The 72,089-nt window shown below is 42.9% G+C and overlaps 2 protein-coding genes across 3 annotated transcripts; one reads left to right on the top strand and one right to left on the bottom strand.

Annotated features, from left to right (window-relative positions):
• Positions 1-35,070: 35,070 nt before the first annotated feature.
• On the bottom strand, positions 35,071-46,943 carry CTCFL (CCCTC-binding factor like). The gene is given in 13 exon segments (XM_066561877.1): positions 35,071-35,084; positions 35,237-35,377; positions 36,499-36,619; positions 37,398-37,486; positions 37,489-37,554; positions 38,228-38,377; positions 39,616-39,730; positions 41,331-41,464; positions 42,146-42,199; positions 42,202-42,270; positions 42,273-42,314; positions 43,912-44,164; positions 46,914-46,943. Coding segments are annotated over 13 exon segments (1,278 nt in total).
• A 5,665-nt stretch (positions 46,944-52,608) lies between these two features.
• On the top strand, positions 52,609-63,599 carry PCK1 (phosphoenolpyruvate carboxykinase 1). Of its 2 annotated transcripts, XM_066561720.1 has the most exons (10): positions 52,609-52,629; positions 57,162-57,322; positions 58,697-58,878; positions 59,489-59,692; positions 60,029-60,216; positions 61,047-61,209; positions 61,329-61,553; positions 61,648-61,779; positions 62,481-62,576; positions 63,145-63,599. In XM_066561720.1, exons 1-10 carry the CDS (start codon positions 52,609-52,611, stop codon positions 63,597-63,599), a joined length of 1,827 nt encoding a protein of 608 aa, XP_066417817.1. The 2 variants fall into 2 exon arrangements, with proteins under 2 accessions (XP_066417817.1, XP_066417816.1); XM_066561719.1 differs by lacking the exon at positions 52,609-52,629 and having other exon boundaries at positions 57,054-57,322.
• The last annotated feature ends 8,490 nt before the right edge of the window (positions 63,600-72,089 follow it).

Raw genomic sequence — 72,089 nt, 5'->3', positions numbered from 1 at the left:
AAAGGAAAGGAAAGGAAAGGAAAGGAAAGGAAAGGAAAGGAAAGGAAAGGAAAGGAAAGGAAAGGAAAGGAAAGGAAAGGAGCCCCTCGGTCAGGCGGAGGGGCGGTGAGCAGGGCGGCCCCGCACGGCCCCGTCCTGACGCTGCAGAAGTCAATGGGGCTGCAGAGCCTTCTGAGCGCTATTGAAACGCCGCATTCCAGAGCACTGCGCTAATCGCTCCCCGCCAGCCCTCCAGCAGCTCTCCACTCACTGATGTTTAAATTCTTTGCCGTACTTTTGTCCGCAGCCTTTGGGCCCCCCAGATTTTTTGACATGTGGTCCTTCCGCTCGCTGCCAAGTCTGCTGGGAGAGGATGTCAGCCTCACAGCACCAACACAGATGCTGTCCATGCACTAACTCTGCTGGAAAAGCTTCAGATAAAGGCCTGTCTGCCCTCCTCCTCTGCCCCATGAACTGTAAAATATTCATTACATCTGCCCCAAGAATCTGCTTAGGAGAAAATCTGAATCCTGAAATTGAGAGTCAGAGCATTGTCAAGTACAGTGTACATAGCCTGAACACATGGAATGAAATACCCTGAAAAACAAGGCAGGATTTGCACTAGATTATTGTTTTCATGTATATAAATAAAATCCATTACAGCTATCTCAAATATATCCATACTGCTGGTAGTGATGATGCACACAGGATGCACACAGGCACCTTTTAACTGCTGTCACTTAAATCTGCTCAGTGTGGCTTGAGCTGACATCTTAACTGAGACATCACTCAAGCCTTGACTAGCCTGGTGCTCCTGGTGTTATGGCTGCTGCCAGGAGCATTCTGGGGACAGGGAGAGAGAAAAGAAATGATATGGACAGAGCTGTAGAGTTATGAAATGCACCCTTAGGATCATATGTTCAAGAGCACTCAGTTCCTGTTTAGGAACCTAAATGAAGTTGGCAGGATTTCAGAAGTGCTTAGCATCTATCAGCTCCTACTGAGAACATGCTGAGCTCTTCTTAAAATTGTCAGAGAAAAACAATTTGAAGATAAGAGCCAGCTTGTGGCTAACAATTAACATCATTGTATGGGTCTTCAGAGCAGCCTGGCAGGAGCAAGAATAGCTGCTTTCACAGAAGATATTGTACATGAACACACATCTCCAAGCACGGGGACAGGTCTGTAAGCACTCACCCCACTGGCTGCCTCCTGAAAGAGCTCTGCACCCCAAGGAGAATTTTCCACTTTGTGTCAGTGATGCCTTATAGTGTTGAGTAAGTGGGAGTTTGCACCTGACCATGCCAGGACCAACCACAGCAGTGGAGTGAGAAGGACCAAAATGAGTGCTTAAAAACTCAGAACATAACCCACAGGGCTGCAGGCAGGGCAACTGTGAAAACATCTGGAGAAATGCACTAATTTGGGCCTAACTTACATTAGGTTCTGGCATATAATTAGTAGCAAAACTAAGTGCCAGTTGGTACCTTCTGTCTCTGAGCCCCAAAGTGCTCTTTGTTCTGAGATGATGTGAAAGATGTTTTCTCCCAGTGGTGACAAACAGCTAACGCCATGGGAACCTTCAACAGACAGAAAGATTTGTCAAATCTCTCCAAACACTTCCAGAGGCATCAATCCAGCAAAGAACTGAGTCAGCAGCAGTCTTGCTTGCCCTGCTGGAACCACTGATATATTTAAAAGGAAGGCTGTGAATTCAAATCCTCCCACTGCTCACTGCTCCTCCAGCCCTGAACCAGCTGAACCTTGGTACCAACACCAAAAAAACCCCAAACCAAGCACAGCAGCTTGTGCCAGGCTACAGCTCATCCAGGGACATATTATAATGCTTGAAGGGGGCTAAGAATGAATTCTTCTGATCAAGATCCTCTTTTTCACTGTGTCCTTCATCTTACATCTTACATTCCAGCATCTATCTTCCAGGTAGGAGCAGCTTGCTTATCCTTGCTTTCCATGTATTTCAGGGGTCACAATGTCTGTCTGCTCCTTGTCTGGCTATGTTTCTTGGTCTAATTCCACAGAAAAACTCCAGAGATTCCTCTGGGAGCAGCGGGAGCTGAAGGATCTCATGAATCTTGCTACCAAGAGGTCCCTTGACTCACCTTGGTGTTGAGATGGAGCTATAATTTAATGTACTTCCTTATATGAGGGTGCTACACCTCAACCAGAGCTGCCAGAGGACAATACCCCTCATGGTATTAGGACATCACAACTATATTTTTTCTCTCTTTTAGCTTAGGAGAAGCTTCATGTTTTCTCCATAACAGATCAAAATCCCTCCTGTTGAAGGTAGAATCAAAAATATTGATTCCTGCTCCTACCCCAGCTCAAGGACCCAGGAGAGAGATTAAGCATCATGCAATCAAGCAGTGCCAGACTTTACAAGCTCTGGCCATATTGATTTATCTCCTGACATCCTGACACAAAAGCAGAACAGCAGAAGAAAGCATAGCACTATTTTCCATTCTGACTGAAACAAGTAGTCCTAAACATGCATGAATTTAATTTGTCACTCCTCAAATATAATGACTCATTATGATTCATTACTCCCAAGTATTCTAGCTCATTTTCTACAGCTAATTAACCTTGTAAGCAACAATTCACCCAAGAGAGGATCACTCTATTGCCATGGGGAGGCTGCACTCTGCTTTCTCCTGCAGGAGAACAGAAGTGCTTGCCATGGTCTGGCCAAGGGGCACTGCTGCCCTTTCTCTCCTGAATTTGCTGAACAGGGACAGCCTGAGAAAACTCATTTAGAAAAAAATGGAGAATTCTCCATTCCAGTGAGCAACACATGCTCAATGCAAACACAGTCTCCTTGGGAGCAGGGAAGGGCTGGCTGGCCATTGCTGCAGCCACTGAAGGGTAACAAATACTTGTCCTTTGCACAGCTGAGCTGAGCTCAACTAGGCAGGAGAGAGGAGGGTGACAAGGCAGGTAAAGATACTAATGCTCATCTGGAGCAGTGAGAGGAATGGTGGCTGCTGCAGCTCCCTGGGATGATGCCCTGTCCTAGGGAAGCCATGGGCTCACAACTGGGTGGAGCTTGGACAAGACCTTTCAGTCTTTCTCTTGGTCCCTTTTACACCCTGCTCAGATTTAAACATCCTCTCAACTTCTCATATATATTTAGACCAAAGAAAAACACCATTAAAATGCCAAGGAGGCTTTCAAGACAATTGTTATATTAAACTAGCTTCAATCCTAAACTCTGCTCCTGTGAAATCACTCACTGGACAGCCCACTTTAATCCTGACTTACTAATTAAGTGCTGCTGTCACTGTCAGATGATTGCTGCTTTCACAGCTCAACCACAGCAGGAAAGGGAATTTTAACAAAACACTGCCTGACCCCAGGGATTTACAGGCAGCAACTTTTGCATTAGGCACCAGGGTATAAAGTCACAAAATCTTCACTGCAAAAGTCCTCTTCATAAAGCAGCAGTGGCGAGAGCTGAGCACTGCTGCTGGTTGTGGAGCACCAAATGCCATTTCCCTGGCATGATCCCATGGCTCTGCTCCCACGGGCGGCCGAGTGTCACCCCGTGAAACCCAAGAGCTGTGGCCATTTTTAGAACCAGTCTGCCCGAAGATCTGCTGCATTATCTGGGCAACACGTAAGGGAACAAGATGAACTGCAGCTCCCCCAGCCACTTATTTACCTTCTGTTTAAACAGAGCCTCTGCACTCCCCGCCCGTGCTCCCACTTGCTCGGCACCTCGCGCAGGGCTGCTGCTCTATTTTTAAAGGCATGCTGCTGGCTTTCATCTGAAGCTGCCTGGGTTTTTTTGGTTTGGTTGTTTTTTTTTTTTTTAGCTCCCATACTCTTTAAACTGATTTAAAACATGGTGGCAAATGAAGGTGGTGAGGGGAGACACAGCAAATGCACCATGGTTGGTATTGCAAGTTGAGATTAAGGCAAAAAGTGTAACTCAAACAGCATAAAAATGAACATTTAAACTCATGAACATTTAAACTCAATTATTAGGGCCAGACAGCAGGAGTCCTTGCTAAGGGGACCATCTCCCATGTATTTGGAGTAGGAATCACTCCAAATTTGAACCAACCCATTTGAACCAAGACTTTCGGATTTGTTCTGGCTGCAAACACGCCGGGGTGTCACAGCACAGCGAGTGGGAGCTGTGAGGAGTCCTGTGAGGGAATGTGGTCCCTGAAACACAGTTTGAATATTCTGGGGAGTCAGAGGCTCTGCTGAGCCCAGCTCTGAGCCCACATGAGCAGCAGTGCCTTCAGTGGCCTTGCACAGTCCCACAGGTGGAGGAGGCGCTGCTGAGAGTCTCCAGCATTGTGGGAAGGTGGAAGGGTGCCAGAAACACGTGGCATGAAAATCCAGTGTCCCTACCAGTGGTTGTTATCCCAGGATGAACTAAACACCCTTGGACAGGGAGGCTGTTCAAGCTTGACCCAAAACCCTCAGCAGTAATTAGAATAAAAGTGTTGAGGCCATGAACACTGACAGGTTGTCAATAGGGAAGATGGTTGACTACACTGATACGTCACCAGCAAAACAAGAAACCACTTCCAAAACTTCACATTTTGAGAGCTTGGAGACTTCCTAGCCCATGTCTTTGGTCTAGAATTTTCTCAGATGTTCAGGTGCCAGCTCTGTCAGCACTGCAGAGCTGCCCTGCTGATGGTCCTGGTGTTGCAGACATTCACCTGGCTGTGCTGCACTGGGCAGGCTGAGCTGGGCTCCATTTCAGATTCAGGACATCTCTGAGAACTGGTTGAAAGAGGACTCTCTAACACTCCCATCAGATGCTGATGGGCCTTTTTGTGCCAGGAAAACGGATGTGTGCAACAACAGCAAAAGTGCCTGGAAGCGTCCCAAAGCCTGAGTGAAATGGGGGAATGTTGAGTGGCATCAGACAAAAGGAGCAGTGATTTAATCTCCACAGATGGGGAGGAGGGAGCAGTGTCAGGAAAAGCAGGAGGATGAGATTAGCTAGGCAATAAAATGAAAATGAGCAAGAGGTGGAGAGAACTGTGCTGAGATAAGAGGAGGTGGATTACAGGGCTGGCAGATGGAAGGGGAGCAGGCAGCCAAACAGTGAACAACAAACAGGTAATAAATCTGTAAAAATTGTCATCAACAATGTTAAATACCATTTTCAGCCCATTTTCTCCAAGGAAGTAAGTGGTTATGGCAGAGGGCTGTGCTGTGCCATCCCCTCAGGGTGCAGTGATGCTGCCTCCAGCCCCAGCCCCTGCAAATGGCCAGCAAGGTGGGTTTGCTTGGCCTCTCAGCTCCTGCAAGACAGCCAGAATCCTTTCTGACACATGGATAAAGCAGCCCTTTACACAAAAGGTGAAAGAAAATGCTTATTTCTGGAGGGCCTGACCATCCATTTGACTCAGCCTAATTCAGGAAAGCGACACCTTGTCTCCTTTGCTGCTGAAAAGAGAATTTCCTCCAGCCTTGCTGGAGCACATTAGGCTGGGTATCTCAGTTCCGGGTGATAAGACAGCTTTTATCAAGAGACTTTCATTAATGCAGTTTAACTGGCAATAGACAATTGATAACAAGCAGACATTTGACCACAATTTAAGTCATTAAGCCCTTGACCACCATGTTTTTGGAAGATAATCTCTAGAATATCTTAATCTGTGTCATTTTAACTGCAGCTTTCCAAATCTGTGAAACCCCCAGCCTTCCATTACCCAAGGCAGGTCAGTGCCTGCTGGCAGCACATCCATCTCAAGAGGTCCCTTAAAATCATTTATTTTTCATTGCACTTTAAGTCTGGGAGAGGAAATCAGTGGACAAAGAGAATTTCCTTGTGAGTCTGAGACTTCTTCAGGGCAGGGACACCTTGTTGCTTTGTGCCTGGCCCAATGGGGTTTGGGCAAAGAGCAGCAGTGGTGGCTCATATGTCATTGCAAACCTCTGTGTGGAATAATAAATACCTGGTTTGAGCTGAAAATTTCCCACCCAAATGTGGGGCAAGGTCACATTAACCCTATCTCTGCTGAGTTGGGTCACATGCCTGCCCCTTTATTGCCCAATGGATATCTCTTCCCCCTCTGCCCCTTTAGCTCATTTAATGTCTCTCCAACCTCCAGCACAACCAGGAGAGGACACAAGCAGATCACAGGGTGCTGTTGGGGAGAGGAATGAGGTCAGGGGGAAGGCATGGAGAGCCTAGGTCAGAAGTTCCTCATCCCAGACTCTTCTGGAAAATCACATTCCTCCCTATCAAGGATAAGAAACATTTCTACCATGCTGAAATGAGTGCATTTAAGAGCATTTTTTTCCTAGGAAGGCACTGTGGTTAGGCAGTTCTTGGATAGACTCTGGGAGTTAAGTGCAGGAAATTCAGTGCTCTCTGTTATACACCAGAGGTCAGGCTAAGGGTCCCTTCAGATCCAAACCACAAATTTTGCAAACCATTACCAAAAAAGCCCCTCCAAAACCCCCTCCAGTCTTCCACTCAGCATCGAGAAAACCTCTCAATAACAAGATCTGATTGCCAAATGTTAGCAAAGAGGGCAAAACCATCAGGATCCACGTTTGACTCCAGTTTTTGGGGCAGCCAGGAAGGCTCTGGAAGGAGCATTCCCTAAAGCCACCCAGAGCTGCAGCCTGAGGGCTCCCAGCTCCTCATCTGGCCCCAGGAGCTGCTGCATTTCCCAGCTGTTCCAGGCTGGGATCAGGGCTAGCTCATCCTGCTGGAAGTCAGAACTGAGAACAGTGTGTGAACACAAACCTCTGCTGTGCCCAGAGGGAGGAGCAGCCCCAGCCAGCAGGGAATGGTTGGGCTGAAGGGGACCCAGGAGGGCAGCAGGGAATGGTGGCTCTGAGGGAGGTTCTACAGGAGGACAGCAGGCAGAGAAAGTGCCCCAGACTAGGTAACCCATGTGGGATATGCCCAAACTCAAAATCCAGCCCAGGAGGCTGCAATGCTGCAGCTGAAATCGGTTGTGTCAGGTCCTGGCAGCAGGTGTGAGGAGGAGCTGATTTCCACCCCAGGATTAGCAGCAGGATATACAGCACATTCTCTCTGCAAAAGTGGGATCATATCAAAGCTCCATCTGTACTCAGGCTGGAGCTCAGAGCTATTAATGACTGCTGGGGGAGAACTAACATTTTTTTCTTATTACCAGTTAAATAAGCTTCCCACACCTTGAGAACTAACCATTCCTTTTTCTTTAAAGACATGTCCATACATACCTCTTTCTTTCAATACAGATAATCTACACATATCTAGGGAGAGGGACAATTGCACAGATTTTAAAACCCAGAACATTTAAAATGCTGTGTTTATCCTTTTTTTGTTTTTAGAGGAGCTCAGCTGTTCTCAGCTTGGATGCAAATACACATACTTCCACTCTAGGTATTTTTGGTGAGGAAGAAAAGATAAATAGATAGTGCATTTCAAACATCACACTTTCAGCTGCCTTTATCTAACTTTGGTCAAGAATTTAAAGCTTTGCACTGAACACCAGCACATTTCAAGCTTCAGCTGTAATTCTCTTCTCCTGACAAGAATTTGCTGCTAACAGAGCCTGTCTGTGACATGGGAACCAACAGGCTGAAGCTGAAACCAAGGCTGTCAAGCTCCCTTCACTTATTAGTTATGAAATGGGAAAAACCAGCGAGCAGTGGTGTCACATGGAAACATGAGTGCAGCAGTGACACTGCCTTTCAAACAGTGTCAGCACTAAAACCAGGCTATAGATTATTTGGGAAGTAATAAACACTGACCTCATGATCCTATTCTGGGCTGCTCCTGTGACAAAAAAGGGGGAAAAAAACCCCTAAAGCATCAAAACAAAAGCAGAAGCTGACAGCCCTGAGCAGTTGGCACCAGGGGTGAGGGCAGTGCCTGGCTGTGAGCAGGGACCTCAGTGCCCAGTGCAGCCCTGGGCTGGGGACAGGGTGATTTACATGGGGACAGCTGCTGCAGGAGAGGGGCTGCTCCCAGCCCCAGGGCACACAGCAGCTTCCAGCTGCCTCCTCCCTCCCTTGTTTTTTTTTTTAATTTTAAGGCAAATATCCAGTGCCAGGCTGCCCTGCAGGTTTGCCCTCACAGCTCAGAGATGGTTTCACAAAGAGGGGAGCTGCTGTTGTCCCCCCAGCCATGCCAGGAGGGCTCCCATGCCCAGGATAACACATGACTCCCTGAGCCTCCCAGCCCTGAGGTCAGTTCAGATGCTCGGAATGACTTTTCCTAATCTTCAGCACGTCAAACCTTATTAGTTGATTTTATTAAATCTCTCTCCAAACATCTCTGAAGTAACACTTGGTGTTGCTGTATCCCAAAATAGCCTCTCAGTCTGGGTTTTTGGCAGCCAGCACAGAGCCTGGATGAGACCCTGGAGAGTCGGATTCAGAAGGAAACTCGCACCCAACCCACTTGGCCTTTTGACTTGCTCAGCCCCTTCCCAGCCCCACACAACCCCAAACCTCCTTTACCTTAGGAACTCTGCAAGCATCTCTGCTTCTCCAGCTGCCTTGAGCTCCAAACTGGGCCCAGGACAAAATCCTGCTGGCCAACAACTCCAGTTGTAGAAGATCTGCACTGACGGTGCAGCTGCAGGAGCCTTCCACCAGATCATTACTCTTCCTGTTACAACAGGCTTTTATTTCTGCTGTCTGAGAGGTGAGATATCCATGAGACAGAGGTACAAAGCCCCCGCCACTGTTAATTATTAAAAGCATTTATCACTGAATCTCTAGCAATGGGCGGGTGACAAATCTTGGGTGAGCCATAATATTTCCATGAGAGGATTTTAAAGGGGAAACAGTTGGAGGAAATCATCATGCATTTAAAATGTAATATGAATTCATATCAGTGACTGTTTTGACACAGCTTTAACCTCTGACTGCAGGGGTTTACAATTTAAAAGACATCTGGTAACGGACAATCTTGCAAGGTAGACAATTTAAAAGACATCTGGTAACTGATGATTTTTTCAAAGCCAGAAGTCCATTACATACATTCAAATGAGCTTGAAAAAAAGCACGAGGCACATCTGGTGTGATGAGCAAGAGCTCGGAAAAATCCCCATTCTCAGTGTCAGTGCTGCTGGTTTGGGCAGCAGTGAAAAGCAGCACAGCCCTGACCCAGGGGCTGCAGGGACAGGATGGGCAGGTGCCCTCCTGGGCTGGAGTTCTGATACCGCAGGTCTGTGCCTTGGTCCTCATCCTTCCTCTTAGAGCCAGCTCAGCAGTCCTGGCCACCTTTCCTCATCCTGAATGTCACCTTTCTTCTCCCACCCATAGAATTATTTACATCTTTTCTGTAGAAGGAAAATGGTCAGATTCAGCCCCGAGCCAAAAGATCCTCGTTTGGCCCTGGATGTGTTGAAAGCATGGGTCACACGCCAGAGCTGGAGCACAGAAAACCTGGCTGTGTAAGCACCAGGGAATTCTGCCAAAAAGACCAGGGATTTTGTCTGTAGTCAGCCCTTGGAGAATGCTTTCTTTGACCAAAAAAAAAAAAAAAAAAAAAAAAAAAAGAAAACTATATAGAAAAACTCCATCTCTTGCAAGCTTATGAAAGCATGGCCATGTGCCACAGAGGCTAATGGGCTCCCCAGCAATGTCCCCCACCATAAATCAAATGGCAGGAGCAGACTCTAAGTTCCTCACTCTCTTTTCTCTCTCTTTTATTGTTTTGTTGGTTTTAAATAAAGCCATTAGACCCTTGAAAAAGCAGCCATTACAAACTGTGGAAGGAGTTTTCCAAACAGCAGCTGAGGGTGCTGAGCAGCCCCCCACAGAACCAGAGGAGGGTTTTCCACAGAGAAGTTTTCCATGTTCTCCCCTGCACTGAAAAAAAACAAAAACACTGAGAGGGAAAAACTTTGCCTTTGGAAAGGGAAGAAGTTCTGTTCCAGTCTCAACTGAGCAAGGTGTGAGCTCCATCTTCCTCCCCAAAGGGGATAAACTGAAGATGCCACTTCCCTCAAACTTGACCAGAAGTTTTGCACATCCCACCTGCCTATGTTGGCAGAGATGCCCCCAGGGCCAGCCCAGCTGCTCTGAGCTCTCTGCAGTACAAAAGTAACCTCAGTCTTCCCCCCTTCACAGGGACAAACCCTTCAGGCTGAAGATCCCCTTTCCCTCTCACAGTCCATTCCATCAGCTGGCCAAAACCTCCACCAACCTCAAGGCACTGGGTGTTGTCTCCTGAGCAGGCTGTGCCAGGACAATGACCTGAAGCCCATTCTCCAGGGTCTGCTTTTCTTCTCTTGCATTTAATGGGAATTCTCTGTCTTCCAGCAGGGAGGCTCAGCCCTGAGTTCCCCATCTGTCACTGTTCTCCAGGGTTCATCCTAGCTGGAGTTTTCCTGAAGCCAGCCTGGCTTAATTCCAACAAGTGGGAACGAGCTTCCATCACCCCTCTTATCACTCCCTGCCTTAAACAAGTTTGACCTTTTGATTGATTTGAACTTTGGGCAGCACTAAAACACTTGTTCTGGCAGATGAGGTCAGTCCCTCAGCTTTCTGCTGTGTGTAATGGGGCACTTAATGGCACACTGGTTTTAAATCATGGCATATTCCCAGCTGTGAGGACAGGGAAAGAAAACAAACTCGCAGAGGTTGTCCCCTGACATCAGGCTGGGCCAGGCTTGTGAGCAGCTCCAGCAGATCCTGCTCATGGTTACTTCTGGTTGCACACTTTGCAAAGAAAAAGAAACCTTTGAAATAGTAGAGAAAAAATTCCTATCTCTATGTTCCTCTCCTCTCCATCACCCCCTCCTGACTTCCTGAAGCTACCCATGCAAAATCCCTGAAAATGCCTCCTGCAAAGGATTGTTGTGTCACTGCTGACCTTGGGCAGAGGTTTTTAATAATCAACAATGACGAGCAAAACCTTGGGAGCAAAACATTTCCATGGCATTTAAAATGGACTTGGAAGGGAAGATATTTTGTCCAAACACATAAATATTCCTCAAGCTGTCACAGGTCAGAATTTGTAACATCATGCTATATGTCAGACTGGAAAGGGGGAAAAAAAACCCAACTGGAAATGGATTCCAAAGAGCAAGTTGAAAGAAATGCAAAACCCAACCACACGGGGAAAACCACACTGGAGCAAGCCCAAATCTTTTCATCACTGCAGAAGCATTTTATGTTAACATGAAGAGGAATTTATTCTTTTATTAATGCAGGATTTTTTTTTCCTCTGCCATCTCTACAGGACTCAACAAAGACAAATAAAAGCCCTGTCAGTGACTTCATTGCTCTCAGTTTTATATAAAGGGGTTGGACACACACTAATGGACACTTCTTTGTGGCAAACAGGAGTTAATAATGGGCATTTTTTTCCATGCTTGCAGAAGAATGCTGGTGAATTTAATACATTTTATAATGTTTGCTTATTTACAGTTATGGTTGTAAAAATTACAAGAGGAAATCTTAGTTGTAAGAAGGAAATTTAAAGAAAAACCTAAGCAATGAGAAAGGTTTTTTTCAGAGGGTTGTTTCACAATAATCTGATTTCTCAGATTACTAGGACACACCCAGAGGGAAGGACCCAGTACATCATCACTTCTGAGGATGCTGTGGCCACCACTTAATAGATGGGTTGCTGCATCCTCTCTCTTAGTCTATAGATTGAATTTTAGGTGCAATAAATTCCAGTCAAAATGCATGGAAACCTGGAATATGCTCATATTACAGCATTCCTCTTCAGAAGTACAACCCTGGGGCTAATTTCCTAATTACTCATTTCCTGCATTGCTCCAAAGCTCTGCAACTGCCATACTCCTTTACTTCCTGCCAGCTCTAGTGAAGAATCTGGAGTTACTTACCCAAACCATCATTTCTGCAGGGAAATAAGGCTGAACCTCAGGTCTGAGGGGTCTGATGTCCAGGGTGCACCATGGGGTCACAGCAGTGTGCTCTCTGCCCAGGGTCTCCCACAGCCCTTCCAGGAAGGACACAGCCCTGCCACACTGACTACAAAGGGAGGAGAGCAAGAACATCACATTTCAGAGCCCATCATTCAACACTCACACTCAGAAAATCCCCTGGAGCCCTGCAAGGGCCTGAACATCCGCCAGCAGGGAGAGGAGAAAGCAAAGAATACTTTATAGACTTAATTTTTAAAACAAGCACACAAATATGAGTGCCCATAAGTTATACATAGCAACATTCTGTCCTTCCCAACCCACTCACGTTTGAAAAGTTAAATAAAGCGAGTTATATTGTAAAATATTAATCAAAGTGAGCATTATATGGGGTCCCATGAATCACTTTGTGCTCAATATTTGCAGTGTCACCATGGTGAGGAGCTGCACCTAACAAGTGCTTTAGTTATAAAGACCAGTGAGCTCAGCCATTGCTACTGGCTTCCCAAACCATAAACCTGTCATCTGGACTAGGACAGCTCAGAGAACATAAAGTGAGGCTTCAAAATCAGCATCCCTGTTTGAAGTTAATCCATGGCTCAGGCCAGCTGTAAAAGTTAAGGTTACAAACACTGGAATGTCTGCAACAGGAAAGTACTGACTGCTAAACACTGAGATAAAATCCAAGTGAAGATGGGGCCTTTCACTGAAACCCAGCCAATGAATTAATGGGATAGAATATGAAGTGTGAGAGCTTTAATGATCACAAGAACAAGAAAATAAAGTCATTTGGAAGCTCACTGCTGTGCTGTCTCCAGAGATTTTATACAGCCCAGTCTCAGGGCTCTAGGTCACTGGGGAAAGCCTCCCAGATTACATTTCTTGGGAGGGGCTCTGCAGAATGTGCTCCTACATCCCCACAGACCCAGGGGCTGCTTGCAAATATCCAGTGTCCTATGAAAAGCTGTGCCTCATGCCCAGCAAAACTGCAATAATAGTTGTAATTTTAGCAAATTTAGATCCAAGTACAAGGTAGGTGTAGGGTTCCAAATGTGAGTGAAGATGGGGAGATGAGCCACTCGCACACAGTCTCTGCCACCTGGCAGCCAAAGCATTGTGCACAAAGTGCCTCACGTGGCCACTCAGACACTGAATATTTCTAGATTAAATCAGCCACAAAAAGAACAATTTAGAATTGTTGAGCACGACATCTGGATCAGACCCTGCCAAGGCTGTTGTTTTACAGGCTGGCTCTCCACTGGGGGGATGTTTTTGGTCCCTCCCCTGCTCTGTGACAAGACTGAGCCCTTCCCTGGCACTCTGTGTCTGCCAGACCAACCACGGGGCACAGCAAACCTCATCCCTCCTCCTGCCCTGCTCCAGCCCCCGATTATCTCAGCTCATCGGTGCTTTGGATGAGCGAATAAACAGGATTATGCTCTCCCGGTGCCTGTTAAGTCACAGCTGGATGGTGATCCTGTCAGAGGATGGCAGGGCTCTGGGCATGGCCAGGCAGGACATCAGCTTTTGCGTGCTCTGTGGAGCTGAAAACAGCACCGGGAAATTTTTAATCTCCATGAAGGGGACACTAGAGCTCACAGAAAGAAAATCAAATTCATCTTTATTATCCTTCTCAATCAGCTGCCTCGCTGAAAAAAAAAAAAAATTAAAAAAAAAAAATTCCCGATTGACAAAGTCATAACCTCCCTTCAGTGATAGGGCAGCAGATTTGGGATGCCAGTGAAAAACATCTTCCATGCACTGCCTTTTTCATCCCAACTGATCCCAGGATGCTTTACAAGTGCTGCATGCAAATGGCACGTGGGATTAGCAGCACTCTGCAGTGCTCTGCCTCTGTTCCCACTGAGGTTACAGGCAATAGAAGTGGGACTTGCTGCTGAGTAAAATGTGAACCAGGCTGGAAACCAGCCAGGACACTGAGATCAAGACTTGCATTCATTTGGAAGCTGCTGCCACAATGGCTCTATTGATCAGGACTTTGGGTTTAGGTCTTGTCCAAAACAATGCAGCAACCTACAGTGGGGTATGAAATGATGCTATTTCAAACCTGTTGGTAATTCATCATTATTTATTTTTCAATCCTTCAAAGATAAAAATATTGAAAGAGCAAGCAACAGGGGAAATACCCATATCTAAATTAAAATCTTCTTACATAAACTATCCAGATTTTAACACAGCAGCGCGCAAGCAAAGCCAGCCAGCTCCCAACCCTCTCATATACATGCACACAGAAAAATAAATTCCTTCAAAAGAAACTTTGAAGATCATAATTAAGCATGAAAGCTACCATACATTAAATTATACATCTACTAAAAAAGAGTCATTAGCCCAACAAATGGGCTGTTAATGATTTCAGGTTTGCCTAAGGCCACGAGCTAATAAACCAGTGATTAACCAGCATTTCTGGGCTGCTGCTGCTGAAGGCTGCAGCCTGGTGTCACAGCACTCGCCCAGGGCTTGGGAACTGCAGGAAAACCAAAACCAAAGGAAAAACCACACTGGATCTGGGCCATAGGAACAGTCAGATTTCAGGGCCTGCTCTGAGGTACCCTGAGCTCCATCTCTCATCCAGATTCTTCACTTCCACCCACTGGGATGGCAAAACTTGGGACTTCCCCCATCCAGGTGGGACCAGGTGGGATAGCCATGGGACATTCCATGGGACATTCTCCAGGATGTGTCCCAGCACAGACCATGCCCAGGAGAGGCTCCCTGCCACTGAAACACCTCCCTGCTGCTCCTCACCTTCTCCACTCTCTCCTCTCAGGCCACACTTGGCTGGCCCTGGCAGTCATTTATACGGAAAGCAACCCCACCAGAGCGTGCTTGGCAGCTTCCTGCAGACATTTCTTAGCAACTGGTAATAAAAATTAAAAAAAAACCCTCCAGCCAGCTCTCCCCAGAGCACCTGTACTTACCTTCCTCCCCCCAGTTTGAAGAGCTGAGGGTGTGGGAACCAAAACTTGCACAAAATTGTCCTTTCCAAGGCTGGGAGCAGCAGGAGCAGGGAGGATGGTGCCCACTCACTGCTGTCAGGGTGGCACCAGAGCTCACAGAGGTGCTCCTTGCACAGGGCAATGGCTTTGAAATTAAGACCTCTACAGAAGTAAGGAGACATTTGTTAAAAAAAAATCCAGAAAAATAAACCACTTTTGCACCAACACACAGTGCACCAGGTAGCATTATAAGTCCAAAGAAGTAAATAAATGAAACACTTTTCAGAGGATGGAATTACTCAGCAGTTTGAAGCACAGAAAGGAAGCACTAGCCATGAAGTGAAGAAAGTTGTTCATCCTCCAGCCATCACCCTCAGCAGGTTCCAAGCCCCTCTGTTTGCAGTTTCTGTGGGTAAGGGACCTGCATGAGCTCCCGACACCTTGTAAGAGGAAATGCCCATCCATATACATCATCCAACCCACAGAATAATCCAGACCTGGAGATTTGGATCTCCAGGGGCTGAGCCAGCCTGGGCTGCTGGTGCAGAATTCCCACAAAGCTTGGGGAGGTCAGGGATACTCCCAGAGCCCAGCTCAGCATCCCAGCCCTGCCCAAGAGCCCCTGGCAGGCTCAGCTGCTCCTCTCAGTGCCAGGGCACCTCCTCTCGCCTCTCTTTTTAATGTTTTTAATGAACTAGCCGTTTGATTTTTTTTTTTTTTAATAAAAAGAGAAAATGCTTTCCTCAAATGTTCTTGCAATTAAGGTCCAAGATTTATACCTTCACATAAGAATGAAAGAAATAAATTGGATCCTGTTTCAATAGAGACCATGGCAAAAACTCCCACTGGCTGCAGTTACCAACTGAACAAGGCCCATGCACAAACTTTGGATTTAGGTTTTTCTGAAACTATTTACCAAATACTGCAAAGAGTTCACAAGTATCTTCTCATTTTCCACTTTCCTTTCAGTGACATTTACAGCACAACCTCAGACATGTTGTTGAACTGGTTTTTTGAAATCTACATGGCTATGTCATGTAAGTAACATGCATTTCACCTGATTTTTCATATACATGCTGTATTTTTTTTCCTTATTATTCCTACAAAAAGAACATAGATGAATTTCAGCAGCAGTTGCAGTGACTTCAGATTAAATATAGCAGTTATTGACTTTCCCTGAAATTCAGACACTTCTGAAAATAAGCTTTTTGGCACCCACTAAGGAACACACTGAACATCTCCTTTAGTTACAAGCCCTCAAAATAAAAAATACTCACAAAGTTCTTACATTTATCTCTAAGAATTTGATCTGAGGTGTTATTTAACTCTCCTTGTAAATATTCAGGGCTGGTCCAGCTCTTGCTGAAGTCAGAAGATTTTCAGTGCAATCTTCATGAGCATTACAGCACACAACTGGACAAGGTAGTAATTAAACTGAAGAAACGAATTCTTCCTTTTAACAGCCTCACCTTTCCTTGCAGGGCTGTACAACTGAGGGCATTTACAGAGCACCTCCACAAGATCTGAGCCCTAAACCTCCCCAGCACACACAGCCCTGCCCTTCAGCCACAGCCCTTAGCATTTAAAAGGACCTTCCCAAATTTGTTTTGTTTTTAATGTATTAAGAAGTCTTTCCCACTGAAGTGGGTAGATTTTCCAGTGAACTCCAGCACTTAACCCTGCAGCATTTTGCTATTTCAAGATTAGAGCACGGGTTTCAAAATTTGCCCTGCACAACAAATATCTGATGACGTTGTACTGAGACTCAGAGCCATCCTGGAATAGAAAACAATCCAAGCAACAATATTTGGTTCTGGATAGAAATTTTCCCAGAAGTTCAGGAGTCATTGCCTCCTTTCTGTTAAAGTGACAGGTAATTCTGTCTGGGCTCCTGTGCATGGCTCCTGAGGCCAAAATGCTGTATAATGTGTCAAAATTAAATATTCCATCATGAATCATTTATATTATACCTTTCCCAACTATTTCAGTTCTAAAGATGAAGGGGCACAGTCCTGAAACAGTTTTACCTTCTGTACAGACCTTGTGAGGTCTCCAGCCTTTACCTTCACAGGGAACTACAACAGATTTGCATTATTTCTGATTGAAACCTGTTTGGTTTGCTATGAAAAAAAGTCCAGCTGGAGTGTTTTACTACCACAGCTGACCACAAGATGGAAATCCTTTTCCACAAGATGTCTCCTGATTAGGAAAAGTACTAATGAGAAAAAAAAAAAAAAAATACAGCCTCTTTCCAGGAAAATGTTTTAGAGGAAGCAAAGGAGGATTCTCATCCCCCCAGCAACCTGCTTTGGAGGCTTCATCGATTTTAATTTGATCAAACCCCACTTTTCCTGGGAAGTTTTCCCTTTTCTAGGAGGGCAGCTCCACTCAGGAATCATTCTGATGAAACCCCTCTCTACTCTGGGCCAGCAGCTCAGGCACAGCAGGCGCAGGAAAGCACCAGGGAAGTGTTCACTGTCACATTTGGAAATGTGCAGGATGAAGTAAACTCTTCCCTCATTCCACTGCAGGTTATTTTTAGAGTTCAAAAGCCCTCTGAGGAGCAGCTCCAGCCACCTAAAGCCTGGCATGGCAGAGCTCAGGGAGCTCAGTGGGGTTTTACCCAACCTGCTGCCCTGCTCCCTGCACAGCCAAAACCACTGGCCTGGGATCTGAACGCTAAATGTCATTTATTTTTGTGATTGCTTATTTACAGAAGTGTGCAGAGGCTTGCACTGGAATGGCACTGGGCATAAACAGAACCAAAAGGCCATTTCTGTCCCCAGGGGCAGGGGAAGGGTTAGGGGAGGGGGCAGAGGGGGAGATGTGTCCCTTTCCCACCTCTGTGGGATTTTCTGCAGCCCCCAGGGCAGGGATGCTGCAGGGACCCTCACAGCCCCCAGCCAGGCTCACTCCAGCTGCTTTTGAACAAACTATTGCAGCCAAGAGATGAAAGAGGAGCTCCCATGATTTTCATTATCTGATGGTGCTTTCCACTCCAAATCTAATTGAGCAGCAAGCAGGGAGCTGCACTTGGAGACAGACAAGACATTTGCATCTGCTCTGCTGATTACAGGAGCTGCACATTGTACTTTAAACATCAATGGGTTGCAACTGCTATTCAAATGATATGGAAATTGCTACTTTATACTGAAATGTCCCTTAAGCAACAAAGCAAAAGATTAGCACGGGGCTTTGGTTTTTATCTTTTCTCTTCTTTTCATTTTAATAAAACACTGTGGTGGTAGTGGAAAGCTCTTTGATGGCTCAGGAACAACACCTGTATCTTTGAACATTTTATTTGTACCAAGCTGCAGAATATTTGAATCCTTTTGTGCAACTATTATGACAACAATTTCCAACTAAAATGTCATTCTTTATCTGAGACACTGAATTAACTTAATTTCCACAAGACTTCTTCTACAGAAAAATAAACACACCCAGGCTATGTGGATAATAGTTCAAGGCAATGAAGGTCCCACCACCAATTTATGATTATTTTCACATTAAGATGAAGCTTATCAGCTGGATGCCTGTCCTGTTCCCACACACCCAAGAAATATTTCTCATATGGTCAAGCTCACTCAAGACTGAATCCTATCTGTTTCTAGCAGTATTTAGTAGAGTCACTGCATATAAGAACCAGACCGCAGTGGGAATTTTTCCCACTGAAGCTCTCATAAGTAAAACCAGTTGCATTCCAACAGCTTTCAGGACTGATCTTTTCATCCCTGCCCAGCTCTGCACCTGTTTATGCAATCCCAAAAGAGCAGCTTTGCAGTGAATTTTAATGGTAAACTTCACTCTGGGCAGAAGAGGTAAGGGATGTATAAAGGCACAGCATTAGACTCCCCAAAATCAGCAGATTTTGAAAGTGCAAGCTACTGATATAACAGAGAAACACGAGCAAAGGGGTATCACTGGTCTCTGATTACCTTAAGGAGATCTACCAAGGGGAACATCATCCTTGTCCCCTCTCAGCAGGGCTATGCTGAATCTGGAGAAAAAGGTAAAAGCAAAATTATACAAAATACAAAAGGTACAAACAAAATTATATTTTAAAAAACCCAATGCAGACACATTGACAGAATTAATTTGTAAAGCACTCTGTCTAAAGAGACTGACTCACATTTGTATTCTGATGTCAAAGATTTAGGGCCTTGGGGTGCTGAAAGGTGGGAAATTATCCACTCTTGACCAAATCAGATACATTGCTGTTCTTGACATTAATTATTCTAGAAAGTAAAACACTGAACTCAGCCTGTGGGATTTGTGTTCCATAAGCACCTAGCACAGATCTGGAGAGAAACTTTCAATTCTTCACGAGCAGGTTCAGAACAGAGATGAGCAAACAGAATGAGCAACTCCTTTCTGTCAGGAACAAGTTTCAGTGCATCACCCACAAGAGACAGCACTGCCCAATTCCCAAACTGCCTACATCATCCAGGGCCACAAATCCTGCTCTTACCCACGTGCCCCTGCCATCCCACTACCTTTAGGGTTTTTTCCTCACAAAAGTAAAAATAACAGCATTATTCAAAACAGTCACACTGCATTCATCACTCTGAACCCAGCACAACACATCCACACAGGAGCTCTGATAACCACACTCACACTTTTGGTTTTTTTAGTGCCATTATGAATAGTTATGAATATTTATGCCCATTTCCAGGCTGTGCCCCCTGGTTTGCACAGGGCACAGGTTGTTTCAGCAGCTGAAGCATTTCATTAGCATCTGACAGCTGCTGAAAGAGCTCCTTGGGAGCAAAGAGGTGGTGCCAGGCATTGTGGAGCTGGCAGGTGATCACAGCATCGTTACCAGGGACAAGGAGGGCTCTTCTGCACTGCCCAGACCTGCCTGGTGCAGGGGAGATTTAATGATCACCACCAAATGGGCAGGCTGGGGAGGGTGAAGAGCTGACAGGAGCAGAGAGGGGGCAAGCACAGGGCACAGCTGGCAGTAACCACCCTCCAAATCCATCCACGCTGGCTGGAGCAGCAGGAGCTGCTGCTCCACACACAGCAAATGTTCAGGTGGAACTCCAGAACAAGGCAGCAGAACCTCGTTCACAGAGGATGCTTGGGATGGGGTGAGCTCAGGGAGGAAACTGGGATTTCACAGGGAAAATCTGGGAGCAGAGAGAAGATCCACAGAGCATGGACAGATACTGAGAAGGGTCTGAAGGAGAAAATTCCTTGGCCTTCAACCCACCACCATCCTCTGCTCCAGGACCTGCCTCGTGGATTTGATTCTCAGGGAGGGAGAGTGGGATGGGCCAACAAATTGTAAATGTGCTCAGAGGGAGAGGGAGGTGAGCCTCGTGCCCTGGGTGGGCAAGGTCCATGATTTTCCACCCCAAGTGGGCAGCCATGGGAATCTGAACAAAACCCCACTCACATTTACCCCTCCAGGTGGAACAAGTTGCACACACAGCATGAAAAAGATGCTGCTCAACTTTTGTTCAAGTCATGGCACATTGCTTTGTCAAAAGCAAAATAAATGCAAGTGTTGGGATGGTCAAATGCAACAGAATAGAGGTACAGCCCTTCTGAGATGCTGGAAATGCTTGTCTTCATATCTCACTAATGAACACAATGATTCCACTCAAGGCAATTACATAAGTTATTTAAAAAATAATTCTGTAAAAGCAGGAAATGTCAACGTGCACATTACTTCCTTTCAAACCATTTTCTTGGCAACCAACCCATCTGTTCAACCTCAATCTTCCTTCCAAAAGAGAATTAATGTTCATCTTCATCAGCTTAACATTTGAGGAAGTTCTGAAATGACTTTTACCTACACAGCATCACCTTCCTTGTGTTGCTTTCACCATACTTGCATTCTTTTTTTGCTTCTCTGTGTGAACAATTATCATTGTAAACACATTTATATACCAGTTTTCAAGAGGAAAAAAAGGCCATACTCAATAGCAACGTAAATGTGGGTTGTAAATTGCCACACAGCACAGTCACATTGTAAACAAGGCTGTCCATGTACAGCTCCACTGCCTTTGATGCCCAGCCAGAATTGGATCATTTCAACATTTTCTTATTAAGGATAAATTACAAAACAAACCGAGCGTGCTCGAGTGAGAGGCCTTGATGGGAGCAGTGTCCAGGTGCCAGGGTTTCTGTGTTAGATGTTGACAGAGCCTTTCAAACACTGCAGCCTCCTCTCCGGAGGCTCAGAATCCATGGTTTTAGTAAAAACACCATTCCTGGATAATGTCCACCTGAGGAGAGAATCCCACCTTTCGATTTTGCCTGGGCTCGGAAGAAGGGGCGGCAGAAAAGGTGTCTGTGTGTGCATTGTGCGTGGGGAGCTGCTCTTCAGTGCCCATCAGCAGCTGGAAGGCAGAAGATGCCCCTGGGACAATGCCCTGGGTGGATCCTGTGCCCAGCCCAGGGAGCAGCTGCCAGCCCTGCCTTGGGAGGGACATTTCCAGGAAAGAGTGAGGCATCCCTGGGCCAGGAGCTGTGGGAAGGCAGCTGCGCTCTGTGGGAGCAGCAGGACCCTGCTCCAGCTCCCGGCAGCAGCTCAGCCCCTCCTGAGCCCGGAGGGAATCTGCCCTGGCTCTCCCAGCAGAGCTTTCCCCACGTTCTCTGTACACACTTGCTGTTAGAAGCACACTCGCGGTGAATGTTTGTGCAAATCACCAGCTCTGAATCTCGACACTTTATACATCTTTGCTACTATTCTCAATTTCACCTGTATTTTTGGAAATACACCCCACTTTCCTGGAAGCAGATGCACAATTCACAAACCTGGGAGCCAATAAGAGCAGCAAATTTCAGACACTTATGTCTAAAACCATCAAAGTGAAGAGCTGACCCCCGTTACCCAATCCCAGGGCTCACAAAGTGCTCACTGCTGCCTGTTTGTGCAATGTATTTTTAAAGCAGGCAGTGTTTAAATTATGCACAATTAATATTAACAAAGAGCTGTGGTTCTCAGTGCAAGGAGCTGGAACAAGTGCTGCCTTCTGTCTGCTGTGCACTGACCTTTGGATGTATTTTTAGGCACTGTCCTATAAGTAATGTGTCTTGTACAAATTACTTCTGCTCAGATATAAAGCAACATTATCCAGGGGAGGGAGAGGGAAATATGGGGGGGAATTTGTGTTTACTAAATTGGGAAAAAGAGAAAAGTACCAGGTTTTAAAAGAGGATTTTTAAACTGAATTTTACAGGACCATGGGCCATGGATAAAGGTATTCACAATGGACTTAAGTGTGTGATTCTCCTATTTTTGAGTAAAGAATGCAGCAATCAATTCCTTGCAAGAAACACAGAATTAATAGAATCAATTTTACATTTAATTAGAAGTGCTTGTGTCTCCCAGGGAGGACAAAGTTTAATTTAGGTAACTACTCAAAATTTTCAATCTTCATAACTTTAAGCTAAGAACTAAAGTAGAAATCTGTGTGGAAAAATACTGTTGGAAGTGATTGCTCCCCTAGCCACAGGAAAAATCAAACTGCACTCACTATGTTCTGTGGTATATAAGTGGCTCACACAGCTGTGTAGCAATATATATCAATAATGGACAGGTCTAGGAAATTACATGAAAGATTAGGACAATATAAGGTTGAAGAAAACAAAATAAGCTGTATTTAGCTGCCAACTAAAAAAAATGGGCTTGTCTGTGTGGTTACCCCACAGACAAAAAACTAATGTAACTGTTCCTCCCCACTTATAATTAGAAAAATCAATGTTAAAGATTAATCCTCAGCATCTGAAGGATGAAATATGATCTAAGTTGGCTTTTTTTTTTTAGCCAAGATTTCTGAAGCCAAAAAAAAGGGGGAGGGAAATAATACTCAATATGAAATTGCCTCTGATGCAGAGAAAAGAACCAGGGCGTGATTGCACAAAGGATCACTTACTTTAGGTGACACTGTCAGACAATTTTCTCCCCTGGTACATCACCATTAGGCTCCTTATGAAGCTCATTTCTTTAAAACTCACCCACAAAGACCCCATGGCAACAAAATGACTGGTTTAACTGACACCAAACTATGAAGAAATGTAAAAAAAAAAGCCATTAAATCAGATTGAGAGGTGCAGTCCATAGCAGTTTTTCATTTAAGACTTAGATAATAAATTCCTCTGGTGTAATGGTGCCACCAGCAGATAATAGTTAGAACTGGGTTTAGTTGTAAAACCTACACAGATACAAATTTCTCTGTGGAGGTTATTTAATCTTCCAAGAATATATCCATTCATTTTTTTAAAACAATATTTTGATAAGAACACGGAGCTAAAAATTGGTTCTAAATGTGATCTATCAGTAGATAAAACTTTGGATTCATAATCCTCAGTGTAAGATCCTCTGTGATTTATAAAGATGGGGAAGTGCTTGGGACAGTGTGGGGGTTTTTCCCACAGCAAAAAATGGTGATTTTCATGCCCAAACAACTGACAAACATTGGAGCAGTAACAGCAACAGTAAACTGTGGGAACTGAATGACTGGAACTCCTCAGTTTTGTCTGTAGGAACACTGACCTGGTAAACACTGGATATGGCAGTGGAGCAACTCCTTTTGCCACAGAGATCCAGGATTCATCACTTGTGTTGCAGAGGGAGAACTGAGAGGATTTGCTCCTCCAGCCACTGCAGAGTTGACATTCCCAGCATTGCTGCCACCTTTTTATCTGCAGCACCTCCATTACATTTAAAATTATCACTTCTCATTCTTATTTACTTAGAGGGTTTAGGAATTTGGAATATAATCACAATGGGAGGAAATCCCTGCCATGCAGGTGTGGATTTCCTTTCAGCCAAGGAAATGGGAGCTAGAGCGTGGTGCAGCAATGCCACCAAACTAAACTCAACTGCTCCAAGAGTTACTCCAGACTGAAATATAAACAGGGCAATAGGAGAAGCAGATCAGTTCTCAGCAGGATCATTTTACAGATTTGGAGTACAAGGATATTTGTAGGAAACACACAAATTCTGCCATCCTTTCCAGCCACAGCCTCTCCCTGTGCTTCTCTCAGGTTTACTGGAGCTGATCTGGAGCAGTCCTGGCTGCCCTGCAGGGCCCCCAGAGCTCAAACTCACAGCTGAAAGTCACTGTCCCCCGTTGTGCACTCCCCCTACTGCACCTGCATATTTTATTTCTCACACAAAAGGTCAAAAGCTTGCCAGCAGGCTGCCTGCCTCCTCAGACACACAATGCGTGCAGAAAAATAACTCCAAGGAGCTGCTTGCTGTAATTTCCTGCCATTTAAGACTATTTATTTTTAAAACTTTTGCTGCCAACCTCCCCATCCGACTGTCACCCTCTTGCTGAATTTCACCATCAGAACACAGTAATTTATTAGAGATCAAATCCAACCGGTTATTTGACTGTCTTGGTTTTAAATACTACTCAGGCTTTTTAGGCTTTTTAGCTCTGAATCCTTCTGGCTCTCTATAATTAATGTTCCTTCAGCAGAGGCAGTGAGGGCTGGCTGTGCACAGCCCCTGTTAACCCTTTGCTGAGACCACCATAGCCCACAGTGATGCAGTCTGCTATTCCTTCTTCTGGCATTTGGGATTGAATCTTCCCTGGCAGTGGGATGAGTACAGCCACCCTCCACCCACATGCTCAGGAGCTGCTCTGCACTTGCAAATGTTCGCTAACAGATTGTGGGGTCACAGCCACACATACGGGGTTTGGGGAGGGACTGCAGCTTCCACAAAGCTTTGGTGGCAGCTGAAGGGAATTGAGATGAGAGAAGGGGATGATCAAGGGGGATGGATGTCTGCAGTGCCAGGTGTGTACGCGGTGGTGCAGCACCAAAGGCGCGTGTGAGAGCAGGGATAAGACAGAAAATTGACCCATTTCCTGTGGAAAGGGGGCCAAAAACTCAGTTTGAGAGACCAGGGAGCTGCTGTGGCAGAGAGCCCACAGATGCTGGGCTGCTCCAGCAAGGGCATCACCAGCAGAGATCAAATCATCACCACTCCACCCAATGCAGCACTTGTCAGGCCTCACCTGGAACACTGGGGTCAGTTTTGGTCCCTGCTATGCATAAAAAAGATGTGGAGAGGGTGGAGATAGTCCAGGGAAGGACCTCAAAGATGATCAAAGAACTGGGAAGATGCCCCACAAGGAAAGGTTGAGAGAACTGGGGTTGTTGAGCCTTGAGAAAATAAAGGCTTAGGGAGACTTCCTCACCATGTTCCAGGCTACAAAGAAGATGGAAATTCCCTTTTTACAGGGAATATATTTTACAGAAATTTCCCCAGGGGACTCCCCAGTGCTGGACAATTCTAAGATTCAGCTGGGCCATCCTATCAAGGCTGTGATTTTGCCTAGAAGGGTTCAGTCATAGGATCCCTGGAGTCCTTTCCAACCTGGTATTCTATGGCTCTATGAAAAATATTTATGAGTAAATATTGAATTTATTCCTACATCGAAAGATAATCTCCTGTGCTCTTTAGGTCAATATTAGCATAGCCCAGAGAGGTCAAATAGCAGATATTTGGCAAGAAGTAAAAACCACTGCACAGTAAAAGGAGGTTGACAGTGAACACATTTTCCTTTAAATTTTAGCATCTTGTTACGATACTTTTTTTCCTCCAGCTCTGACCTATAGCCATGAATGGCAAAAAAATAAAGTCAAGAATAGGAAAACAACAATATTAATCAAGGTCTACTCTCAGATATATATTTTTCCTAGTGAGTATTTCATAGTTAGGAGGGCTGAATGTGACCTCGAAACATTCCAATAATCCCTCCTAAAACAAATTCACAGAAAAATTACTATATTTAATATTTACTTATTAGAAATTGCAGCTGCCATTGGAATTCTGAAGGGGCTGCCCTAAGAAAGCCTTTCTGGGTGAACTATTTAAGGCAGTATCCTTGACTGAACTTCCAGCATTTTAGCTAATTTGACCATGTTTGTCTTCTACCCAAAGCACTCCCAGCAAAAATAGCTGAGAGAGCTCCTGTGCAGCAGTTGACTCAAGAACTCTGCTTTTTGCAGTTCTCTTTTGCTGTATTTTAAGAAGATTTTTTTCCCAAGTCTCTTATCAAATAGCTTTTAGTAGTGACAGATATGTTTGGTGTAAGCCTGTTGGTTTCCCACGAGCACGAGCTTCAGGGGAAATTCAAGAGTATATTTCAATTATAGGCACCGAATGAATCATAGATAAATACCAAGATCTCTGGAAGGCACAAAATATTGTTTTCTGTTTTGATGAATAAGTGGCAAAAGGCATAAACCAAATGACCATAGTATCAGATTATAGCTGTTATTAACTAATGTAAAACACGCAAAATTCTATTCTGAGCCACACTTTTGTTATCTCAAAGGAATTTCCACCAAAGAAAGCAACTTTTCAGACTGCATGCATATTCTACTGGGCTAAGTGGAGTCTGAAACCTATAAACAATTTGTACTAATCTAATTATAAATGTACTAATTTGTGTTGGCACAAGACCATGCTACTACCTACTTATTTCATGATAGTAAAGACAAGTTTAAATTAATACTTGCAGGAGAGGTATATGATGTAAAACCATTATGTCTCTGACAGCACAGCTTTCATCAGTGTGGAAAACCCCAGCAATTTCACTGAACAAAAAGGAAACCTGACTGGATAAATTGTAAGAGGAGAGCAAAGCTTTGTTGCTACCCCCACACTGGGGCGTAGTTTAGAGACAGCTCTTCCCCATCACACTCCCTTGGAGTCGATACAGAAAAATCCAGGAAGGAGGAAATAACAGCAGATTCCAAACCACCAAAGCAGCTTCCAGAAAATGTTCTCCTGGCCCTGCCTTTGTGTCAGTGTGGGTCCAAAGGAACCTGCCTGAACCTGCCCCAGAGAGCATCAGAGAGGAACCAGCCTTTGTTCAGAGCAGTGCTGGTTACCCGGCACTTCTTCATTCTGTCAGCTCCTGGAACCACAGAAAGTGAGACGGGGCACGCAGAGCCTGAGAGGGGAGTGAAAATGCTGCTCAGAAACAGCCTGGGTGCTCACTCACCTTCCCCACCAGTGGCTGGGTAATCCCGATCCTTTGTGGAGCTTTGACAGAAAACAAACTCTGCAGCTTCTTGCAAAAACAAACATTTTGCTTCCCATCCCTTGGGCCTCTCTGGTAAATGAAAAATTCCCCTATGGGCAAAGAAACAGTCTGTTAAAATAGGAAGTGTTGTGTGTTATACACAACATTCAAACAATTTGAGGTAAAAAACACAATCTGATTGTTGTGTTTGAGGTAGTTCCTGCCTTTTCTATTCCTTCTTACTGAGCACAACCTCTGTTGAATATTTCTTATTCTTCATATAATAAAGTCCTAAGTACTAAGGGCTGACTGTGATAATGATGTTATTAAACATCATTAATTATTTAATATTAAACACATTGATAATGGTGTTATTTCCCTAGTTCCATTCAGCAATGCAACCACAAAGTTTTTGGATTTCTGGGCCTTGTGAAGGGGTATGAACAAAGCTAATTTTGTGTCAGGACTGTTGCTTGTGTTCTGTTACTGTTCACTCTCCAACAGAAAAGCTTTTTGTATTAAATTGTGATGAAGTCACTGGACAAACTCTAGAAAAATGAATCAATCACTGTAAGAAAAAAATGCACTTTCAAGTTAAATATTATGAATTATGTATACTCATCCATGCTGCTTATTGATATTTGTTGTGAAGTAACAACAGCTTGTGTATTCATCAAAGGGTTTAACACTAAATGGTAATTTAATGTTTAAATCACAATTACTTCCCTGTTTCACAATGCAACTATTTCCTAATCACCTGCCAACAGGAGGAAAAAAAAATCAAAACCGCTTTCTCCATTTTTATCTGATGAAGGAACTTTTTTGATTGAAGGCACAGGATGAAGTTCACTGCCGAGTACAGATTGACCAGCAGCCACTGCCTGATGCTCTGTGAGAGGAGCTGCATCCTCAGGGTGCAATTACAGCAATTATCTGGATGGATCTTCTCATCAGCGACCCTTGACTCATCCCCTACGAACTGTCAGGCTCCATCACAGATGGGGACAGCAGTTTTATTGTTCCACCATCAGCTGCTGCTGCTGAGAGGGAGGAACCCCTGAGGCTCAGCCCTCGGTGCCCTCCTGCATCCCTGGCAGGACCAACCACAGCACCCTGCACACTCCTGCAGCCCTGGCAGGACCAACCACAGCACCCTGCACACTCCTGCATCCCTGGCAGGAGACCAACCACAGCACCCTGCACACTCCTGCATCCCTGGCAGGACCAACCACAGCACCCTGCACACTCCTGCAGCCCTGGCAGGACCAACCACAGCACCCTGCACACTCCTGCAGCCCTGGCAGGACCAACCACAGCACCCTGCACACTCCTGCAGCCCTGGCAGGACCAACCACAGCACCCTGCACACTCCTGCAGCCCTGGCAGGACCAACCACAGCACCCTGCACACTCCTGCAGCCCTGGCAGGACCAACCACAGCACCCTGCACACTCCTGCAGCCCTGGCAGGACCAACCACAGCACCCTGCACACTCCTGCAGCCCTCACAGGCATTGGGAGGAAACAGAAAAATATCCCTTTGTGTCCAAAGTACAGGTGCATTGCCTCATGTTAAAAGGTGGGGTTTGTTGGTTTTGCTTCACTTCTTGGAAGTTTGGCCCAAAAGAAGACACAGCTGTCTCACTTTGCATCCAACTAGAATGAATTTACTATCTATCTGTATTTACTATAAACTTACACCTCTGCAAAAATGGAGCACAGTCTTACCCTAACACTATTATGACATTTATTATCCCACAAGTTTTACTGGAGCAAAACTGCATAAGTTTTGTCAGAGGACATGGCCTGGAGGGTACAGCTCGTGTAAAACTAAACAATTTCAATTCACAGTCAGTAAAGCTAAATGGTGAAAGGATAAACAACTCCCTTCAAGCAGCAGGACATTTAAAATGGGATTGGCAAGTAGCAACTATAAACAGCTTCACAGCTTTCACTTTGCAGTGAAACAGCTGATCCTGTAACAGAACAAAAAATCACCTTTGCCATAAAGGAACTTGAGCTTAGTTCTCTCAGCTTACAGCTCTTCCAGAAAAAGGATGTCAGTTCCAGGCTTAATTATAATCACCATTAGCTGCTACCTACCATTTAATTAGTTGGTAATAAAAGCAAGTCTCTTTCTTATCAAAGCAATCAGCAGTACCACTTCTTTGCATTCCTCCCATTAGCTGCAAATGTTATGTGGCAGAGCAGGGATAGAACCAATAATAGTCCAATTTGGGAGCAAAAAAAAAAACAACCCCAAAAGTTAAAAATAAGACAATTTAGAGAGGCAACTCAAACAGTCAGCTACCAAAGGAGATAGAAACTAAATTCTTCATTGTCAAGTGCCAATTCAAAGTGAAAACAGATTGAACCAAAACTGTCCAAAAATGCTTTCCCATTTTGTAATGCTCACACCCCTAACGCCAGACAGAGCCCAGCTGTTTCTGCCACTGTCTTCAAACAATAGTTGGGCTGTTTAAAAGTTTAAAAGCTGTTTAAAACAGGGAATGATGTTTGCCTGAAGACATACTTTATTAATGCAAATTGCTTTCAAATGCACATCCAGTTTCTTAAGCAAAACAAACCCGAGATTTTAAAGGGAGTGGAAGTTACTGCTAGAGCCATACCCAATCCTGTCAGCCAGAATTCAGTCACCCATTAGGAGTCAGCTTGCATTCTGCAAAAGGGGCCCCTAAGGTTTGTATCAAAGGAAGATGATTTTCATTTCACTCTTCCTACTTTAGAAAGGCCTTGAGATTTCAGAGTCTGTGTCTCCTTTTTGGACCTTCCAATTACCAGCAGATTGCTTGTCCAGGATGCTGCACTCCACTCGTGCCCATGGCTGTTAGCCATGCTGCCACAGTGCCTTCCTATCAGCTTAAGCACTGACCTTTAAGAAGTTATAAATGTTATTTCAGCTTTAATATTCTGATTTTAATGTCTCTGGAAGTGATTAACAGCACTAGCTTTATGTCTTTAGGTCCTTGCCTATTTGCTCACCACCTTCTGCTAATGTAACTTAATCAGCACATGTTGCAGCTCCCCAGGTTTCTATTTCTGGTTCAGTGAGATTGAAGTAGTAATGAGCAGAGCACACTGTGGGTTTCATTGCTCCTGAAAGCAAGAGGATTAAATCAGAGATTCATTTTGTTCTGTGTGTCATCTTTCTCATCTGTACAATGGAGACAACACAGCTATGGCTGAGAGACAGAGAGGCTTCCTCACAACAACAATTAAACTCCCATCTGTTAATTTTTTGTCAGTTATCTTTGCAGTATAGTTGTGAGATTGTTAAATAACCAAATTCATGTAACTAACAAAAAAATAATCATGGCAAGGATCTCCAGGAATGTGCCGACAGACAGCAGACAAGTTTCCCTGATCCAGACTCAGCAGTCAGCAAAAAAGATTTGAAAGACAGGAAAGAGACTAGTTTGGATACAAAGGAGAGGATGGCAGGAACGTTAAGATGACAATTCAAGAAAATTTCTTGGAACAGTCACAAAAATGGAAATCAGCTGGAAATCCATCATTTCCTTGTATAGCGTACAAGAATAATGCTCAGACAGTGAGTAAAGACCATCTCATGGTAAAATGTTACATCACAGCATGAGGAGTCCCAGTCCTCGTGGTGATGCTGACTGTGCACCATTTCCACATCGTGTCAACCCTTACCTTGGAGAACATATAAAAGAAATCTACTGGACTTGACAAGCTCCTCCTTTATCAAAGGGCCAGGTCACTCCTCATGGCCTGTGCCCACTTCACCTCACCTTAAAGGACTTTTTAAAATTCACCTAACAAATGTGTTGCTTGTTAAAAACCCTAACATCTCTTTTAAGTAAAGAGTTCTTAGATAAGCTGCTTAAATTATCAACAAACATTAACTTTCTTGATATATTAAAAAGATTTATCAGCAACAGAAAATACATTAACATGCCCTAGTGCAGGCTCCCTGCACCTGCCTTGCACTGGTGCCAGGGACCTGACCTCCCATGGAGCCAGCTCAGCCAAAGGGAAACACAAACACAGCGAAGGCACGAGCGGGGCTGTCAGTCCCTGAACGTGCAGGGACCAGCTCAGCCTCTGTCAGTCCCACCGGGAGAAAATTCCAGTTCCAGGCACAACAAGGCAGCCCAAGCCCATCCCAGCTGGGCTTCAGCAGAACACAAGGCAGCAGCAAACTCCCCTCCCTCTCTACTGGATGCGGTGACAACACTTGGTAGCGACATTAGGACTTAGGAACCTGCTAAAGGAAAGAAAAAGCTCTTTTTGTATCGCCGGGACACGGCCAAAGCGATGGAGGGAAGGGCCGAGGGAAACTGAGGCAGCAATTCCAGAACCTGGGAGCGGCTCCCCCGGAGCTCCCGCGGCCCCGTGCTGCCACCTGCGGGCAGCGCCGGGAATGACCGCGGCCGGGAATGACCGATCCCACATCCAACACCGGGAGTGACCGAGACCAGATCCAACACCGGGAATGACCGCGGCCGGGAATGACCGATCCCACATCCAACACCGGGAATGACCGAGAGCAGATCCAACACCGGGAATGACTGCGGCCGGGAATGACCCATACCAGATCCAACACCGGGAATGACCGCGGCCGGGAATGACCGATCCCACATCCAACACCGGGAGTGACCGATACCAGATCCAACACCGGGAATGACCGCGGCCGGGAATGACCGATACCAGATCCAACACCGGGAATGACCGAGAGCAGATCCAACACCGGGAATGACCACGGCCGGGAAAGACCACTGTCAGATCCAACACCGGGAATGACCGCGGCCGGGAATGACCGATACCAGATCCAACACCGGGAATGACCGAGACCAGATCCAACACCGGGAGTGACCACGGCCGGGAATGACAGAGACCAGATCCAACACCGGGAATGACCGAGAGCAGATCCAACACCGGGAATGACCGCGGCTGGGAATGACCGATTCCACATCCAACACCGGGAATGACCACGGCCGGGAATGACCGAGACCAGATCCAACACCGGGAATGACCGCGGCCGGGAATGACCGAGACCAGATCCAACACCGGGAATGACCGAGAGCAGATCCAACACCGGGAATGACCGCGGCCGGGAATGACCACTGTCAGATCCAACACCGGGAATGACCGCGGCCGGGAATGACCGATCCCACATCCAACACCGGGAGTGACCGTGGCTGGGAATGACAGATTCCACATCCAACACCGGGAATGACCGTGGCTGGGAATGACCGATTCCACATCCAACACCGGGAATGACCACGGCCGGGAATGACCGAGAGCAGATCCAACACCGGGAATGACCACAGCTGGGAATGACCGATCCCACATCCAACACCAGGAATGACCACAGCCAGGAATGACCGATCCCAGATCCCCACCGGGAATGAGCACGGCCAGGAATGGCCGATCCCAAACCAGGACTGCCCCTGAGCTCCGGCAGGAGCTCCTGCAGGAACACCAGAGCCGACTTCCAGTCTTGGCTCCGTCTTCTTTTGTCCAGGATTCTTTTGAGGTCAATTCTTCCAAATTTCAGGATGCAGCTCATTCTAATTGACACATCACTTCCACAAGGTCACGTCACATTTTGGTGTCATTGAAGCTACTCCTGTGTCATGTCTGTTTTATTACAGAGCCTAAATTGTAAAAAATGTATCCAAAGGCCTGGTTTTACTCTTTCTCTGCATTTTATCTGCTGGGTCTGTGCAAAACTGTATTTCCTCACACATTAACTATTTAAAGCATAGACAATTTCAGCTTGCAGAGGAAACTCAGAATGCAAGTTTCCTGTTCTTTCCCAAATAATTGAATTATCTCAGAACACTGTTACATAATGTTACAGAACACTCCAGTATTATCTGTTTCAGACATGAATGATTCCTGTGTATTTAACAACTCCTCCACAATTAGTAAATTAAAATATTTTAAATTTGGCATCTGTTCAGAATATGCATTGCTTTAAAAGATATTAATACATATCTACCAGTCCAAAATATGTAATATAATGAAATCAAATTATCTTTGTAAAATATAAATCAGAATAGCGATGCAAATATTTGCATTTGCATAGTTATGCAAACTCTTAATCATGAAGAACAATCACCGCTGTTAAAAAGCATAAGGCCACTAGGAATGGCTCCTGAGGAGGTCAAAGCATTCTTTCTTGATTTCCAAAATGACACATTCATAGCTTCTAACTACTGAAATAATAATTTGAAAGTTCAGAGATAAAAATATCTTTTATTATTACATTCACATTCCACTCTATGTAGTCTGATTTTTAGATGTCAGCACAGAATGAGTCAGCTTTGTTATTAACAATTCAAATGAACAATATATATTCAGCAAATTGATCAAGGAATTTAAACAACTTCTAAAATTAATTTTAACCAAGCAATCTGCTGCTTAGAATTTATAACACAAATGGAAACAGCTCAACAAGAATAAAGTTAACAATATTATTTAAGCAATTATAATGAACAAAAGTATTCTTAAGTCCTGTCACTTGTAAGAACAAATGAACTTCCTGAAATGTTACCAGCATGAAAGCAGACACAGAGCAATCAATACGAAACTTTATGAACACTGAAGTAACAGATCTGTAATGGAGGGACAGAATCAATAAGGAATCGAAATGAATTCAAGCCCTCTGACTTTTCAGGGTTTGCTACAAAACTGAAGGAGGTTTCTGTTACCAAAGTGGCAATTCCTGTTCATGTGTTTGACTGAGATGACTGATGAAGGTCTTGGTGAGGCCTTTGGTGTGGTCTCAATAAATGGGATTATTTATTTAAGACTGAAATTATCTCCTGCTAATCCCAACATCATCCTTTATCTGCTCACTGAGCACAGAGATACTGGGGACAAAGCTCCTGGCACTGCTCTGGGTCACAGAACAGCTGCTGAATTAAAGAATTTACCCTAGAACGGGCATGTAGACATGTCACCAAGTACAGGATAAAGTGCTATGTTAATAAACTAACTGGCAAAAACTTAAAGTTTCATTGTTTCACTTTTCAAAGCAAAAAAGTTAAAAGTTGCAGTTGCAGTGAGCCTGCAGCTCACCTGGGGTGCACAGCGCAGGAATCCTCTGTCCCTGCCCACATCAGCAGAACCTGCAACCACAGCCTGCCCAACCTCCAAACCCAAACCATCTCATACTGGTCAAATTCCACACCATAATGAAGTTAAACACAGATGTTAATCTTGAAATTGGGATGAGGGTTTGGCATTCCAATTAAATTCAGTTGTTACATGACCTAATATTATTAATATTTGTTAGTTATGCTGGCGCTTATTTATAATGAAATGTAACATAAGAATAGCAGCATTAAAAATGAATATTTAAAAAGTATTTAAGATTTTATGAGGCTTCCAAGTATTAATTATAAATGACAAAAAATGTCTGAACAGTGCATAAATGGCAATTGTGATCATTGTAGTGAATCATAAAAATTAATAGTACTTACTGTAAGGACTCTAGTAATTGTTAAGAGTTAAATCCAGTAGTTCCTATAACCTAAGGAAAGTCAGAGAATTGTATTTGACAGTTAAATTATTTTCTGATTTTTAAGTGTACTATAAACATGAACTTTCCTAAATAACACAGTTGTGCTTTATTGAAGATCTAATTAATTGGGTGTGGTGTGGATCTGGCGCTAAATGGGAGATCAAGAACTTATATGGGAACACTTGCAAGGCTGGTTAAAGAAAACAGATCCCACCTGCACTCAAAAAAGAGTCAGCTTAAGGTCACAGAAGGTTTCACATTCCCAGAATATGGGGTCTTCCACACTTCTCTGCCACCCTGCTCCTGCTTCATTTTTGCCATGCAGTTCTGTTTCCCCAGCTAAGTGAGCTGAGAAAAACTCAGACAAAAGGTTAGTTTCTAATGACCAGCAAGTATGAGGCATAAAAAATGGTGCTTTTCCACAAAATTGTGCCATGCATTCTATTGCATCATGAATTCGATTAGAAACGAAAGTGTTTGCAGAAAGGAGATTTAGTAAATGTACCTTGTACTAAAAAATCATTGCCTTTCATGTGCTTACCTCAGCAAAGTATAAGCACTGAAATTCAGTGATACTGAGGGATAAACTTGCCTCAGATCAGTCTGCAATTCTGTGAGTAAAGCTGGAAAAAAACAAACGTAAGGGGAAACAAGCAATCTATTCTTTAATAAATAACCCTGAAATTAGCTGATTTTTGCCATTCTGTTATTACCTGTATGTAATAAACCAGGTGAAAGTTGCCTCTAACTTTCACAATTTGCAATGGTATTTAGGTCACACAGTAGAAACTGCAGCAAGAAGAAACATGAGCACAGAAGGGCTTCGACAGCTTCCAACCAGCATCTTTTCCACCTTTCTAACTGGAGGTAGTTCCACAGTTTGAGTTCCAACTGCTGAGAACAAGGATGACCAGTCTGTTTGTGCATTATTTGTCCATCACTCTGAGGATCCATTCCATGAGTTGCTTCTGCTCTGTGTTCCCTTGCAGTTGCTGTTTCTGTCCTATCTAAAACAGGAACAATCTCACTGGCACAATGTTCATTTTTCACAGTAGAGTCATCTGGGAATAATTTCAGGGCAACTTTGAAAAAAAAAATTAAATATTGTGATGATTAACCAGAAAGACAAGTAAATATTTCAATAAATTTAACAAGTATGCAACTTAATTTAGTGGAGAAAATGCTGCCAATATGTAACTAAAGCACATCTTTTATCTTGCACTTTACTTGGGGAATGAATTTATCTTCTGTTGAATATTACATTACAAGCCGTGTTACTGAGTTTGGTATTCTCATCAGAGGAAAACTAAGCATTTTTTAACTGGAAATTTAATTATCATAGGCATGTTTTTTCTTTTTTAAGTATTAGCAACAGCAAATCACTGACAGCCCCAGTCTCACAAGACATCATCTGCAAAGCCACACTGAGGATCCCACAGGCCCCTTCAAGTTGTACAAGTGGACAGTGATATATAAATACATGCAAATGTCAGTTTTGGGGAAAAACCTTCTGGAACAGCACAGAAATTTCTAGGTTTTGTGTGAGTCAATTAATGAACCGAACATTTGCATGAACAACATCTGAAGATACATTATCACAGCCCTAGAAAATCAAGCTTTCAGATGAAGGTATTTACAAGATATCAAAAAGAAATTGTTTGCATGTAGGAAAACATTAATAAGCAGCAAAATCTAATTACTGCAAAAACATAAACACTGCAGCTGTAACACTTCTCTCTAACCATACCATTACAGCCTCACCAGTGAAAACAGAAGTGTCAATGCTAATGTAAACTCAGCTGCTGATATATATTCATTAGATTCAGAAAAGCTCCAACATTTCTTCCTCTCACCACATCCAATTTTCTCTCAGTGCAGATACAATCTGATACAAAGGGTGAGGTTTAGGGACACCTAGGCCTAAGGTGTATCTCCATTCTTGTCTCTTGCTCCACAAAGGTCATCTGAAAGCATTGCTAGGAAGGGAGGTTAGGAGCAGGGAACAGCCCAGGATGGTACCTGTACAGAGCCCCAACTCACATGACAAGAATTTCTGACCCACAATAAAGCCTATTCTCAAGTATTCTTCCATTATTAGCTTCACTGTAAAACAGCAATTAAGCAGCAGGGAAGATTCAATGCCTTAGCCTTTTAGTCTTGATTCTAATTTACATGATTAAATCCTAACTTAGTCACTGATTACCTTCTGGCTTAGCACGCTTCAGGTTCTCATGGATTTTATTTTTGCTTTTGCTTCCTTTTCTGGGTGTAGCAGTTTTTGCCTTCACCAATCCAAGATTTTCAGCGTGCTTACACATATTAGTCTGTTAGCATAATGAAGAACAAATATATCAATCAATTCTTAATCTGTGTAAGCAATTTAACAGACACAAAGCAAATATAGTTCTGACAGACAAATTCTGGAACACTAAGTGGAAGACTGACTTAGTTACCAACTTCCATAAAACTCCTGAAGATTTTCCAGAATATATATTAAAATTCTGCTTTAAAAGAACATTGCCATTTGGTGGGTATAAAATAAATCATTTTCTGCTTCCTGGAGAAGCAATAAAGTTTCACATGTAAAATCTGTATGTGGAAAAAGGGTCACATTTACTTTAAAGTGTGCACAGTTAAGCCAAAATGAGAATATGTTCTCATTGCATATGGTTTTGAAGTGAATAATAATTTCTTACTTTCCTTGCTGAACAGGTTCTAGCTATCCTAAAAGTACTCTTTAAAATAAACTTTTCAGTTCAGGCTGAATTTATTCTGCATCACCACTGAAAATCACATTTCAGGCTCAAATGCTACATTTTGTTCTTTATCACAACATCCCTAAAAGTGACTGCTCTGACTTTATACTTCTAAGCAGTCCACATACAAAAGATTTATCAAGAAGACAGACTCGTCCTTCCAGCATATCAATTTCAATTTGTGAAAGATTTACCCCAGAAATAAGAACCATTACCCTATTTTAGTCGGACTGCAGTCACAGAAGTTTTGATTTATTTTTCTTAAGGTAACTATAACCCCAAACTCTGTGTGTGTCAAGACCACCACCAGAGCGAGCAGTATTTTCCCAGGAACTGAAATAAATACCTGGCTGCATGTGCAGCTGCCCTGAGCACACCTGAAGCTGCTCTCACTCCTGTGAGCCCTCCTGTGCTGCAGGAAGGTGTAGAGCTCGTGGGAAGCTCTCAGCCCCTGCACTTCACTGCCTCTTCCATGTAGGAGTGCAGATTCCTCAGCTGGACACCTGGACAATTGTTCAAAACAACTCGTTTTAATGGCATGGTCTTTATTTTCGGAGTTTTGAACAGGAGCTGGGTTGTGTATAGCCCTGAGTAATGCAAATCTTGTAGAGGAAAACGCCAAAGAACCTTCCATGCCCTCGGCAGCGGGGTAAAATAGACAAATAAGTTTAAGATTAAACAAAAGCTGCAGCAAGATGTAACTTCCCAAAGAAATCAAGCAGTTATAAACCTGAATCTTACTGATTTCAGTGGAAATCATTTAACAAATCAAATACTTCAAAAAATCCAGTTTCAACACAGAATTTTCATGTACTTCTGGAAACTTAAAATTATATATAGGTTTTTTTCTTACTGGTCAGCTCTACTGCCACCAACACTTCTTCTGAAAAATCAGAGGGTCACAGTGCCACAGGTATCAAGCAAATAATAAAACAGAAAAAGCTAAATATTTGCTACTTTGCATTTTAAACAAAAATTAAAACATCAACCACAAGATGTCACCACATCTCCTTGCAGGAGGTATTTACCTGTAAATTTTACAAATACATTTTACTTAAAATATTCTGTGATAATATGAAATCAGCTATAACATATTTGGTGAAATTTTGTGAAAATTAGAGATTTCACCTCTACATATCTCTACATTATGCTGTCAGTGTTTTCTTTTAGACTCACCCAAATCACTTTTTCGAGAAAGGAAAGTACTACAATGTGGACATTGGTGTTTTGGCACATTTTCTCCACGTTTCTGTAACACATGGATTTTCATGGTACCACTCTGAGTGAATCTGGCCTGGCAAACATAACATTCATAGCGTTTTTCACCTATTAAAAAGAAATTAAAATAAGATATGCTTAGAAACTCTACTTATTTAATATAAATTCAAATTCCCACAGAATTCAACATTCATGTCCTAACAGCAACAGTCTCCAGATCAACCAAAAGTTAATATTAGTTGACAGTGCACAAAAGGCCAAACAAGTCTCCAGAAGTTTATGCAACTGATTGCAACACAAAATCTTGGTTTTCTGAGTCCACAAGTCAAACTGTTGAAGCATAAAGCCTTTCATATAATTCTAAACTAGGAATTAGGAGCTATTTTAAATTGTCATCTATTCTTCCTTGAATACTTCATGTACAAAAATGCAGAATTATCTTCAAATATGCAAGGAGAGAAAGTCAACAGCAGTAAAACATCATGATAAGAGTGACACACCATCAGCCATTGATAATGGTGGGAAGGGAAATTAGGAAATTATTTTCTTGCCTTTCCTCTCCAAAAAGCCACATCAGGTGTGAGTACCATTAAAAATTACATCAACACCGGCAACTGGCACAGCTTTGAACCAGCTCCAGACTGGTTCTGTGGAAGAAGCCCCTGCCAGGAGTGGGTAACACCCTTGAACTCTTCCAGTTGGACTCTTGTGGTTGACTCTCATAAAAAAATAATTCAGTTTAATTGCACCAAACTGTCTCAAGATATGAAGCAATGCGTGACAAGTGGGGATATTTGGAAAATTTGATTCAAACCACGCTGTCACACTCTGATTCAACCTAAAACATTAATCAGAGCACAAATTACATATCATAACTGAGCCAAGTTAAACCCTGAAGTACAGGATTGATACCCACTGCCCCTGAGATGACTTGCATGGTACAGAGCTGTGACAAGAACACACTGCTTCCAATATTAAAGCAATTTAATTCTTTGTTGACCAAATTAGTTGCTGGCAATCTGGGGTCTCAACAATATGCATGTTCTGAACACATAGTTAAAAATCTCTCATAGATACCTCTCCATGTAAAATCAGCTAATTGAGAAATAAAAGTGACAACTTGATCCACAGAAAATGAAATCTTTCTCTAATAGAGAAGAAGTTTAGGAGAAGCAGCAAGACTAACTACTGGGCTTCCAACTGCCAAATCCAGAACACTGAAAGAGAACACGTTTTTACTCCAAATCACAAATTCAAAAAGGGCTAATTTTGAGCCTGAATTAAGATTGCTCTATAAATATTAAGGAGTGGAGGCCCTGGACGTGATCACTAGCCCAGAATCCCACCTGTGTGAGTTAGCATGAGCCTTCTCAGCTTGTAGGCATCTTTGCTGCTGCACAGGGGGCAGGGGTAGGGCCGCGCTCCCGTGTGCGAGCGAACGCGGCGTCTCATCCTGCTGGCCTCAGACAGAAATGAGAGATTGCCTAAAGCAACATCTACATTAGAGATACATTTAATTAAAATATAAGCAATTTGACATGCTGCACCTACTGCAATTTTAAACTTTGTATTAATCCCAGAATTGGCACTCTCACATACGTGGTTTCCCCTGCACAATCAGCCTGTTGTGGCTTTAGGACACTTCTGCACTCTTTCCTCATATTATCTTACTTTCATATTTAGTGCCCACATTAGAAAAATGGCAAATTTTATAATAAGAACAAAAAAGATAAAGTTTTAAAAAGAGGATATCTACTACTGCCAGGCTACTTGGATATACCAAGCATAAAATTCTTTGAAAACATTCAGGAAAATAAATGAAAGACCAAACTCATTATCCAGAGTCTATTCACCTTCAAGTCCCAATGAAGCACCTTAGTCACAAAGTTTAATTCAATTCTACTTTTTAATGCTGTTTTTTCTGATATGTTCTACATAAATATTATAGGTATGTGATTAGGAGTTATCAAATGTTCAGTTCCTCCATTTATGAACACTATTAATGAATTCACTGCTAGATGCCTTCAAATCTACACTACTATTCATTTAAATAAAATTAAACATAACTGCCAACCTTTGATACACAAAAGTCAAATAATCTGCATGGCAGTGCTGGAGAGCTCTTTCAGCTTTCTTCATTCAGGTAAAGCTCACAAGAATGTGGGTTCTGTAACAGCAGTGAATGCTGAATAGCTCCTTACTGAAACAAGGGAAAGAAGAGGGTAATTTAGTATCAGCTGTCAGGCTTTTTAAAGATGCAAGCCATCAAAAATCTAATTATTAAGATAAGGTGCATGGAATAAAGTTCAGGATTGCTTACAGCTTTAGATCTGGACACAGCACAAATTCAGATATTGAACATCCACTAAACTGTGACAATGATCCAGTGCACTCTTAAGCAGACACTAAGGTATTTTATTCCTAATGAAGAAAATTCTAGAACTGCAAAAAACCCATACATCATCAAATATATAAACACAATACATGAACTTCCTTTTAGACATTAGCTAGTATTGTCCTACAGTACATGGAATGTAGTGGAAATGAGGACCAAAAATGCTTTTGTAGGACCAAAATCACACAAACACGTTGTCTAGCACCAATTTTAGCATTAAAAAAAGAGAAAAAGCTCTTATAATGCAACTAGTTCTTAAACTAAATAATTGTATGAATATTAATTTGGAGCAACACATTTGCAAATACTGCATGGACAAATAAGGGTTCCAGGAACTCAGGTTACTTGTTCCTTTTTTGCAGGATGATGGGGATGAAAAGATGTGCACACAAATGAAATGTAATGCAATGTAATGAAATGTAATGTAATGAAATGAAATGTAATGAAATAAATGCATGGCGCCACAAAGTTGTAGCCATCAGCCACCTTGCAGTAACACTGCAGCACCATAACAGATAAACACAATCCATCAGTGTGTCCAAGGCCATCAGCAGAGCCTGGACTTCTCACGGTTAAAAAATCTGGGCAAAAATTGTATGTACATTAAATTCCTGGCATGTGAAAACCTTCACACCCTCCCAAAAGATTCAGTAAGGCTGTACTTACTTCTACATGGGAGTATTCACATATTGTGCACTTGAAAGGCTTCTCCAAAGTGTGCTTGTACCTCCTGTGTCCTGCAAGTTCCCCTTGGGTCACAAAGGCTGTGTCACACTCACTGCATTTATGGGGTTTGTTCCCTGCAACAATACATATGAGACTTTTATTCAGCACCACAGCAATGTGATTTGTCTGCCTTACATCAGCATGCAAAATCTTTTAATAAAACCGTTTCCGATATTCTGATTTTTTACATACAATAAATCATGGAATGATTTGGGTTGGAAGGCACCTTAAAGCTCATTTTCTTCTACCCCCTGCCATGGGCAGGGACACCTTCCACTGTGCCAGGTTGCTCCAAGCCTGGGTCAACCTGGCCTTGGACACTTCCAGGGATGGGGAAGCCACAGCTTCTCTGGGCAGCCCGTGCCAGTGCATCACGACCCTCCCAGTAGAGAATTTCTTCCATATATGTGTACACAGTAAGTTTATTATAAACACAATTTATCACTTTGCTTCATATGTTTATATAGCTAAATGAAAACATCACAGGAAATTCTATTCTGCATGTAGGAATGAAGCACAGCTGAAGTCACTGTTCAGCTGACAAGAATTGTTACAATGGTACTTAAAAAATAAACACACACACACACAGGGTTCCTAACTACAGACCGTGTCTTTTCAGTGCACAACGCCACAGATAATCAGAGGAATTTCTGAGCATAAAATGATCACAGAACACAGCTCTAAGGCAGAGCCACTTGCCTGCTCATTCAGTTTTGAAGCCAGTATGTAAGACAGTGTTTTCAAGCCTTGGGTACCTGTGTGTGTGTTGACGTGGCTATGCAGCAGAGCTGCTGTATGGAAGCCTCCGGGCAGAGGTGACACGCGTGCCGTTTCTCATCCGAATGGGTTTTCAAATGACGCCTAAGACTCCATAACTTGCTGAGGTGAATGTGCAGTAAAAACAGTTGAAACTTTTCTTTTCTCCTGTTGGAACAAAGACACATTTACGCCGTACATGCCACAAAATAGTGACTTTACTTTTTCAAAAAATGGTACCAATTTCTAAAGAGTCCCTCTAGTCTGGGTAAAACTACTTCGAACTTCTACATCAAAGGATTCATTAAGACTTAAGTGATTTGCCCCCAAATTTGTGTTAATTGCTGGTGATACAGTTTAGAATCTAATCCCAGGAAACCTAACTCCTACCCTTGCCCTCACCACCAAGACAAGATGAGATTTCCTCTCTAAGTACCATCTCTAAGACTTACAACCTGTGCAACAAACTTCTTGATAACAACTATGTAATTAGCACTAATTAAATTTATGCAAAGATTTGGAAATGGCAGGTTAAGCTATTCCCAGCTTTCTGGTGCTCCTGAATCTGTAAAGTGCATACAAAAAAATCATGATGTGAAAGCCTCTTTAAAATCACTGGGTTGAATTTGAGGGGAAAAAGTCAGTTCTCTGGAGAAGTCATAGATTAAAGTTCGGGGCACAAGAGTGATAAATTTCTTTTGAGAGTAACAAGTGAAGATTAAATGTGCAACACTTTTAGTTATGAAGAAGATCTGAAACTGTGAAATGGCAAATACGTCATATTTGAAGAGTCTTTCCAGAACAGTTGTCTCAGCTCCCAAGTGTGCTCTCTGTAATGATTTTCATGCTGAGACCAAAATGCATTTCATACATTGCTTTATACCACACAGAGATGTGCAGATAACACTTCACTTCAGTAAAAGCAAACAAAACCACTTTATTGTCATTTCTTCATTGTGGATTCATGCCCACACAAAGGAACATTGTTAGCTTTGTTAAAACTGCTCAAATGTGCTTCCTATAAAGGCTGTAACTGAAACAAGGGACATTAACAATTTGTGCAGTATCTACAGAGAGCCCCAGCCAAGATACCTTAACTTCCAGATCCAACACACACATTTACAGACTCAACATCATTGATGACATCCAATTTTTACAGTACACACACAGTTTCTAGGGAAACAGATGCTTATCTGTTCTCTTCTGAGTCAGTCCTTAACTTCTGTAACATAATTTTATGTTTCTAACATCTTAAATCAGCCATTTTCTGTTACTCTTATTTAGGCTTTGGGAAAGGCTTTGCTAACAGGTATTGATTGATAAGTGCCCACCACCCTCTGCTAGCAATGTGGAACCACTCTAAGCTCAACCATACACCCTCAAACAAGCACATTTTGAGGCTGAATGAGTGGATCAAGACACTAAATAAATTACTAGGTTTATTCAAGGGTACTTATACAATGTTAACTTTGAAATCTCCCTGGAGGTTTCAAATACCACGCACTGTTCAAAAGACCATTAATTTCTAAATGCCATCCAAAATGTCTCTCCTGAACACAAGGCAGATGACATCAGCCTGAACAAGATCTTTGAGCACTTAGAGCTGAAGGTATTATTTCTTCTTCCAAATTTCCTCAGAATGTTACTTAACCTAATCTAAACAATTGCCACTGTGAATATTTAATGCAAAACTTCAACCTCAGTTCAAAATCTTACTTAACGTGCCTTATTTAAAAATTAACTACAAAGATTATTAACTTTTTACCTTTTTCCTGTTGTGGAGCACAAGCCTCAAATTTTAGATTCTTGAGATTTCTTACAACTGTTTGCTCTGATGCAGATGGATATTCCTGCTCTTTACTTTCATTGAAAGAGTCTGACAAATCATCATCCCCTTTGCAGCTCTGACTCTTTGTTTCCCCAACAGTGGAAAAAACTTCCTTTCCTTCCTCCTCTTCAGATGGACTCAGTTGCTGGATGTTATTTTCAAACGCAATGGCATCATTATCTCTGTCAATCTATTTAAAAAAAGAATATGTTTTACAACTTTTTCAATTAAAGGCAAATCAACTGAGCAGTCAAAAAAATGCAAGCCACTAATTCGTTCTGATTTTTAATCTTACATGTGATGGACAAAATTCGCATTTGGCATACAGCAGCCTAACTGGTAAGTTACAATTAAGTAAGAATAATTACTAAAATTATGCCCTCTCTCTTCAAAATTTTATATAAAATTTCAGAGGATCGTTTTGAAATTGCAGCACTGAGAACACAGAAACATGTATCTTTATTTTTTAAAGAAAATATTTAAAATTTCATTTCAGTCCTTTTAAAAGGAAATGAGAAGTATGCTCTGTTTTTTTAACAAATTTAGGACTTTTGCGGGCTAATTGTAATGCCTTCTTTGTCATATACCAGTTAACCAGGTTGTGATACTTCTTGCATTAGCTAGACTCAAATATGGCTGCTTCTCACCTGTTAATTCCCTCCAAAACACAAAGCCCCGAACCCGTGGAGGTTTCCCGCCCAGTGCTCCAGGTGCCCGGTGCTCCTCGGCCCCATACAAGGAGCAAGTCCTGTCGGAGCAGCTGCCGTTTTCTCGCCCTCTGAGATGATGAAGATCTCTGGGCCTTAATTGTAGGCCCTTAACCTTCTGCTCCCACTTGGCTGGGGACCGCGGGGCTGAGCTCAATTGGTTTCTCTGCTTGGGGAATATCTGAAGCACTTGCTGTGTTTCTGTGACAGAAAGCCTCCAGCCGGGAGCTCGGCGCTGGAGTGCCGCTGAAGGGCCGCCTGATGCTGCCGCCGCACAAGTGTTGTACAAAATTGGCTCAAGTGGCTTTGCAGAGGCAGTGGAGCGATGTATAAGCATCGTTACACTCTACCTTAGGCCAGGATTGGTTATTCAGTGAGAACAAGTTGAAATACTTCTTTCTCCAAAGGCATTGTGAAAATGTCTTTGAGGTAAACTTGCACAGTTTGAGTGACTTAACATTTAATCTTGTGTACCCTTCTAGACTAGTAATTTCCAGCCATCAAACATTCTGTAAAACCCACTTACTTTGAATACTCTATTATATGTCAGTGCAGATGACAGATTTGGAGCTTTACCTCTAAATATTAGCTCTGTGCATTGCAGGGTGCAGTATAATGCACAGGGACTGCAGCCCAGTGTGGTCTGGATCCTGTTAAACTGAATTATCAAACACGAATCAAAGCCCCAAACAAAGTGGTGGCTTTCCTTGTCTGTGGAAGTAACCCAGTACAACTGGCATTTGTGAAATCTCTGTAGCACAAACAGCAGCCCACACCACTACCCTCAGATGAGGTGGGGTGATTAGACCTCATCCTCAGAGTCATCAACTGAAAATCTCATAAACACCCTTGACAACAGCCACTCCTATCCACAGTTTTGTAAAATCTTAAATGGAAAAATAATACAACATGTTTACATTTAACAACTGCAGGTTAGTCATAACTATTCTACTGCTTGGAATCAGCACAAATCCAAAGCAATTATTTAAGGCTGAATATCTATTCCAGCAATTTAGTGCTGATATTTTGGTTAGACACCACATTATTCATCATCCACAAATCCACGGGCTCTCAAAACTAAAGAACAGGATGCAGAGTACACAATATATTCACATAATTAGGCTGCCAGTAACTGTGGCCAGAGATTTTACTTCTTACACATTTCTAAATCTTTTCAAGTTGCTCTGTATACTGTGCAATTATGATAGTAGAAGGGCACTGTAGGAAAAAAGTTGTTATAATAGTACACCATCCTTTAGCTTGTTTTAATGAGGTTTTCTGCACTTCAGCAGTCATCAACTTCTAAGAGCTGTCCTGCCTTGCACTTCTGCATTATTAATACCAGCACCATCCACGCAGCTACAGTAAAGGTCTGTCATTATTTCCACTATTAACCAATATTTCCAAGGATTTATAGCTCAAATGCAGAATAGCCCTTCAGTTCATTTTTTGCTGAATTTAAAGGAACACTTGGATCAGCAATCTACGAATTCAGCCAGTTTCTGGGTAGGTTTTGACACACCAGAGGTTAACAGCTCCATAATGGCCATTATGGTATGTTGTGTGAACAGTCTCCAGTTACTGCTGCTGCTGCTGCATTGTCTATCTCTAGCTGCAATCAAGCTTCTACCCACTCCTCTGGGAGTCTGGTTCCTTCTAACACATCAACAGCCCTCATGAAAAGTCTATCATGAAAGAATAGAGATGTATTTTATATTTTAAGTCATAATTATACTTTGGGGGGTAAATGTTCAAAATGAATTATTGTTTGTTAGGAGTATTTCATAAGGAGCAAAAGGAATTTAATGTATGCAGATTTTCTTGTGCTAAAGTAACATTACATAAAGAAACAAAATTCAGCCACAAAATTGCAGATAAATTACTGATAAGAATCTACCAGTGCATGAAAGTGAATACATGGACAAGTAAAATCCTCAATCAGCAGAGTAAATTTCCTTGGCTGCACTAAGGAAACACAGCAAACTTTGTTCTGATCTGTGGTTTTCCACCCAAGTATAAACAGTGCAGCTGATTTTTTAAAGTAAAATACTGAGTTATCTGTTCAGATTGTCAGTCTTAAATCTGAATAATGTCTTTTATAATATTTAAGATGTTTAATGTGTGTTAGGTGGAGCTGATTTTTTAAAAAGCTCCATTACCAAGTACATAAAGCATATTTGACCTTGAATGTAGTTCAAGGTTTGCTTCCCTTGCTGTGTTTCAGAAACTCACTTTGGATGACTGCAGAGGCTGTTTATCCATCCTCCCTGGTGATGCTTTGCACCTCCATCACAGGTTCTAAACTGCAGTCCTCCGATGCCAATGGAAGGATTGCCATCAATTTAACAGGGCTTGGAATTAGGCCCAGAATAGATAACTATGTGAAGCAATGACAGTGGGATTTATTTACACATTTTTGACCTGTCCACACACTGTAGAGTAAATCAGGAATGCTGCAGTGCACTTGAAAAAGAAAAATGAAAAACAAAGAGACCAAAGCATAAAATCCTAAAACAAATAGGTTCAAATTTAACCTCCAATGTTCATAATTGTTCCATTTATGACACTCTGCCTTGTAGCTGAAACCTCCATTCTTCTCCAGAACATGACTCCTGTTAGTCTAGGAGAAAACCCAGTCTTTGTTGTGACTTATTTTGACAGCTTTAATATCATTTTCCACCTGGCATCTGGAAAGTTTTCCATTTTCACCTTCCACCAATGTCTCACTTTTGTTTCCCAGCATGTGTCGCGTTCGCGCCGCACCTGTCAGCGGTGTGTGCGCCTTAGCACCGCGCTGCGAACACGCACGCCTCCCCTCTCCTCCCACCCCAGGGACAATCACTGCCTTCAGCACCTCTTTTGCAGTGAGATATTGCCCCTCTTAATAATGACAGCACCAGATAACCTCCTTCACGCCATCACCTGCTTCGGAGAGAGCGGAGATACTTTTACAGTCTTCTAATTCATCTGGCTCCCTGAAATGTTGCTCAGGTCTTGAAGCTGTCACTAAATGGTTGAAGTCTTTTTGCTGTATTTTTTGGTGCTCCTTGTTCCTTTGGTGTCCCACTTTTGCAAATATGAGGCATTTCTTCAGAGACCACCAGAAACCTTAATTAAAAAAAAAAAGAAAGCACATCAGCTAATGAGTGAGATAAAAAGTTATGTTCTTTTTGATGCTGTTCTAAGCAACTGAATCTTGCAGATTCAGAATTAAGTCAGTGCTTCAGTGCTGGCCTGGAATATTCTCAGGAGAAAATATACAGTTTGATCATTTGGAAAGAAGAATATTATCGATTTTTTATTTTTTCCCCCAGACCTGTGGTTCAGAGATGGAAGCTACAGTTCATTTTAGCAGACATCACTTAGGATTTAGATCTGACTCGGATTTCTTGCCTGCCCCAAAGAACACAATTCTCTGCTCCCTATTGCTGCAGTCATATAAAAAACTAGTCAGACCTCAGACCCAGGAACATCAGAACATACAGTCCTACTTGTTTCCTTGCTGAATCCCCAAAGTAGAGAGAAGATGGGAGCAGAGCAAAGCAAAGCCAGATGGAAATCATGCTGGAGGGTATTGATTGACTAGTGTCTAGGCAGGCTATAAATTACCACTTCTCATGCAAAGAGGAGGGTGAGCAGAGCTGCAGCGCTGTCTCAGGGCACAGTGCTTGGACTGTGCTGTTCATGCAGGATCAGCTAAATTCGGGTTGTGCCTAAGGCACAGGGAAAGCCAGGCTTTGCTCTCTCTCCAGTGCTCATCTTGGCTTGGAGGAGACAGATCATTTCTGTAAATATGAGTGATTCTTGCAGCAGAACAAAAGCAACTCCTATTAAGTCAGAAGACTTAATGCTTTCAAGTGTTGTCTATGCTCTTAAAATCCTGCTCCATACTGTAAATTATTTTAATTATATAGCATGACAAAAAACCAAGACCTAATAGATGTGGGATATATAAAAGGGGAAGTATTTAGCATAAGCTTATTGGAGCTGAAAGTACCAGAGATGATTGATTCCTTAGACACAAGTCAGGAAAGTGGTCTAAAAATTATTAACCATAATTGCAATTTGTCTATTAAATGTTTCATCTAACATTATGATATATTTAGAAACAATCCTGCCATCCACTAATACACAATTTGCTCCTTGTGGCAAACAGCAGAGCTGCGTGCCTGGATCTGTTTGGAAGAAGGATGTTTATTGGGAAGCATATCACTTAGTCCATTTCAAAAGGCATTAGTGTGGTTATACACTTAACTACACCTCAGTGACTTCCACTGTTTTTACAGAATACTCTTTAATCCAACAGATAGCAAAGAAAGTTTTTAATACAACTTGCCTTAGTTAGTTATTACAGGTTTCTGTTGCTGTTTGTGCAAGGGTGGAAGAGTTAAAGGTTTAAAAGGCAGAAAGTTTTCCTCTTGTTTTGACTAAACTAGGGGAAACGTGCTGGAGCTGTGCAGAATTTGATTGCCAAACACAGATAGAAGATACACAGTGAGAAAAGATAGTAAAGGTTTAACCCAGCTGATGTAAGAAACAAACTCCAAGGATGCCCATGTTTCCTTCTTTTATCAAAGCACTGTTAATCTTTAATCAGGAAAACAGTTCTGAGAACAGCTCTTTGTGCACAGCTGAACAGACACCAAAACTTGGAAGTTAATAGGATCACTGAAGAATGAGACTATTAAATGATTGTCCTAATAAATCTGTGAGTGAGATGTACAAACCCAGAGGAGTTCAAATTCTGCTTCCACGTGGATGTGCAGCAAGTCCAGGTTAAACCTTGCAAAATCAGCAGTAAGGAGGCAGTTGGTGGGTTCAGAAGAGCATTGGGTTCCTGTGCACTTTTTTCCAGCTCAGATAACAAATCCTCTTGGGCATAAAACTTTCTGAGGAGTCCAAATCAACTTCTTAATTCAAAAATCTAAAGAAATCAAGAAAATTTAAGGGAGTATTTAACAACTTGTACATTAATGTCACTTCATTGAACAGCAGGTGATGTAGTCCGTGATATTTATCAGCAGAAATACCTTAAATCTTAGTTTTCTGCACTGCTACAATGTTGAAACATCACTTAAAGTCCACAACCAGCTAGCCCCAGGCCTCTCCATCAGGAACTGGTAATGGAAATATAGTATAACAGGCTTAGTTGTACATCTTTTCTGCTCCTCTAAGAAACAAAGTCAATTTTATAGACCTTGTAACTTAAACATCAAGATGAGGCAGTGTCTAGAAAGCAGATGAGAATACCTGGGTGACACATTTTGTGAATCACAGTTATTACTCCATTCAGAGCTGCCTCTACAAACTGAGTCTCTTGATCTGTCATTCATACCCATCTTTTGTTTAAGATTTTATGGGCGGAGAACATCTATGCTTTACCTAAAATAAAAAGGTACTTAGTGCTATTTAGAGCAAATATCTGAATCTTAAAAGGCTAGCAAGTGCATGGGGGTTTTAATTTTATTTGCAGAATGCAAGATGATTGCTGTTCATTTGTACATAGTGGTCTGAGCACCCATGTAAAAAGCTTCTCTTTACATGAACAGTATTGATATACATATATATCTTCCTGAATCAGTAAATTTGGAGAGATTTACAGAAGGTCAGTCAAAGATGCACACATAGCAGTCAGAATTATGTCTTCCTAAGAGCATAAGAAAAAAAAACCCATGATTTCCAGGGTCCAGTTGAACTCCTGATCTCTCTACTGAGTGTTGTTTGTAGAAATAATCATAATTGTGGCATTTGTCTGGTAAGAACCATTTACAAAAGTGCCTTTACTTTGAAAAAAATCCCATTGTTGTCCACTGATGTTGCCTTATGCCTCTTAGAATGGTGCTAAGCAGAAATGTACAGTATGTAGGATTTCACCTGACCTGTTAACACTTACATAAGAGTTTTCCAGTAAACAGAGGATTCGTTACAGGGATTATTGGTTTTTGTGCAATGTTGATTTTCCTCCAGGTGCCAGGTTCAAGAACCAAAAGGTATGTAGTGCTTGACATAGGCACTTTTGGCTTCTGACCTTTAGATGTAGCTTGGCTTTCATTTCTGCATAATCAGCTTTTCTATCCTGTTGTTTAGCTTTTAGTGTTATAAAATGCTTGAAATGTTAACCAAAGCTGTTTTCCTGGGGAAAAAGTATAGAACAAATCTCACTTGAAACAGAAGACAAGGTTTAGCCCAAGTTGCTGCTTTTGTGCTGCTATTGATGGAGAAAACAATTTCTAGTAAATGCTTTTCATTTCAATTAAGAACTTACTATTTCCATTACAGTAACCTAGAGAGAACCCAGCAGGGACTGTCTGTGGCACAGACAAAAATGAGAAGAGATAATGATCATGTTTAATTAGCTTTTAAGTTTCTCTAGCTGGGAAATATCAACCAAACTAGGAGAATTCATAAGAACAGGGAGAAATTGTCACCTCCCAGTCACCTCCCTAGGAGATGATAAAGGCTTGGGGATGTAGTTACATGTCCAAAGTCAAAATGGGAAATCCATAGCAGAGGAAGAAACAAAACCTAAACCTTCAGAATCTGCCCCCACTCTTACTGGTTAAAGCCATCCTTCTCCAAAAGAGTCAACTCAAGAAGGATGTACAGAACTGTGACCAGTGGGTCAGACTGCAAGTAAAAAGTGACTGAAATGTTGAGGGAGAACAAAGGTATGTGGGAGGACTTAAAGAAAAGAGAAAAAGCCTGTGGCACAGGTAGAGCTGGGGAACCCTGAAAGGACACCTGCCAGCACAGTGCTGCCAGCAGGTAAAGAATCACAGAGAAATCATGAACAGTGTGCAGGAGGAAGGAGCCAGGGGAGCCAGGGTTGTCCCATCCTACAAAAAACAAACAGATTTAGAATATAAAAAGGTGCTTCCCTGTCATTTCTTTATGCCTGAGGAGGTGAGGTCTCTGTAAAAGGGCACAGCTAGCAGAACACCACAGGAATCTGAAATTCTTGAACGAGAGGTGCTTGAACTCATGTGCAAGGATTTGTCTGTTCCCTACTCAAGTAGGAAGCAGGAAGTCCTTGACAGCTGCAAGAACACACCTCTGTGGTAAAGAGATTTCACCCCAGCAAGGGTAACCATTTCTATTTGCAAACTGGATTTGGAGCCATCTGGGCTTTGTGGGACTGAGTACAGTTGATACTGAAAGATAAAGGGAACACAAACCTTTTGCTGGCTGTTTTTCACTCTGGTTAGTATGGCTTGTCCCCTTTTCTCCTGGCTGTGGTTCTGTTGTTCACCCAGCAAAAAAAAACCTGTAGTAACCATGCAAAAATCATAATTCTGTTGTGGCTAGGGTAAAGCTGGTGAAAGTCTTGGTGGGCCCAAACTCTCCATATGACTGAGACTTTCTGCAGTAGATGAGAAGAGCTCCCAAGCTAACAGAATTACACATACCTGGCCACCTGTCAGGTACCAGTGGCTACAGAGCCCATTACTCACATATTCACACTGAAACTTGACAGTTTTTGTTTTTTGTTTTTTTTTTTTTAAGACAGTATTCCTTTAGGGAAGAGTCCCCAGATTAGAGTCACAGCTCAAGAAATGGCTCCAGAGGAGTGACTGCTTATCAAAGTTAAAATTACATCTCTCAATACCATCTCCAGAGCTGAGCCTGTGAAAGTGAGCCTAAAAATAAAGTAATAATAATAACAATAATAACTATTTTATCTGCCGAAGCAGAACAACAAGCAATAAACCAGTGTGCCCATGGTGTAATGTCAGCCTTGGCATGTACTGTGGCACAACCAGGACTTTCCCTAAAATATAGCTCAGGATTGATCACTTGAGCTGATACTAAACAAAGCATCAAAAGTTGGTGACTTTGTTTAGAGACTTTAAACATGCACCAGTGCATCTTCCTGGCTGCTGAAATTTGCTTCCATTTGTTTTGAGAAATCTCTGTTGTCAAGCTGAAAATGCTGGACGGGTCAATGGAAGTACAGTCTAATCATGATAAATCTGGATATTTTTTCCCAGTCCTCCACCATCAGAACAAGCCACTTCATTTTGAACACGGGCCAAAAAAATCACATTGCCTTTTGTAAGGATCCACAAACAGCATATTTTACAGTCTGCCCAATCCTGCATGGATTAGGGTTGGAAGGGAGGTGAGCAGGAGGTAAAGCACGGTGCCCCCAGCTTGCTGCTACCTGTTGTGGCTGGTGGCAGAGGCTCAGTCTCAGGGTTCACACGTGGAGGGGAGCGTGCAGCACACGTAGCAGGGCCCCCAGCCCTCCTGCAGATGGGTCAGTGCTGAAGAGCTGCTGCAAGAGAGGGGCTGTGAGGTGGAAACGTGCCCGGCGCCGTGCAGGGTCTGGAACGAGCCCTTGGCTCACTCACAGGCTCTTTTGCAACCTCAGGCAATTTGCACGGTTCACGTTTTCTTTTGGAAATGGAGAGAACGATCCCTGCCCTGCTCTCTCTGAGCTTGCAAGGGTTGCCCTTGGGTCTGGACTTTGTGGCATCCAGTCCAGCAGCTGTCAGAGAGTGCTCAGTGTCAGCTGAGCAAAACACCACAGAAATAGCAGTCCAGAGGCAGTGCTCTTCCGTTAGTGGAACAGCTCAGAGAATCTTAAAAAAACCTACAGTTTTATAGCAAAATACCCAAGTGACAAACTCCTTGGAGGTGACAATATGTAGGAGAACTAGCAATGGGAGGGAAGTAGAATTTCTGAGTGTTATTATATGCCATTAACAACTTTCAGATCTCACTGTGAGTGCTTTGTTGCACCTTGGTTTGTAGTGATGAGTTAAGCTTCCTAATGACACTTTTTCTGAGCATCTAAAAAACCTTTACATTTATTGAGTTCTAGTAAGTCTGTAAAACCTGAAGTGCTCAAAAACTTCTGTTTTGAGCAACCTGAATGGTGTCCATCAAAGCAAAAATCCTAAAACCCCTCCTTTCAAGGCACTTGTTGAACACTGTCATCTTGAAATGTCAGATTCACACACATTTAAATGATTTGACAGCTTCCAAGAAGGCACCTGATAAGCATCACATTCAAGTGTCAAGAAGCAGAGAGAAAAAGTGCCAAAAAAAGTTCAATCAGAAGAAATCGTATCAGCTATTAGATGAGCATTATAATGCAGCTACTACTAAAAAAGACTTCTCATTTAACTGGAAAATAAACTTAACATTCAAGACAACTATTTTTTAAAAGGCCTTACATTTCCCCATACCACCTCGTATGTTTGCCATTCCTGAAATCTTCCAGAAACTGAATCCTGACAGCAGCACCCACTGGTACTGGGTGACACCTCAAGACCACTGTAACTGAGCCATTGGAAGTGCTACATCTGGGTTTTTGTGTGGGAGACAGTGGGTGTTATGAGAATTCACTAGCTTCACATAAAACCTTTAAGGCCTTCTGTTGGCTTTCTGAAAGCTGAATCTCTAAATGAGAAAATTCTTGAAAAAAATCCTGGCCTTGATTTGCATATGCTCCAGTTATTTCACTGCACCAAATACTATGTGTGTTTTATATAGGGGCTTGAGGCTTACTGTGTGTTTGTGATATGCTTTGAGATCCTCTGATGGGAGGTGTTACCTAAATACAAGTAATTTGATGCTGAAGTGTCTAGAATTCCCAGTGGACATCTGTACTCGAGCCCTGCTGCCATCACAAATGAAAAACATTTGGAATCCTTAATGTGATTTTTAATGGACATATGTTCATAACACAGTGCCACCAATTTGGCATATTTAGTGTCTTCTCAAGAGAAGCCCACAGTTTGTATAGCAAGATTGTGGGAGGTTAGGATTGCAGTGCTAGAAAATTTGCACAACACCTGCCTGACTGTAATTTAATTGGCAGAAATTAATGCTCTGGGTTTGGGAATTTTTTTATTCCTCTCAAAACCTAGAGACACGAGGACTGATTCTGCTGTATTACACTGTTGTATGTAAGATTTTATTCTGATTTTACTTGTGCTGCAATATGATAATTTCCTGGTCAACTGTCTTCCTGACAACTGAGCATTGCTGGCTTACTCTCAGTTATTTCTATGTACACTGACTTACCTGTCCAACAAAAAGCACTCAGTATTTTTGTACTTCTCTGAAAAAGGGCTCTGCTTAGTATTACTAAAGATTATGCTCCATTTTATTTTCAATGAAGGTACTTTATGACATGTTTTAAAAGGAAAATATTTCTCATCAGCTCCACCAGCAAGACAGTATGTGGACTCTTGAGACAAACACCAGCTTTGCCATTATTAAATTGGTTTTGGATTTTATCTTTGCTTACATCACAGCCCTATCTGGAGCAGTCTTTAGCACCTCTTATCCCACCAGATTTTTGTTTTCTTTTTCAGGAATGTTTGGCCTTGCCATGCATCAAGGACAGCCCCTCTTACCTCACTGTTTTCTTCCCATATTTACAAAACACAATAAAAGGCTTTCAGGGGAGATAGAGGGTACAGTCCCAGAGGGTTTTCCTGCAGAGAGAGAGTCAGCTCTGCAGTATTTTAGACTTGCAGGTGGGAAGGTGAGCTACAATCCTGATCCCTGCTGCTCGGCCAGCCTGGCTTTTTGGGGGGTTGCAAGTCACTGCTTGCTGCCCCAGCAAGAACCTTGCTGGGAACATCCAACTGCCTCACAAACCTGAGCAACAGCTGGGTTGTGAACACCCTTTATACAAGATAAGTCAATTTTGTTGCTTTTCAGAACTCCCTGAAACCTAGCTGGGAATCCCAGATTTCCTGTTCTGCAAACTACCAATGACAACCAGGGTAAGAGCGCCATCAATACAAAAAAGTCTCAAGTTGGCACAAATGCATTACCTTATCCAGGCTCCAGATGCTTTGCTAAGACTGTGTATAAATAGAGGGAGAGCAAATGGCAGCAGGGCTGTTTCTACAGTTCTATTTGCCTGAAATACTTCAGTCTTCACACACCCAGACTGCATGGACAAACAAACTGATCATTCTTTATGGTCACAATTGTCTAAAATGGAATAGGGGAAGCTAAAGACAGGCCTGCAGAAACAGAGACAAGAGCTCAAAGTGTCTGAGATGATGCTCAAGTGCCTGATATCAACACTGAGATAACCCTCAGAATTATAAGAGTACTAGTGGCTGTTGATACCAGATAGTGCCACATCTGACACAAGTAAAGACTCAGGTCTGTGTACATGCACACAGTGCACTTCACCCACAGAACAGCATGCAGCCCCAGTCCTAAGCAGTTCTGTGCTTTTGCTCTGAGTACAAATTTAGGGATGGGTTAATATTTTATGACACCTCGCCCCCACAGAACTCCCAGTAAAATAAAACATAATATTTGAAAGAGGAGGTTAATTATTGAGACAGTTGCTGCTCTGCCTCTTCTGAGGTTGTAGCAATAGCAAATAACTGTTTCATTTGCAGAAGCCTAAAACAAGCCATAAACAAAAACTTCCTTGCCTGCACTGAAGGAACCCCAACACTTAGATTTATACTGCTAGCGATGTTTTTAGAACTGCATAGACAAAAATAAGAGCTGTGGGCCTTACGTAGTGGTTATTCAGGCCTGTCAGTGCTCACTGTTGAACTTTATACCCAGATCAGGCAATGTTCCCAAGGTGAGTAAACACTCCTTGGACGAGCCTCCACTTCACAGCCAGCTAGTGACCATCTGCCAGAAAATGTGCCAACTGCACTTTGCCTCTGTGCATGACCTCCGTGTTCCTGGTTCCAGAAACTCTTTGTACTCAACCTTTCCCACACGCCGAGAAGTTATGACGTTTTTGATTTCAAAGCCAAAATGGATCAAAGTTTGGTTAAACTGCTAAATTTTGTAACTGCTTCAAAACAGCAAACCCAGGGGCTAAGAACCTCCGCTTTCAGCATTCATTAATCAAGCCTGTTAAATGATTACCCTGCCAGGGCTGCTTTGTTGACAACTCTGCATGATGACAATGTCAGTGGCACTGTCCCAAGACACATCCAGTGGTGATGTAAAGGCCAAGCCTCCTCCACCTCAACTGGTGGGATGGACACTACCATGAAGAATATTTAAGGAAGGAGGTGCATCCTTGAAAAGCAGCAATTGCAAGAGAGCTCCAAAGCAAGTGAAACGGGCTCAACTGAAAGGTACAGCAAAATCCTCTCTGGCATCCAGCTGCAGCTTCCATAGACAGTAAGTAGAACGGCCGCTATTTCTTCCATCTTAAATTAGTAGAATGGCCTCTATTTTTTCCACCTTAAATTAGTAGAATGGCCTCTATTTTTTCCACCTTGATCCAAATTCCCTGCCTTGATTTTAAAGCAGTACATAATCAAGTCCATTGCAAATTCTTTGTGTTATATGTTGTAAGACTTTGTGACACTGGTTAGAACGTAACTAAGCTAACACACCTAATCTATTTGATTTTAGATTGTGATCAGTATTTTACAGCCATCAACGAGATCCACAGCAGCTTCAACAATGCCCCCACAGCTGAAAGCCGACATGAACGTCATGCCCAAGGTTGTGCAGGGGGATTGGGAGAGTCTGCCTCCTGAAGCAAGGGATTTCATCGAGACCAATGCCAAGCTGTGCCAGCCTGAGTGCATCCACATCTGCGATGGCTCGGATGAAGAGAACAAGAAACTTCTGGACATCATGGTAGAACAAGGCATGATCAAGAAGCTGAACAAGTATGAGAACTGGTGAGTAGCCTAAACGAAGCCAAGTATCATCTCAGAATTGGAAAATTCATTTTCTATCCTGTTTACTTTAAAAACTTCTTATAACTCTCCAATATTTGCTTTCCATGAACATTTTGGAACTTTAGCTTACATAGGTAAAATACTCAGGAAAAGCAAACTTTTTCCTCTAAAAATTAGATAAAACACATTATTCAGTTGGACTATCAACTGTACATTTTCTCTGTTGATTAGTTACATCAGGGAACTGAAATAATGTCATGAGACTTAGGCAACTTATCATTAGCAACAGCTAAATATTATTGAGCAAATCTTCTTTTGAAGAATTCTACTATTTTAGTCAATTAGTTTATTCATCACATACTTTCTTGTGGCATTCAAATAGGTCTGTGGGTGTTCAAATATTATTCAGTACAGGCATTATTCATATCGTGCCGATGAGCTTTGACTCTAATGTATTCTGCAAATACTTTTTTCAAATATTTCATAATTTCTCCCAACTAACTGAACGTGAAAGGAGAATATTAACAACAAGTGCATACTCAAGAATTACGTGCCAACCACGAGATCTTCATGGGAGAAATCTGCAAAGACTTTTGAATAACTAAGTGCAGGAATTTGGCAATCTGTTTGCAGACTATTTGGGAGAGAAAAGGGCAAGATTCACCAGATAAATTATTCATTGTTAATTATATGCTTAGCTGTAGTGATGATGGTTATGACAGCCCAACTAGAACATTTTTATACTCGTGGAAAATTTCGATGCACAGAGGTGAAAATGTAAAACAATCCCCTCTATCGTAAATAGATGGCAAAAAATTCCTTAGAGGGAAAAAAGAATCCCCTTTAATGAACTCCTTCACTTTTAATGATCGTGCTTATACTCAGTATTTCCTTTGTGATGCCTCTAATTTAAGGGACTATGCCAATCCACTAAGCTGGGTTCTGATCCCTCTGGCACTTATACCAACACTTAAACTACTTTCCTTGGCATCCACTTAGCTTGAGGCATCATTTTGTGGTCCCCATACAAAACAACTTCACACTGATGAGAATGAGAATTAAACAAGATTAACTTTTCCCTGAAAGTTAACAACAGAGAACAAGGCTGCGATTAAGAGGCAAAGGACTATTAAAATGTAACAAGAATTTCCTAGGCCATATGATTTTTATTATTACTGGAAAGTCTTAAAGCAATTTTTATGAGAGAATATATCTGACTGATTTTTGATATTATCCATTATACTGCTTTGTCACTAATTTTTGCCTTACAAAGCATTGTTTTAGCAGCCTTTTGTGCTAAAGTGGACCCACAGAAGGGTAAAAATGCTATATTGATAATTAAAGTCTAATGTGCTGATTTTTGCTGAAATGCAGCTGGTTGGCTCTCACTGATCCAAGAGATGTGGCAAGAATTGAGAGCAAAACTGTCATCATCACTCAAGAGCAGAGAGATACCACTCCAATACCTAAAACTGGAACAAGCCAGCTGGGCCGCTGGATGTCTGAGGAAGATTTTGAGAAAGCCTTCAACACCAGGTTCCCAGGCTGCATGCAAGGTAGGCAAGAAAAAGATAATTGACACTGAACTTTCAGCAATGCTGAGACACTTACTACTGTTGCAAGTTACTGAAAATCTTTGAAGAACAGTTTCAGCTGAAGATTTAGCTTTATCCCTCTGTAGTCACTTCACTGGTTTCATGCAGATCTTTACCATAGACCCAAATACCTGGGCAAGGACAGTCCTCAGTCTCTTTCCAGCACTCTTGTTTTCCTAAAGAGTGGCAAAGTACAAAAATTCACGTGACTTGGTTCAGGAAGTCACATAGCAACTGAGGAGCAGATAGGAAGTGAGATGAGAATGAAGGTCCTCTGGTCCACAGCAAGAATTTCAGATTCAGGGATTTACTCTAACAGAGAACTTGGCCTTCACCTCCCCTTACTCCTGGCTAGACAAACTGTCTGAACTGCTGCTTTCAGCATTTAAGATAAAACTTCTTGCTACACAATTAGACAAACAGAAAGCTGCAGCTCTTTAAACATCATCAGAAGCTGTCATAGGACAAACAGCTTTTAAAGGACTGAGAAACAACCTCCATGTTTATAAAGGTTACTTCAAATGTTCCTTGTTTTGCTCTTGGCCACATCTTGCTACTGCCTGTTTTCCAGGACGTACGATGTATGTCATCCCCTTCAGCATGGGGCCTATTGGGTCACCTTTGTCCAAGATTGGGATCGAGCTGACGGATTCACCCTACGTAGTGGCCAGCATGAGGATCATGACACGGATAGGAACAGATGTTTTGAAAGCCCTGGGCAATGGGGAGTTTGTAAAATGCCTTCACTCAGTTGGATGCCCTCTGCCGCTGAAAGGTAAGAGCCTTACCTTAAAACCCTAGGAGCCATTAAAAACCCCTGGAAATGCCCAGGGCTGTGTTTTGGAACTGAGTGCATGTCCTCAGCACGTGGGACACCCTCACCACAGAAGCCCAGGGTGGTTCTGTAACAGCACTAGGTACAAAACTCAGTTCAAGGAATCAAAGCTCAGCGAGAGTTTGATGGAAAGGAGATCATTATCCCTAGTACTTACCAGGGATTTCCTTGAAGCATATGCTTTGGGTTGCTGTCAGAGGCTCAATGCTGATGAAACAACAGCGTGATCAAGCATGGGAATTGCTGCATTCATGACTACAACATTCTGTTCTGCAGAGCCATTAATCAACAACTGGCCGTGCAACCCGGAGCTGACGCTGATTGCTCATCTCCCGGATCGCAGGGAGATCATTTCCTTTGGCAGCGGCTACGGAGGGAACTCCTTGCTGGGGAAGAAATGCTTTGCTCTTCGGATTGCCAGCAGACTGGCCAAAGAGGAGGGCTGGCTGGCAGAGCACATGCTGGTAAAAATCTATGCTGTTAAATCTTGTGTGTTTGAACAGCCGTTAAACCTCAAATTAGAGCCACATAAATCCATCACCCGCCTGGCCATCAATGGAATTAGTCTCATATGGATAGTCCTGTAACTTTAGATAGGAATCTGTTATGTGCCAGGCTCATGGGGAATAGAAAACTGCTTGCAAGGCCAAGTTCTAAACATTTAAATTAAGACTTGTCATGGTATAAAGCAAGCAAGGTTTGGAACTTCTGAGAGTGACTTCTTGTACTCAAAAACCTGCAAATATCAGATTTTCTAAGGGAGTTGTGCTGTGTAACCTTCCTGGCTTTAATTTCTGCTGTCCTTCAAACATTCTACCACCATAAAATACCACTGAAAAAAAGAATTTCAAAGTGCATAAGAGAGCAGCCTTAGGAAAAAAAAATCTGTGGTCTTTGAGAAGAGCAGAAGAATCCATGCACAAAGTGCTTTCCTTTCACTCCACTTGTGCAGCCAAAAGAATATTGCCTGGTTTTCTTCTCTCTTGACAGAGAAACACAGATGTATATGGTCTTTAATCAGCAAAATATAAAGAAATGTTTATTATATACAGACTTAACATTTTTTAAAAATATAAGAATTTCTTACAGATATTCTAATGGGAAGAAGATTTGACTCTGATTTAAAAAATACAGCTTGAGTTATTTGTCAACAATATTATGTTGTGCTTCTTCTGTAGGACCAAATGTGCATAATTAAATATTTTATCATTTCCACTTGCTGGGAGACAATCTCCAAAATGAAACGTGCAAGAAAAAAAGGCTGTTTTTAACAGTTGCATTAATTTTTCAATAGATCCTGGGAATTACCAATCCAGAAGGTAAAAAGAAGTACTTTGCTGCAGCATTCCCTAGTGCATGTGGAAAAACTAACTTGGCCATGATGAACCCAAGCCTGCCAGGATGGAAAATTGAGTGTGTGGGTGATGATATTGCCTGGATGAAATTTGATGAACAAGGTATGGAAATAAAATTGGAATGTTTTACAGGTTGCTGTAAGTGCAGTAAGACATGCTACAAACTTCTGGGTAGAATTAAATCAGTATGGTTCACTTATATTTTATCATTTAACTTCCAGGCAACTTAAGGGCAATCAATCCCGAAAATGGCTTTTTTGGTGTTGCCCCTGGAACCTCAGTCAAAACAAACCCCAATGCTATTAAAACCATATTCAAGAACACCATCTTCACCAACGTGGCAGAAACCAGTGATGGAGGAGTTTACTGGGAAGGCATTGATGAGCCCCTGCCAGCTGGAGTGACAGTGACCTCGTGGAAGAACAAGGATTGGACCCCAGACAACGGTACCTGGCCCACCCCGTGGCCCTCTCTTTGGCTTTCTTTGGAATTAATGAATAAATTCAAGTTAACTCTGTTTTGCTGTGTTGTTCTGTGCAGGAGAACCTTGTGCTCACCCCAACTCCAGGTTCTGCTCCCCAGCCAGGCAGTGCCCCATCATGGATCCAGCCTGGGAGTCGCCCGAAGGCGTTCCCATCGAAGGGATCATCTTTGGAGGCCGCAGACCAGCTGGTAAGAGATGCAGCAGCCACATTTCCAGGCTGGCCACAGAAGAGTTGACACACAGCTGGGCATGGCCACAGGTTTTGCTTTCACAGCTGCAAAAGCAAGGAAATCACCACATTAGTCCAATTCCTCTGTGTTAGCCTTTGGCACACACACTTCCAGCCACTGGTGTTTCAGGGTCTGAGGTGTTTGATGTTAACACAAAACAGGTAATAATAATAACAAAGGGTGGAGGGAGATCAGGCCCCATTAACATGGGTAGCAGACACATAGAAAATTGCTACATTGGTCTCAATTTGCCTGTAGTTTAGTTAGCAAATGGTTAGAGAAATGAATCAGTTTTAGACAGTTTAAAGATAAATTGTTCTGCTAAAGGCCACCTCAAGTTGGAAAAGAAATAGAAGTAATGCTAGATCTGAATCTAATATGACCACAGGATCAGATTCTATTTCCACTAAAATCTGCTGGAGATTCTGATGTCCCATATATCTCCCACTGGATGAGTTCAGTAATCAGGAGCCAGTTTTGAAAACATTCATTCAAACTTCTTTGCTGTATGAGAGCAGGAAATGAACTGATTAAAAAAACCCAGGAAAAATTAGAATACATTATCCAGTAACATGCATTCAGCACTATGTCAGATGGCAAAACCTGTCATAAAAATGCTTCTGGACCTCTAGTTACTGAAGTGATTTTGTTCTTTATAGGTGTCCCTCTTGTCTATGAGGCCTTTAACTGGAAGCATGGAGTATTTGTAGGAGCAGCCATGAGATCTGAAGCAACAGCAGCTGCTGAGCACAAAGGTAAATCAAAATTTAATCTGCCTACCTGTATTAAAAGCAGGCCCCTCTGGACTGCTTGCCCTCTCCTTCCCCCTGCTCTTTCACATTTCAGTCTTGGCAGCTAATTTTGCAACCTGTGCATTTTCACAATAGAAAATATTTGTACTGGAATTAACGGCCAAATTCTCTGTAAAAGTCAAATTAAGCAAAATAATCCCTTAGGTGGCAAGCATACAGAACAGGATGCAGGCACAGGGTTGCCAGAAGCCTTGACAGAGAGTTCTTGTTACAGTCTGGGATAAACAAATTTAAATTTGTCTTCTGCTAGAGCTCAACATAAATGCATGAATGATAGCCATCTCTTGAGAATCTTCATTTAAGCTGCTTGACCTGAGCTTTAAGAAATTTAATAACAAAAATTAATTTCATTTGTACCTTTGGTGCATCAAGGATAATGCTTGTGTTGTTTCTTAAAGCTCACAAGGGTGGTGAAGGGATCATGGGTAAACCCTGGGAGGATCTGAATCTTTGTGCTTCAGAATAAAAGTGCTATTTATTCCCTTACCTTCTCCATCTGTGTTTCAAACAGGCAAGGTCATTATGCACGATCCATTTGCCATGAGGCCTTTCTTTGGCTACAACTTTGGCAAGTACTTGGCGCACTGGCTGAGCATGGCCCATCGTCCAGCTGCAAAGCTGCCCAGGATCTTCCACGTGAATTGGTTCCGCAAAGACAGCCAAGGGAAATTCCTGTGGCCTGGCTTCGGGGAGAATTCCCGCGTGCTGGAGTGGATGTTCAACAGGATTGAAGGGAAAGCCTCTGCCAAACCAACTGCCATAGGTTACATCCCCACTGATGCTGCTTTGAACTTGAAGGGTTTAGAAGACATCAACCTGACCGAACTGTTTGATATCTCAAAAGAGTTCTGGGAAAAGGAGGTAGAAGAAATCAAGCAGTACTTTGAAGTGCAAGTTAATGCTGACCTGCCCTATGAAATAGAAAGGGAATTGCTTGCCTTAGAGATGAGGATAAAACAGCTGTAAGCTGGTCAAACCCACAATTATTTATCAATTCGCACACACTAAGACAAGGCAAACACATTTTACCAAATCACCACTGGAAGCATAACAGCACACTGATGGGCAGGGGGTTGTAATGAAAGTAGGTCATAGCTTAGTTAGGGTATAGATACAGAGACATTCTAGAAATAACTCCAGACCTAATGATTTATAACTACATCGGTTGTTGTGAATAGGTGAGCAGCTGTGGGAGTGCACGTGCACAGGGTCTGAAACCCCTGTTCTGTCACTTACATGCACACAGAGCCATGATGGGTGTAAATTATTTGCCTAGTTCTGCATATGCAATCCAAACCAATCCAGCCTTCAAGTTGTAGCACATTGTTTCCATCACAGAAACCTCTGGAGTCTCAGACTCCACTGCAAAGAGGAGAGAAAATTAGATGCTGTATATATGTATTACCTAAACATATTTCATGTCTTAAATACTTTTTAGAAAAATGAAGTTGTAACTATCAGAGTGAAAGATGACTTTATATTACTAATGCATATTTAAGATATTGCTATTATATATTACTCATGTTCCTGTGATTTCCAGATGTTTTGAATGGCTTGTTCTTAAACTATAAAATAAATGTTTATACAAAATATTACCTCATTTCCAGTATTCTTGCTGTTTATAAACTGCATGCACATAAATCGAGGCTCCTGTCAGTACCACAGCACAGGCAGAGATGCACATGTGGAAGTTAGATGTTGACTGGAGTTGATCTGCTGCTCCTGAGCCAGCTAGTTTAAGCCCAATACTGTCTTTGCAACTTCAATTCAAGCCAAAGGAATGACCAAAAATTATGATACCAGCTGTGAGCAGTCATCCAGACGGTGACACACTCTCCATAACTGGGCATTGTTAGTTGCTGCAGGCATTTATAAAATAAACTACCCTCTAGGAAAGCCCCATATTAGGACCTTGCTCATTTGTTAAAGTCATAGGATTTGTCCCTGTTCCACAGCACCTTGGCTTTTGCAAGAGTAATGAGTGAAGCTGTTGAAGTAAAGACATCTTGGGAAAAAGTTTTCCAGATTTGTCAGGATGCCTAAAGCCTTAGAGCTCAATGAAAATCAGGGCAGGAACCTGTGCTGGCTTCCTTGTAGAGCCAAGACACTAAAACCAGCCCATGTTCTCCCAATTAGAGGTGTCATTTATGTACTTCCCACATCCCTGGCAGGTATCCTGCTTTTTCACTTTGAATGCTTGATCTCCTAAAACATATTGCAAATATTTGCCTAGCAAAAAGAAAATCACTTACATTGTGTAATAAGCCTTTTTACAGACTTGCTTCCTTGCAGAGCAAACAGTGCCAGGGCTGGTCAACAACTGCCCTTCAAAGTTTGCTAGGAGAGGTCACACAATCTGAAAAGGCTCTAAACTACCCCCTGACCCCATGTTTAAGACTTAACACAAACATCATCAGTTCTGAAGTGAATAATAGAGCCCAAGTCAATGCATAGGTCACACAAAGAACAGGCAATGAAAAGCTGTGAGGGAAGTGGAGGAGAGTGGTGCAGCCCCTGTGGAGATGATCAAAATCACATCTGCATCTCTTATAGGGTCACCTCTATGTGTCCTCTTGAGTGGGCTCCAGATTAACAGAAAAATCAAGGTGTAAGTCAGTAAATAAGTCAGAGGAAGTGAGCCAAGGAAGATTGGAATGTACACCCCTCAGATTCAAACATTACTATCAAGTGGATAAAATAAAGTTGTTAATAAAGTAATTCTATAAATAGCTGATGAACAGCCTGGGCCATCCACAACTGGTGTGACAGCACTGGGCTGGTATTTGGATAGGTCTGAGGAGAGCAAGGAGAGCTGAGAAAATCTGTCATGGTGATCTCAGAGTTATGGCCAGTTACAGCCCCAGGGTTTCTTATGGGCCTCAGGAGAGGCTCCCAGCCCTGAGCAGTGCAAACGTGTTCCAGGCACAGCTTGAAATGCTGCCCAGGAGTTGTACAGAAGCTTGGGGCTTTCCAGAGCTCCTGCTCTGCCTTCCTAAACACAACCAGGCTCAAACGAGTGCTCCAAAGAAATGGCTCCTTCTTCCTGCCAGGGGAATCTGTGCCAGGGCCCAAGCCCAGCAGGCATAGGGGCATGGGAAAACCAAGTGACACTTCTCCCATAAAATGCTGCTCCATTAGGAGATGGAGATTACTGGGGTCCTACAGCACACGCCCGGCTCTAGCATCACTGGTGTTATAAAGTGCTAACTGCCTTAAGAACATCTTACCCAGCCCAAAACACTGGCTTTCACATTCTGACTAAACCCCTGCTTGCTCCTCCTCACCCCAAGAAATCAGGGAATTTTCCTTCCTTTGTCCTCAGGTTCTGCTCTGGGTGTTTTTTCCCTTGTAACACAACACAACCCATGGACAGTGCCTATCATGAGCTCCTCTGGAAAAAAAATATTTAAACCATTTGTGGTTCTCCCACTGCACACATTTTAACCACATGCACCTTTTCAAACACTGCTCAGAGACATAGATCATTCCAGAAACCAGAAAATGGGGGGAAAAACCTGCTGTACTGTTAAGAATGAGAACAAGAAAATGAGTTTTTGCGTGAGTCATTCAACAGCTCCTTTGTATGTAAATATATCCTCAACCCATCAGCATCTATGGGGAGTACAATTTACATTTTGAATGATCAAAATGTTTAGTATTGGCAGAGAAAATGTTTAAAAAGGGAGAAGGCGGTGGTTTAAAATTTAGAAACTTAGTCAACTGTGCCAGATTATGATCTCAACTCTTCTTCCTCCAACAAATACTATGCTCCATAAAAACAAAATGCTTTTAAATTGAAATTTGGAAGTTCCCCTGATTTTCAAAAGAAAGAGGGGAAGGCAACAAATGCAATAAATTTCAACTAATTAGTAGAGAAATATAAAACTTGGCCTATTAAATGCAATTCAGAGAAGGGAAGCACAGGCAAGACTAACACATGAAGTGCACAGAGCCATAACATTTGCAACAGCTGTGTTATGAAATGCACTTGGTATTCTGGGAAGTGAGAAACAAAATACTTTGTTAAAACACTTGTGGATGTACCGGTGGCTTAGAAGAAGAGAGACGAAATTAAAATCACAGTTTAACCATTAATGGTTTTGAGGATATGATCTCTGGTGCCTTGTTTGTGCCGTGATTCACTGGACAAGAACATTGTGATGGATGCACCACATCCAGGGAAGGCTGTGCTCAACTACCCTAAATTTAGCACAGTCCCTTGGGTAAAAGTCTGGCCTCAGTGCCAAGTGCTCCTGTTAGCACAGATAAATCCAGAGCTCAGACCTAGACCTTGGCCCAACCCTTGCACAGGTTGAGAAGCCTCCAAGCCCGATGCCATCGTTTGGACTCATTTCTCATGTTTCAAGGTCAAGTTTTGACTGTGTTTTGTCTTGTTCCTTCAAATCCCCTTCTCAGATGTCAGTCTCAGCAGTAATTAGCTTGAGTATATAAGATATCCATGCACCTGGATTCTGTCAACATCATGAAGGTTAAACCAAATAAATAAATAAACCTGAAAAGCAGCGTCCAGCTTGCTGTAGAACTCATGTTGGAAAACAGTGAAACCCAGCTTCAAACCTCTCACAATTCTGGGATAATATTTTCAGGAAAAGAAGCAAAATTCAGAGAAATGGCATTTGTGCTTTGGGAAATGCTGTTTTCCAAAAACCTTGGCTACCATAGTAACATGATTTATTCCATACTTGCGGCAGTATAGTCAGTCAGCTCCCCAACTGAAAGACAATTATTGTAACTAGAGATGTACCTGGCTGGAAGACTGTGGGAACGCTGCTATGGATGGCAGAGCAGAGCACTCTAAACTCCAAATTAGTAATTGGTAGCGTTGATCGTGGAGGACATTTCTGGCAGAGGTTTAACCTCAGCAGTACAAAAGGGCATGTTGGTCAAATGAGTGCTGGCAAATCCCCCTCACGGAGATTCCAAACCACGTCCTGCCCCATCTGTGTGTCCTTATGCAAAACAGCTAGGTGGGGAGAATGGGAAAGAAAAAAACCCTAATTGCTATTGTATTGCTTTCCTGCATTCTGCAGCCACCATGGATACGTTGGCTGCAAAACTTTACCAGAGAAGGATTTTGTGAGCAAATTGCAGAAATCCACATATATTAATGTGCAAAATTCACATTTTGTGTCTGATCCTTGCAAACAAAAACGTTGTTATGGTGCCTTTGCTGTAAGAGGCCATGCAAAAGACCTCTGAGCTGTCCCTACCCAGTGTGGAGGGCTTGGTTCTGCCTTTGATGCCATCAGTGAAAATCACCTTGAAATTTCTTTTGCTCCTCCTCACACTGGTGCTTCTTTCCATGCCTTTTCTCCAGTATACATGTGACCAGACATAATTCTGAGATGATTCTGCCTTCAGCTCTCCTTCAAGCTGATAAGCTGCAAGCAGAACATTTTTTTTAATACACATCCCAGAAATGTTCTTTGTGTCTTTTTGGAAATGTCAGATGCTGGCCATTGGAAAAGGGAAAACATCTGGTTTAATCCTCCCGAAGGAACATATCAAAGTTTTTGTGTTGTTTTTTTATCCATCCTCAATGCCTTTTATTCATCTAAAAAATCCCTTTGTAAACTGCTGCATTTCATTTTTGTTGGTTTTGCTCTTTTTCTGAACCAAGAATGTAGTTTTTGTTCCTTTTCTTGTAAAGCATCACAAGGCCATTTCCCAGGTTGAGATGGCCAAGGAACAGTCCCTCCCAGAAACCTGATCCTGATAAACAGCTGTTCTCCAGCACAAACTAAGCTCATCCTCCACAGAAAATAGCTCCTAGGCTCACAATAAATAGATCTTACCCCTGCTGTGTATAGATTTGTGGGCTTTAAACTGAGCTGATAGTCTGAACTTGTCATCCTTCCCATCTCATCAGATATCCTAGAAAGGGCCTGTCACCATGGTGGAGGCTGGCACAGCAACAGCACAAATGCCAGCTCTGAACGTGAATAGAACAACAAAACCTCGTTTTACCCACTGGAAACCATCACTATATTTATCTGTGTCTTCCTGAACAGATGAGAAACTTCCCATGGTGTTCTGGAGCTCCAGATCCTGAGAGCAGCTATGAATAGCGGCTTTAAATTTATCCAGGGTTGGAAAGAGACCGAAACCCAAAGCTACAAGATGATGGCAGTTCAGCTGGCTGGGAAACCAGCAGAGCCTTGCAAGGGGCATGGAGATAAATTCCCACCCACAGGGTGAACAACATCACCACCCATGTCCAGTAATGCTGTGGAAGTGGGGTGACTTTGAATGACGTGGGATCATGAGAGGTACAGCTCTCCCAGGAGTTATTCCTGCTGGCAGGAGACAGAAAGGTGGTGAGACCCATGGGGAGCTTCTGCCTTGACCCTCACTGACCACCCTGACTCCCCTGTTCCTTTTCCTGTAGCTCACTCAGGTCTGCCCAGGCTAAGGTAAATGTGCCTGGACTTTTGTTCTTTTGTTCCACCTCAGTCCCTGGATTGTCTTAAATAACAATTTAATGGAGAGCCACATGGACAGGATAGTGGAGCTGGACAACAGAGCTTTGGTGGTGTCCAAAAGAATCTGCACAAAAACAAACCCCAGCAAAAACCCCACATTCAGCCTGGTTTTGCCTATCAAAGTGATATTATACCAACATTTATGTCAAGCTCCCAAGGTAACCAATAGGGAAAAACAAAGCTATAAATTAGCCATAAATTTAAACTAGGACAAGAGTTGGGAAAGGGGGGGGAGGCTGTTTGAAAGCTGTGGGTTGAGTGGTGGTCTTAGAGTACAAAAACAATAGCCTTCTGACACTAATAAGTAGAAGCAAGGCTTGGATTCTGTGGCGTTTTCTTGGTCTTTATTCTATAAAGACAGAAATCTGGCTCTATTTCATCATAGTTATCTACACTCAGGCACCCCTCCACCCTTGAAGGAGATTAGTAGTGATAATGCATCTGGTACCTGCCCCAGCAATAACAGATCTATGTGGAGAAGATTACAAGAAATTGCTTGGACTTTTGCCCAGTCCTAGAAGTCCCACTAAGCATTTCCAAAAGTCCCATCAGTTTTTACGGCTTGTCTCTCAAGAAGGCTGCAGAAGCCTACATGAGGGAGAGACTTTAAAAAGATTTCTGCAGACATTTATTTCTGGCCAAATTATGATTGCTTGGAGGAAAAAGAAGCCACCATACAAATCTTGTTAGAGACTTCAGCAGGAACTCACAAACCCATGCAGAACCAAGATAAGCTAAAAAAAGCAATTGCATCCAGGAAGGAAAGACAGACCAGCCAGCCAAATGCAACTCTTAATTCCAACCCATGACAGACCCCTGGGGCAGCTCCAAAGCCACTTAGCACAAGTGTGGAGCTGGGCCAGGAGGAGTCGCTGGCACCAGGGGAGCAGCTCTGGCAAGTCCCCGCTGCAGTTTGGTGATTTGCTGAGGGGGACAGACTCAGACAGGCTCGGTACCCTCAGGACCACTCCCCACCCCCAAAACCCCCCAGCTGACAGCTGCAGGGACACTGTGATCCCTGAGCTCCCTGCACATGTGGGACAGCAGAGGAACAGCACATCTGTCAGCAGCACGAACACCCGGCAGCGCTCGCTGCGGCTTGGCAGGAGCCCGGAGCAGCCGTCTGCAGTCCAAGGTCTAAAGGGCAATCTGCCTTCCAAGGCTCCTGCAGCTCCAAGGACCTGAGGCCTGGGGCAAATATCTGTGACTGGGCAGCCCAAAGGTCCCTGCACATGCCCTGCAAGCACCGTGCCCACTTCGTGCTACACAGGAGGTGAATTTCCCGGGAACCAGGGGAAAAAACAGTACCAGAGAGCATCCCGAGAGGCTAAAGGTGAATCCCTGTGCCCCTCACACCTTCCAATGGACCTCACCAGATAGGCTGCTCTGCCAGCAGAGGTGGAGCACGTGGCACACCAGCACAGCATTACCAGGCACTGGGAATATTCTCTACAGCAAGGAAAAAGTGCTTTCTTTTCAGGGACACAGTGCAGAGAGCTGCCAGGAAGGTGACTGAGCTGATTATTCTTGTGCAGGGCTGTGGGACTGCTGGCAACTGCCTGGCCTGGGGGTCCCCAGGCTGCACTGCTCAGTAGGAGGAAGGTAAAGGAGAGGGACCAGATGGTTTCTAGCAATGACAGCTACAAACCTCCCAGTAGGCTGTGTCACATCACTGCTCCATCTCCAAACAAGCAGCTCTCACATACAGCTACACCTTAGACAGTGGGAGCTGGGAGCTTCTTCTGTTCCAGTTGCTGGAGAGCCTCTCCCAGTCTCCTGGTCCAGGTGAGGGTGTTTGCTGGATGCTGTCCCTGCTGCAGGCACAGCAGGAGGGCCCTGCTCCCAAGACATTTATGATGGTGCCAGGCTTTTTTAACTATGAATTTGAACAGAAGTCATGTTGCACCCTAAATGTCACTGCCAGGCAGAAGGGAAGTAATGAATCTCCAGCAATATTCCCAGCATCATGATTTAAAGATAAAATGAATATACACTGCAAGAACCCCTACAGCTGTGGCTGTCTTGGTGAAGCCATTAACAAATGCAGTTTAACGCGTCCAAGTGCAGCCAGCCCTCACTGGGGGCTGCTGGGTCTTTCTCCCATCCTTCTCCCCCCACTGCTCTGCTTATTGTTTGCTTCATTGTTAATCCCACCTAATTTAAAAATAGGAAATTGATTTCTTATGTATCCATTACAAACCAAATCATTTCTTTATTACAGCGAGGATCATATTTCATAAGCAAGTCATGGAAAATTAAAACCATGCCTGTTGCTTTGATGAAATAATGGAGAAAAGTGCTGGAGGGGAAGGCACAGACAGCTGGGGGCTGTCATGCAACCAGTGGTGCAAGTTAACTCTTTGCTGTCACCCAGGGCTCCCAGCACTGCCTGTTCTCCTCCCCCAAGCTCCTGATTGGAGTGCTAAGAACTCCCTTACCCCTGAACCTCCAAAGCATCTCAGAGAAGGAGTGCAACCCCTCTGAACAAAGTGGGGCAGTGATTGTGGAGCTTTTGTTGTTAACAGAAGGTTTGCAGCCTGCCTGTGTGCAGAACCAGATTCCTCCCAGCACTGACACTCTTGAAATTCAGGAAATCGTTGCTGTTGCACAGTGTACAAAACAAACAGGGACAAACACCAGCCACACTCAGCCCAGGAGTGCTTGTAGCAGAAATATTTCCAGTCCTTGGGCATGTCAGACTTTGTGCTGTGCTGCTGGGAAGGGGCTCAGGCTGAAGGGGAGCCACAATTGCCTGGAGAGATCCCAGTGTCCATTTACACACAGGTTATGTCAGTGCAGCAGGCACCACAGCACCAGCAAGTTAGCAGTGTCCTGTGGGGTGGATTGTAAATTAAAACAAAATCCTTTGTGTGCATTGCAGAGGATTTATGGACTGTTCTGTGAACCTCCCTGTGGAGCAGAAAGGACAGGGGTCCTCTGAAGAGTAATCCAG

Source organism: Molothrus aeneus, chromosome 17, assembly GCF_037042795.1.
Source record: "Molothrus aeneus isolate 106 chromosome 17, BPBGC_Maene_1.0, whole genome shotgun sequence".
NCBI lineage: Eukaryota > Metazoa > Chordata > Aves > Passeriformes > Icteridae > Molothrus > Molothrus aeneus.
This window is presented reverse-complemented; position numbering and strand designations above follow the sequence as displayed.

Coding starts and splice junctions, on each gene's coding strand:
- PCK1 (XM_066561719.1), top strand. CDS start 57,099: ATGCCCCCACAGCTGAAAGCCGACATGAACGTCATGCCCAAGGTTGTG. Junction 57,323..58,696: donor CTGAACAAGTATGAGAACTG/GTGAGTAGCCTA, acceptor GCTGAAATGCAG/CTGGTTGGCTCTCACTGATC. Junction 61,780..62,480: donor TGGAGGCCGCAGACCAGCTG/GTAAGAGATGCA, acceptor TGTTCTTTATAG/GTGTCCCTCTTGTCTATGAG.